The sequence below is a fragment of the Bidens hawaiensis genome, unplaced genomic scaffold (genome assembly GCF_021521415.1).
Source record: "Bidens hawaiensis isolate Kalapana, Puna unplaced genomic scaffold, B.hawaiensis_p1.1 tig00061650_1, whole genome shotgun sequence".
NCBI classification, from domain to species: domain Eukaryota; kingdom Viridiplantae; phylum Streptophyta; class Magnoliopsida; order Asterales; family Asteraceae; genus Bidens; species Bidens hawaiensis.
The window spans coordinates 1-68,021 of NW_027501095.1; the positions used below are offsets into that span (position 1 = coordinate 1).

At 38.1% G+C, this 68,021-nt stretch overlaps 2 protein-coding genes and 2 pseudogenes across 4 annotated transcripts; all 4 read left to right on the plus strand.

Moving 5' to 3' along the window:
• The first annotated feature begins 5,155 nt into the window (after nucleotides 1-5,155).
• Nucleotides 5,156-10,372, plus strand: LOC143603443 (cysteine-rich receptor-like protein kinase 2; annotated as a pseudogene). The gene is made up of 7 exons (XR_013148068.1): nucleotides 5,156-5,244; nucleotides 6,551-7,325; nucleotides 7,816-7,929; nucleotides 8,031-8,381; nucleotides 8,695-8,930; nucleotides 9,009-9,159; nucleotides 9,935-10,372. The product of XR_013148068.1 is annotated as a cysteine-rich receptor-like protein kinase 2 (transcript).
• Nucleotides 10,373-21,037: 10,665 nt separating this feature from the next.
• On the plus strand, nucleotides 21,038-24,384 carry LOC143603444 (cysteine-rich receptor-like protein kinase 2). The gene is made up of 7 exons (XM_077080228.1): nucleotides 21,038-22,102; nucleotides 22,523-22,636; nucleotides 22,714-22,881; nucleotides 22,955-23,164; nucleotides 23,238-23,472; nucleotides 23,554-23,707; nucleotides 23,874-24,384. Exons 1-7 carry the CDS (start codon nucleotides 21,298-21,300, stop codon nucleotides 24,108-24,110), a joined length of 1,923 nt encoding a protein of 640 aa, XP_076936343.1. The 5' UTR covers nucleotides 21,038-21,297; the 3' UTR covers nucleotides 24,111-24,384.
• Nucleotides 24,135-39,019, plus strand: LOC143603447 (cysteine-rich receptor-like protein kinase 2; annotated as a pseudogene).
• A 5,065-nt stretch (nucleotides 39,020-44,084) lies between these two features.
• LOC143603446 (cysteine-rich receptor-like protein kinase 2) lies at nucleotides 44,085-50,627 on the plus strand. Of its 2 annotated transcripts, XM_077080230.1 has the most exons (8): nucleotides 44,085-44,210; nucleotides 46,331-47,093; nucleotides 47,710-47,823; nucleotides 48,049-48,188; nucleotides 48,657-48,867; nucleotides 48,962-49,196; nucleotides 49,843-49,993; nucleotides 50,085-50,627. In XM_077080230.1, exons 2-8 carry the CDS (start codon nucleotides 46,334-46,336, stop codon nucleotides 50,424-50,426), a joined length of 1,953 nt encoding a protein of 650 aa, XP_076936345.1. In that variant the 5' UTR covers nucleotides 44,085-44,210; nucleotides 46,331-46,333; the 3' UTR covers nucleotides 50,427-50,627. The 2 variants fall into 2 exon arrangements, with proteins under 2 accessions (XP_076936345.1, XP_076936344.1); XM_077080229.1 differs by lacking the exon at nucleotides 44,085-44,210 and having other exon boundaries at nucleotides 46,305-47,093.
• Nucleotides 50,628-68,021: the final 17,394 nt, after the last annotated feature.

Here is a 68,021-nt window from a genome sequence, read left to right on the forward strand (position 1 = left end):
TGTCCGTTATTATTACAAAATAAAGGCCCAGATAAAACCATATGTTGGCGGAAAATAATGACGACGGAGTCCGAAAATAGCATCTACACAGCCATAATAATTTCGTTCTGAAATAGTGGTGGCTGTGTGAATGTTATTTTGGAGTCCGTTATTATTACAAAATAATAATAATATATATAAAATAGATTTTTAAAATATATATTTATCAAATTACATTTATATTAAAAATAATAGTGTTGACTGTATAAAAATAGAAAATATAAAATAATATATATATAAAATAGGGGGTGAGTTATAATAAAAAGAATAGTTTTCTAGGAAGAGTAAGAATCAATCTAGGTCATTGGATCTATGATCTAATGGTTGAGATTGGTAGTTTTTAAACTACCAAATAGTTTTCTAAGATTAAGGATTTATGCTATATAGTTTCTTAACTCTTAATTTTGTGTCATTCCTAATCTTCCTACAAAACTATGTATTTTTATTTTAACCCTTTTCTATAAAATAGATTTTAAAAATATATATTTTTCAAACTTGTTTTTTTTTTTGCATTCGGTTGTCTACATATATATAAAAATAATAATGGTGACTGTGTAGATTTTATTTTGAACTTTTGAGCTACCAGTGCAACTACCGCGAGCAAGCGGAACACTCTAGTAGTCCCCCTTCATATATCCCAACAGTGTCCTTTACTTGGGATTTTGGTGATTGTGGGGAAAAGCACTGGTCAGCCACATAATAAAGTCTTGTATCAACCTCCATGGGGTTTCCAGTATCAATGAAGATGGCACCGATCTTTGATGAATTCGGTGTCACCCCAAACGGTCACCTTGCAGATGTAAATTCGTCATGACTACATGATAGATCGCAAGGGCTGAACCAGCTGATGGAGGAAATATGCGGGCATAAACGGTACCTGTATAGGGTACTAGTTCTGGTGTATCCAGGAGTGCTGCGGATTTGACATATCAGGTGGCTGGAGTGCTCCGACCGACAGAGATACCCGGGCGTAATGATTATACTCCATTTCTAGTGGGGTAAACCTGTAGCTGTGGGCCTACACAGATTCCGGTGACTTGCTTGCCGGTGGGTAGAGAGCCGCGGCAAAGAGCTGTTGTGTTGATGCTATTTTTGGAGTGCTTATCAGAATGATGATCTTAGAAATTAGTCTCTGTATAGAATTTGATGTAATATTCAGTGTCTTTTGATGTATTTATTCAAATTTGTAATTTATTATTGGTTTAATATAAAATTTGTGTTGTTATTAGTTTAAATCCATTTATATATTCAAATTTGTAATTTAGTATTGGTTCTATATCAAATTTGTGTTTTTATTAGTATAAATCCGTTTATATATTATGAGTATATAATATTATTTGATATAAAATTTATTTATACCTTTGATAGTTAAATAAAAAAATATATATATACTACTAAGCGGCGGATCGTGCAATCAGCAGCGGATCGAAGTAAAACCAACCCTAACTCGCCGTCCCCCATCAGGTTACACATTCAAACTCAAACAACACCACATTTCAAACACAAAACCTAACTCGCCGTCCCCCGAAGTCCCGAACTTTGTCTTTCTTTAACAACACCAACTCCAACCCGGCAACAATAATGTAACTATGATACTTCTGTTTTACTCTATTTTGATATAGGTGTTCATTTAGATTAAGGGTTAGGGTTTGAGCATACCTATCGGGTTTGGATTAAAAATTGAAAACTGGTTGATTTAAGGGTTTGGATTCGGGTTTGGTTTACGGTTTGTTAATCAAACTGGTTGATTTAAGGGTTTGGATTTAGGGGTTGATAATCAAACGGGTTTGGTTTAAGGGATGGTTAGAAAACGGGCTTGGGTTACGGGTTTGATTATGAAACGGGTTTGGGTTACGGGATGGTCAGAAAACGGGTTTGGGTTTAGGGTTTGATGATGAAACGGGTTTGGGTTACGGGTTTGGGTTACGGGTTTGACTGAACCAAACGGGTTTGGGTTACGGGTTTGGGTTACGGGTTTGACTGAACCAAACAAAAGAAAATAATATTTATCATCAAACAAAAGAAAATTGATTGGTACACTTGCCGGTACACTTGTTTAATTTAGTTAATATTTATTGACTGTTTTTAGCACATCACTGGCACAGACAGGGCCGCGGGAAATTGGTCGGTGGCACATTCGTTACGCGGATTGCGATTTCTTTGGGCTACGGGAACCGACTGCAAGACCCCTACCCATTCAGCCGCCGCTTCCGCCGCGAGAGCTGGACCGTGGACGGGCACAAGGCATGCAAATCGTCAAAAAGATTAACCGCCGGTATCACCTGGTCACTAATTTCGATTCTCCCCCATACGAAGAGGTCCCACTTGTTGAGCCTCCGCCAATTGAGGAGCCGGAGGTGGATATTCAGGGCCCCGAGGTTGACGGCGATGACGACGATGATCAGGTACGTTATATTTTATCGTTTAATTTTTTTTTGTATCTTCGTCTTATTAACGTTAACTTATCGTGTTCATAACAGCCACCGCATCAGCACCCGCAGCACGTTCCGCGTACACATCGCGCCGTGCGTTTGGATCCGGCCACTGACTCCCGGCTACGGAGACTAAAGCGTCACGTGTCACAGATACGCGGTCACATGACCTGGATGGTTGGTTATATGTCTGCCCAGCAGCATGGAGCCCAGTACATGGTACCAGCGCCACGTTTCGATGAGGAGGGGAGCGATGACGACGCGGGTAGTGCCGCATTTTAGATTTGTTTTATGTATGTTGTTACTTATTCCCGAACTCGTTTGTTTTTTTTTTCGAACTCGTAATGTAATAATTATTATTATTTTATAAATCTGGTTATGCGTTATGCTTATTTTGTTCGTTTTCAATTTTAAAATTGTTGATTCGCTATTACTTTAAAACCGATCAAAAATCTGTTACACCCGACATACAAAAAAAGAAAACACACATAAGTCATTATTATATAAATCTCGTTCCTTTTACACCCGACATACAAAATTGTTTTTTCGTTATCACCTTCCAAAACCGATCAAGAAACGGTTACACCCGAGCCACAAAAAAACAAACCAAACAAAAGAAAATAAATAAAACAAAAGACAACAAAAAGACAAAAACATAATAAAATAACAAAAAAAGACATCAAATGACAAAAAAAAAAACACAAGTTTTCAAAACACCAACCCATATGCGGCGGATCAGCCGATCCGCGGCTTAGTGGGTGGGTGTTTAGGAAACACCCCATGGTGTATCTAAAAAACCCCTAAAAGAAAACATTAAGAAAGTGCAAAATGGTGTACATCTAGGGACAGTTTTGTAACATTTTTTAAAGTGGGCACCACACAAATACTGAATTCCATAAAGACCGGCTTCTAGTTCTCCTTAACTCATTTGCTTATTGCGTAGTTATCGTTTACCTTTAACTTGATCCATCAATCGCTTAGTCTTCCACTTCTCTTGTGGTTGACTCACTCTATATATAGATATATATATCTCACCAACACTTACACCATTATTATAATCAAGAACACCACAAGTTCCAGAATCAAATGAGAGCTTGATGATTCAAATGTAGTCAAAAGGTATGTTCATTCTGTTATTGTTAGTTTGTTGAGTTATATATATGTTTATATATATGTTTATGATGTTAATCAATGAGTTTTGGTTTGATGTTATTGATTTGATCAAAACTGAGAGGTGTTATGGAGTTATTTGCTGTGAATTTTCGACCCGATGCGAACATGACACGAGTTTCACGGGTTTGGGTTTGGGTTTGGTATAAATGGGTTCGGGTCAGTTTCTGGTTGAGGACTTGAAGCTATGAACCCGTTTAGCTAACGGGCAGGGTTTTGGTATACTGGTGAATATGCAGGTTGTGGGTTCTCGTGTCTTTTCTCAGTTTTTTGGGTCGTGTTCAGGTTCACGTCAGGTTGGCCAATGCGATAACACTACTAATAAATCGAAAAATATTTTTTTATTAATTTAATCATTTTGTAATTATTTTTATAAACATATTTTACCATTATTTATTATTGAATTAATTGAATTAAGCGGACTAAGCAATAAAACTTAAATAACCATTAAATAACCATTATTGTTATTCGATTATTTCGTATTCAATTTTTTTGAAACCTGGAATTAAATTACAGTTCGTTTGGTTTAAAATTGAATTAAAAAACCAGATAATTGATTCGAATTTCGATTTATTCGATTTCAAACTGAATAATAACAAACAACATATGCTTTACATGACCAACCATTATATTTACAAATTAATTCATATTTTTTTTAAATGACATGTTTAATCCAATGGTTGTTAAATCACGAATGCATCAAATCCATAACATAATTTTCCAAATTCGATCAACCAGGTAAGTTTATTTAGCACACATCTTTATGTAATATATAAGTTTGTACATGTCACACCTATTGATTGCTAGATGTTATATTACATGTCCCACAACCTTTAGATAATCAAATATGGTAGTTGAAGTGTGAAGCATAATGTATTACGATTTCAATCGTCGGCCATTACTTTATACATCACGTAATCCAATATTCAATAACACGGGCCACAAATTTAATTGCAAGACACGTCACACATTATGATATCAATTATTACACATAAACTAGTTGCACCTAAAATAGATAAGCATTAAGTCAACAACAAATAGTACTTAGAATTCACACATGTCACATGTCATAACTAATACCAAAGTCGATATTATTACACTTTATTATTATGAAAGTAGACATTCTTTTGTCACAACCGTTTTTTAATGACTAAGACCACGTGTGGTGGTGGCTTTGCCACCTGCGATTTGAGCTATAACGCGGGGGTACACCGCCCCCTGCGTTATGTTGAAGTCAAATTCACCTGCGTTTTATATACAACGCTGGAATGGCACCATGTATAACTCTGGAAACACCGCCCCTCTCCAAGTTATGCCAACTTTATGACTACACTTTATGGAAACACCGCCCCCCTCTAAGTTATGCCAACTTTATATAAAACCATAACTCTGACTGGGCGCCACGTGGCGCATAACCCCTGGATGTGGAGCTTTACGACTACACATGGTCTAACAAAACTATATATAATGTACATCCTTTGAATTAGTACTGGTGATTTAAAAAGGAAATCTCAAATTTAACTTCTTCCACCATTCTTACTAAAGAGGTTGGTCTGTGTTTATAAATCAACTCATCACGAGTCTTCCTAGACACCAGAACGAGGTAAGAATGATAACTTGGACAACTTTTGTCTTTTTATTCGGACCAAAAAATCTTTTACATCAAGCGCGTGTATCAAAGGTGCTATTGTTATATTTTGTACTTTTACTCTCAATTATTCGCTCGTATTTTGTTTGGACTTGAACTAAGTCCCGGGTGTTGTTTTTTTATTTTGTACTTTTACAAATTTTCTTACTATGTTTTTTTATAATGTTTATTATTGATCGTTATGTATAAAAACTTATTTCAAACGCGACAAGACAGTCGTGTATCTACATTTACTCCCGTATTAAAATCTTTTATATTTGGAGTTTAGTACAAGATGTGTTTGGTAAAAGCAAGGTTATTTGAAAATTTAATTATGATGGTGGTATGTTATTGTCGGTGCCTATTTTTGACTTTATTTGCTATATTATTGTTGGTTTTGTTGACTTTATTTGAAGAAAAAAAACAATATTGTTGACTTTATATATTACATTTTTCAAACCAGTTAGTAATTCTTTTTGTTAGGAAAACATATATATATATATACTGTAACATAATATTGGTTTTGATAATATTTACTCTAGTGAAACCAGCAGATGAAGAAAAATCAGAGATTAACTTAAGAATTCTTTATGCATAATTTTTAGTCAAATTCTGATTTCCCTTCATTTGCTGGATTCCTAGTAATTATAACTTATTGTAGATTTTTTTCCTTAATCCCTTGAATCAATCATATAGGTTCTCTAATATATTTAAAATAGATTTCGTGTATGTTTCATCTTTTAAATTGCTAACTCACGAATCTACTAATTCTATTTATAAGTCATAGAGACTAGATAAGATATTTTTGGCCAACTAGTGAATGCATGAACCGACAGTTCGGGCTTTTTAACCGAAAACTACAGTTTGGTTTTTGTTATTTTTCGCTCTGAAAGCAGACCGAATTTCTCTGAGAAACCAAACCACACGAAACTTGTCTGAATATTTATATTTTGATGTATGACCAAAATTCATTATTTTTGAGTTTCACACCCAAAATCATTAATAATTAATTAAAAAAATTAATTCAAAACTCTATAGGCCCAACTTTGATATTTTGAGCCAAAATTTTCAAGCTAAAATATTACAAGCCCAAACATCAAATCAACAAAAGTCCGAGCCCAAAAAACCTAATCATTAGTTTTGGCTCGGTTTAAGCTCAAAACTGACCCATGCTGCCATGCACAACTTCTCACAAACTTCCACATATTTCTGTTTATATAATTTTTTTCACATTTTTCTTGTACTTAAATCAAAATGATTTAAATTCCTTTTTCATGTACAGCCTTAGAAAATGGAGGCATCACCACATACAACTACAATCCTCATTACTCTAATAATAATAATATTACAAGCAGTATCAAGAACACAAGGTGAAGGCAGATCCCAAATAATCAACATCACTTGTGACCACCAAAGAGAAAACAACTTGACACTTTTCATCCCAAACTTTGTTAACATGATGACGATAATCAGCGCCCAAATGCGCAGTTCCTTGAATGGAACTGCACTTGTGGGAACCGGGGCCGACAGTAACTACGGCCTGGCCCAATGCTACGGTGATCTCTCTTCAGAAGACTGCACATTATGCTACTCAGAAGCCCGAACCGTGCTTCCCACTTGCTTCCCAAACAATGGTGCACGAATTTACCTCGACGGGTGTTTTATGCGCGTGCAGAATTATAGCTTTTATCATGAGTATACCGGGCCTCGTGACATGCATGTTTGTGGGAATGCAACAAGAAAAAATATTAAGTTTCAAGGTACGGTGAAACAGGCTGTGTTAAGTGCTGCAACGAATGCTGCTAGAGATAGTGATTTCTTTGCTCGGGTGAATATGATGGTGGCTAATGGGAATGAGTCGGTGTATGTGTTGGCGCAGTGTTGGAGGACTTTGAGCCCGAGGTCTTGTCAAAAGTGTTTGGAGAACGCGTCTAGAATGATAACTAAATGTGGGCTGTGGTCTGAGGGCCGTGTGTTGAACACGGGGTGTTTTATGAGGTATTCGGATATGGATTTTCTTAACCCTGTACCGGTCAACAGCCGCTCCAGCAATAGAGGTAAGATCAGAGCTTGACTCGGCTTGTTTCAAGCTTTATTTATGAAGCTCGAGCTAGTTTTTCAAGCTCAAACTCAGCTTGTTTATTAAATATTTATTAGTTTACTTATACGTAAAAGAAGGAACATGAACGAACAAATTACTGAATGTTCACGGACACAAATGAGCGAACAAGGTCTTTGTTGGTGTTCTTACACTTAATTAACCAATATATAAGTAGCGTTTTTATTATAACATATACATTTTAATTATAGAACTATATGTAATAATAAATACTATGTAAATATATATTTATTTAGTATTTTTTAAATTATATACTAAAAAGGCTCGTCTAGACTCGTGAGTGTAAGTGAGCTTGATAAGTGAAGCTCGGCTCAATTCGAGCTTCTAACAAGATAATGTTGAGTAACTAAGGAGCATCATGGACCGTTTACACCTCTATTTACATGTCAACTTGCTCTAATAGATTTTTTGGTTCATCTGTTTTGTAGGGAAGATAATAGCTATTGTTGTTTCGGTTGTTAGTTCTCTAGTGGTTTTAACCGTTGCATTGATGGCTGTTTTGTATATCCGCAAACAACGATATATACAGAAGAAGAGAAAAGGTATAAAAAGCCATCATACAACATAATGTCACCTTTTTAAACCATTAGTAACAACATACATAAAATGTAGTATTTAAGTCAATGGTTGGTTAATATTTCAGGATCTTATGATGCCAAGAAACTGTCAAAGGTGCTTAATGATAGTAGCTTGAACTTTAAATACTCCACTGTCGAAAAAGCCACGGATAACTGGGACGAGTCTAATAAGCTCGGACAAGGAGGATTTGGGACCGTCTACAAGGGAGTTCTTCTAGATGGAAGAGAGATCGCGGTCAAGAGACTTTATTTCAACAACAAATTCCGAGCCGTTGACTTTTATAATGAAGTTAACATGATTAGCAGTGTTGAACATAAAAACCTTGTTAGGTTGTTAGGCTGCAGCTGTTCAGGACCCGAAAGCATTCTTGTATACGAATATCTACCCAACATGAGCCTCGATCGCTTCATTTTTGGTAAGTTAAATATTCATAAGTTATTGTCATTTTTATCGGAAAATTGGATTTTAATAACCCATCTTTTTACAATTGACCGATAATAATCCTACTTTAGAAAATAGCTGTCACCGGTCCCACCTTTCACACTAATTATTTTCATGGAGAGGTCTAATGAAAACAATTAGTGTGAAATGTGGGACCGGTGGCAGCTATTTTTAATGTGAGATCACCATTGACCAACTGTAAAAAAGTGGGATTATTAAAATTCAATTTGACTTCTTTATCTGGCTAATTATATTATTTTCATATGTGAATTTATAAATTTTTGTAGATGCAACAAAAGGGAAGGCCTTAAACTGGGAGAAGAGATTTGAGATTATTATTGGTACCTGCGGAAGGTCTCGTTTACCTCCACGAGAACAACAAATGTCGGATTATTCATAGAGATATTAAAGCTTCTAATATCTTATTAGACTTGAGGCTTCGTGCTAAAATAGCTGATTTTGGGTTGGCGAGATCGTTTCAAGATGATAAGAGTCATATCAGCACTGCCATTGCAGGAACATTGTAAGTAGTAATTTATTTACTTTTATTAAAGTTTTAAATAATAAGCTAATTTGTTCACTTTGTTATGAATATTAATAGAGGATATATGGCTCCGGAGTACTTAGCGCATGGTCAGTTAACCGAAAAGGCGGATGTTTACAGTTTTGGTGTACTAATTCTTGAAGTGGTTACTGGAATGGAAAACAACAGAAGCAAAACTACAGAATATACTGACAGCTTAGTTGCTATTGTAAGTGTAACACTTCCTTTATTTTTAGAACTTTTAACATTTTATGTTAAGGCCACTCATATATCAATCAATACAACATTATAGACTACGGAGGCTGCTACATGGCTCGTGTTCACAGGTTGAACTCGACTTGTACCTGAACACTATACATGTATTCGTGGTTGACATAAACTCGACTAGTTTAACCTAAAAGAAATTAATTATTTACATTTGGATAATAATACTTTAAAATTTTAAATTTGCATATTATTTTAAAATTCTGAGCAGTGCTTGTTAAAACTTGATGGAAAATTGTTAAATGACAAAAATACCTCTAACTTAAAAGCTTTTTGACACTTCTAGAATTGTAAAATGACAAAAATGTTTTGAATGAAATTAATGGATTGCAAAAGATGGAAAATATGAGTGGATTCACGGGTTTAACCTGGCACGAACTGGAATTTTTACACGAACCTTAACACGGCATGAGTATGCAAGTTGACACAAAGATGACATGTTTAATAAAAAATATATATTTTTCTTTTTGGATATTGTTAAATAAAATTCTAAATTTCCATATTTTTCTTAAAATTCTATGCAATGCTCGTTGACAACTTGCTGGAAAATTATTAAATGACAAAAATACCCTTACATCAAGCTTTTATGGTCGGAAGTGACATAAACGAGTTCGGCATAATGCTATCACTTCAACGTCTTAATGCCTAACGGTTGTACATGCTGACCTACTAAAGCATGCAAAGATATTAACTGTTTGTGTTATTTATGGATACAACAGGCGTGGTATCATTTCCAGCAAAACAAAGTGGAGCAAATATTCGACCCGAACTTAATGATGCATATTTATCCGAACATCAACTTCCAAAAAGAAGCGATAAAAGTGGTACAAGTAGGACTTCTATGCACTCAAGAAGCTCCACATTTAAGACCATCGATGTCAACTGTACTCAAAATGTTAGCAAAAGATGATGAACCTTTACCCTTGCCTTCTAATCCGCCTTTTATAGACGAGAAAACTATGGAGCTCAGTGACATCACACACAAATCAAATACTTATGCTTACAGTGACAGTTCTGGCTCAGTTGCTACTGTCGATAATAGTCATTTCTTCCCGCGTTGACATTATTTTGTTATCAAAATCAATGGTAGCAAAGAGATGGAAGAATTGAAGGAAGGTTAGAATTTTTTGGTATATATATCAGATTTTGATTTGTATACATATTGTTTTATGAGATTGTGTAAAAGGACAGTGACATTCTAAAGTTTCATAATGCATAGAGTGGAAGTAAAAATAGATAGATACTTTACATGAAGGTTACATTCTATGTCCAACAATATTATTATTATTATTATTATTATTATTATTATTATTATTAATTTCATAATAATAATAATAATAATGAAAAGTTTCATGAGGGTGGTCTCCGGCCTCCACGTCGGGACTAATGGAGTGGATTGATGCATGAGCTTCCCTTCGGCTCGTGCCAGCCTAGCACCCCACGGCTCCATACTTGAGGAATGTAGGTGATTAGGTTATAGGTAGACAAGTGGCCCGTCGCTAATCAAAATGGCCGTTAGAAATCCGAAAAACTTTGGTCTATAAACTAAAAGACCCCAAAGGTCTTAATGACAGACTTGAACAACCCCACAAGCCCTAAAAGTCTTCAGGGCAAACTGGAACAAGCCCAAAAGTCTTAATGACAAATAGGCCGTTCAAAACACCTGTCACTCGAACTCGCTCGTTGCTCGTTCAGAAATTTCTCGCTCGTTTTTTCGCTTGATTGTCACGAGCCGCTCTGCTCTGTTCATTTTGTAAATGAACCAAGCAGGGAGCAAAGGTCTGTTCTTTTCGGTTCGGCTCGAATACTTTTAAGTTATTTTTTATATAACTATATAGGAACAAATATATAAATATATAGAAAAAACACATAAATTAATATAAGTATACAATTTTTTAACCCTTTAAAATTTTTCCTATTCCGTCAATTTTATAGTACCATTTGTTCGCGTCAAATTTTCAGAATACTAGAAGTTTGTTTGCATGTTCATTTTATCTCACTTAAAACTTCTTTCTCGTAAAAATTTATAAGCTATTACACGTTTGTCCAAAAATTACTAATTTGTTTACAAAATATATTATTTACAACCTTCAAACTTGTTTTTTATTGAAAATTTTAAAATGAAAAAGAAATAAAATAATGCTCGAAAATCGCTAGATGTTCGATCAAAACATGGTCGATTCAATTTTCGCTCGGTTCAAATTTCAGCTGTTCAGAGTTCGGTTCAATTGTAAACAAGCCAAGCAACGAGCAATCCTTCGTTCGGTTCAGCTCGGCTCGTGAATAGCCCTAATGACACACTAGAACAAGCCCAAAAGACAAGGTCTACAAAATCCAAACTGATTGGCCCACAATTGACAATGAACCATTAAACATCTAAAATAGAAAAGTTTTATGTTTGAGTGTTTGACTATACATTTACATTAATGGTCCATCACAGTCACAACTACTTAAGACCGCAATCTAAACTTTTGCCAAAACCAGATTTTAACCTTTAATTTATTAAATTATTAACTAATCTTACTAATCTATTAAATCAACACAATGCTTCCACATGTCCTCCTAGGGTGTCCACCTAGACTTCCATGTCATCTTATTTCCATTATAAGATTGTCTAATATTGTGCCATTTGTCATCTTAACCACAAAACCCTATAAAAAAACCGGTCCATTTTCCATAATCCACAAACAATCCAACCACTCATTTTTCTCTCTAATCTCTATACGAACATACCAAACTTAGCTAAACCTAATACGCCGCTACTATTCTACACTAATTCCGGCCGTCGTATTCCGCCTTCTCCGTTATTCACCATGTTTTTCTTCAATTCAACCTTTGGAAAGGTCTACAATCGTTTGGTTTCCGTTCAATTCATGGTTTGTCATACCAGATGCGATAAGGTTTTTTCTCGCAATTGATGCTTCTTATAACAGATCGATTATCCGGTCAACATGATAAAGGTAATTAACAGACGATTTTTTCACCTTTGGATTCTTAATTATTATAATAACATCCGATGAATATATTCCGGCCAAACGATGAAGTTGTTCATAATTAATTTTTATAACATAACCTTATCTTAAAATAAATTTTACGGTCAATTTTATATTATTTTCTTTAGTCAACAATCATAATTGAACTCTTCATTGTTTTCCAGCCACTTTGTTATTTATGTTTTTATTTCCGACCAATTTCCGTTTAGATTTTCATTTTATTCCGGCCAATTAAATATTTAATTTGCGGGCAATTTCAAAATATTTTCTGTAGTCAACTGTCATAATTGTATTCTTATTTGGTTTCCGGTGATTTTCCAATTTATGTTATAATTGTCGATCAATTTCCGTTCACTATTTGATTTTTTTTCCTGCAATTTAGTATATAATTAAATTTTAAATTACATATTAAATTAGAATATTCATGTTCCAAAAATAATTTATTCAATGATTTATTACAAAATTAATGTACCTAACTAATTCCAAGATTACTTTACGTTTTGACTTACTTTTCAACTCATAAATTTTGAAAGTTTTGACTAAAATAACCGTATTTAAATAAATAATTTACGAATTGAATGTTCTTTATTTATTTTGATATTTAATTTTTAAAGTTTTTGACTAAAATAACCGTATTTGATACTCCCTCCGTCCCATTATAAGTGTCCTAGTTTGATTTTTAAAGTCTTTCTTGATTAACTTTGACCAACAATATTTTTGTTTGTGTTATATAATACTTGATGTAAAATATATGAATGGATTGAATTTTAAATGTATTTTACATTGATATAATTTTCATCAAGTATTATATGAAACGAACAAAAATATTTATGGTCAAGGTTGCAAAAGAATGACTTGAAAAGTTAAACTATGACACTTATAATGGGACGGAGGCAGTATTATATTAAGAAACAATAACTTATTTTTGGAATATTTTCTTTCGAATATATGAACTGTATGATTATATTCAAATTCTAATTTCTTTAAAAAACGTTTATATTTTTAGAATCAATAAGTTATTTTTGGATATTATAATTTAATATAATACGGTTGATTATATTCGATTATATTTTAATAAACATTCTATACATAATATGTTTAACAAAATTAAACCTCTCTACATTCTACTATATAATATGTGATCACATATTCATTTTTCATAATCATATTCATTTTATCCCATTCGTATTTTCTTTATCATGTAAGCTTCTACACTTTTGATAATTGTTTTTAGTTTTCTGCCACTTTATTTAACTGTTTTATATTTCATTTTAAGCATATGTCAATGGAAGCTCAGACCTTTACCATGCTAAATGAAGTTGATGTTCTCAAAACATCAACATCAACTCTTAAGGTTAGAGTTCTGAGGCTTTGGAGTATCAAAGATGACAAGAATGTCAACGAGGATTTTTTGATGGAGATGGTTTTAATGGATGAAGAGGTAACACTGTATTTATAAATCTGTATATATGTTATACTTTCTACGCTATCAACGCCACTACATGATGCCTGATTAACCGTCCGTCACTTTTAACGTTATTTTCACGAGATTAGTAAAATAACGTCAAAATTAGTGCAATTTCACTTTAACCCTCGGGTGGGCAAAAGTGAAATTGCACTAATTTTGACGTTATTTTACTAATCTCGTGAAAATAACGTTAAAAGTGACGGACGGTTAATCAGACATCATGTAGTGGCGTTGATAGCCGAAAGACAAGGGTACATGCACCGATCAGCCGGTGTCCCGATGATTGAGTGCTATGTGCCTTATGTCCAAGGCTTGATGCAAAACTACTATCGAGCCGGGGGTCTCACCGGAAGCAGCCTCTCTATCCTTATGGGGTAGAGGTAAGGCTGTCTACATCTTACCCTCCTCAGACCCTACTATAGCTTTGCTATTGGTGGGATATACTGAGTACGATGATGATGATGATGATGTTATACTTTCTACATTATATCATTAAATCAATACTTATATCTTTAATGACAAGAGAATCGAATCCAAGCCATCGTTTACAAACAGGATATCTTTCGATTCAAAAGATTCTTAAAGGAAAGCTCTACTCTTACTATTGTTAATCCTAGCGTTGGTCTAAATGGATCAAACTACAGAGTTATTGATTCTCCCAACAAATTAGTGTTTGGACCAAACACTCATGTTAATCCATGCCAAGATTTTGAAGGTCGCCTGTTTGGATTCAAAATGATTTCATTTGAATCAGTAATCAATAAACAAATTTCTTTGAAGTCCACAATTGGTAAATTGCTATTACTATTCAAAGAAATTATTTATTCAATTTATCCATAGATTTCCAGTTAATGTTTGACTTAATTTATTTAATTCTTTCTTTTGGATATAATTGGTCATGTGGTTCATGTTTTTAAGACGAATGTTTCAAACGTCAAAGACAAAAACAAGCGTACAATGGAGTTATGTGATTTAAGGTACCACTGTTTATAGATATTTTATTTAAATAATTTTGTTAACTTACATTATCTTGATTCTGAACACTTATTTATATTTTAGTGGAAACTATGTGTATCTCACGCTATGGGATCATTATGCTTCCGAGCTCTCTAAATATGTCGTTGATCATTTTGATGAACCACATGCCGTTATTGTTCTCCAATTTGGTAGGGTTAAGTATTACACTGGTTCTGATGGTAAAGGTAATAGTATTTAGTGTTTTCAAGTTAATTGAAATAGAAGCATGACACCTTAATCTAACTTAATCTAATATATTATTCATTAATATTCTATTTTTGTAGAGAAAGTCTATGTGTCCAATTCTTTTGGATCTAATGTTAGCCGTTTGTTCATTAATGACTACTTATTTGAGATTGAAGAATACAAAAACAGGTACATTATTTTGTTTTCTTTATTTACTTTATTTTCTTTGATATATTAGATTTGGTTATTTAAATTTTAGCCCTTATACTTTGTATTAAATGTGTAAATTTTATATATGTAGTTTGGCCGAAATGCTGATTGCCATTGATGTCTCTATTCGTAAGCCGATTCCAGTCAAGATGCTCTCTTCTGTTGATGATGAGTTTTTGAAAGCTACAGATTTGTTTAACATTTGTGATATTTGTACCATTATATTTGTAAGTTAATTATTAAATTTACTATTTAAACCATTACATTGCATAATTTGTTTTTTTTTCTATTGTAGCCTAAGAATATCATTATCCTTGGTACAATTAAGGCCATATGTCCAGATACATAGTGGTATTACATTGGGTGTAATACTTGTAGCCGTAAACTAATGGAAAATGTTGGTGAGGGGGTAACTGAATATGAATGCAAAACAGTTAGATGCAATGTGTTAGGTGTTGTTCCTACACCTAGGTAATTAGTGAAATCAAATTCAAATATTTATTTACAAAATATTCAATATTCTATTTTTGTTTGTAGTAACCTAATTTAAAATTTATATAGATTCAAGATAAAGATAAGGGTTCAAGATTCGACTGGTGTGGTGTCGTTGACTCTCTTCGATAGAGATGCTAAAATGCTGATCAACAAAACTGCAGCTGAATTGATTGATTCTCAAAAGCAGGTTAATTTTCAATTAGTAAATTTAAAGATTTTTATACATAATAGTTCACAATTTGTATTTTTAAGTATTTATTTTTTATTTTTTTTACAGAATGAGGTTGAAAATGCTGGATTCCCTGCAGAGTTGGATTCTCTGTTAGAAAAGAAATTTGCTTTTAAAATCGATGTGGCAGAGTTCAATTTCAGAAACAGTGTGGAGGATTACGGTATAAACAAGCTTACTGATGACACAAATATTCTCAGTGAATTGCAGAAAAGGCAGCATAGTCGTTTGGTAATTATTTAAGGCTACATTCTTTTTATACTTATTGTAATTTCCATTAACTGAATTTTTTGTTACCCTTTTAATTTTCAACAAACCGATTCTAATTCTGTTTCTTTGGGAGCGTCTATGTCGGAATTTCAATCATCTGGTTCTGTTTCTGTTAAGGTATATATATTTGTTAAATATTATAATTCAAATTTATATATATAGGTGAAACAAACATTTGTTACATGGTTGTCTGATGTAATTTATTTTGTTTATACTTTACAACATTTGTACTTAACTTGTTTTGTTTAATTTTTTTTTTGGTATCCTATATTTCATTTTTTTATTTAATTATAAATAATTTGTTAATTTTAATATTATAAACAAACTTTCTGGATATAAACCTGTTTTTTTAAAATTCGTTTTATAAGTTACCTTTTTAATATTTTCTTATTTAATGTAAAATATTTAAGATATTTATCATACTATTTAATTAAATATTATTAACTATAGGCTAACTATACATTATAATAAGTAGATAGATTTCATCATTAATTTTCTTGGAACAATAAAACCGTCACTTCTTATATCAATTTTATTTTTTTTCCATTTTAATCCTCTTCATCTTATTCTTCTTTAACAATACTAAGTTTTTCAACATACCTAAACTCCAATAATGGCAACGATTATGAACTGGAGGTTTTGTAAACTATTTCGTAAGTATCAATTTGTATTTAGCAATTTAGCAACGTTAGAAAAAGATAATATTGAATCAGTCATGTTGTTCGATAATCAGTTTAAACATCAGATACATCAGATCGGTCTTAGGAAGAATTTTCCATGTGAAGAAGAAACAAATTTGATAAATGTTTTACATCATTTCTTTCATGATCTTTATCAAGAGGTTTTACCTTATGAACATGTAAGGGAGTGGTTCTTTTACCCTTATCAAAACAAGGTTGTTATCTGGTTTGAGAATGGAGAGTTTAAGAATTTTAAGCCGAAACAACTATTGCCGTGTGATGATTTGGTGATGTTGAGGGAGCTTGACGTGTTAAAGTTATAAAATGCAAGAAAAGAACTTGCGCATCTTGAGCTGGAAGCTGAGGTTAGTTCGAAGGTCAAATGGTTAAAAGAATGTTCTAATTATGAGAGTGATTATGAGGATTTTCCCGACAATTTTGAGTCTGATGACGAACATTAAGGTAAAATATAACTCTTTACGTATTGTTGTTATATTTAATACAAGTAGTAGATGTTAAAGACCTTTTTACACTATCAAAGTTATTATGATTTTTATTCCGAAAGTTTGTTGTCCGATTAGAAAGTAAAAGGTAATATATTAATACTTTACATTACATATTGTTCATAGATTTAATAAAAGAATGATATTGACAACAATTTTTTAGACTTAGTAACAATCCTTAGATGTTATTAATTATTAAACATGTTGTTATGTTAAATTAATTTTAATGAATTTTTGTATTGTTTTTGTAAATTTTCAGGTGGTTAGGAATTTGAAGTTTGTGTTGGTATAAGTTTTGAAGATGTTGCTGATGTTTTAATATCAAGAACCTGTTTAGTTGTTTTGTTAATGTCTTTTGTTGGTACGGTTTAATTTAAGTTATTGTAAATTTTAAGTTTGAATCTATAGATAATGTAATTTGGTAATAGTTTTGTAAGAAACCAGCAACAACTATTATCTTAATTTGACCGTATGTTTAAATTTATTATTTATAGTGACATGTTCTCTTACCCGCGTGTCACGCGGGTCTATACCCTAGTATGAAATTATTTATTTACTAAATAAGTTTTACAAACTTATTAACACACCACTTGTATGATCTATTTATACGGCTTGTATGGCATGTGGAAAAAGGTATACATATAAGACCATATGAAATAAAAGGCTTTATACGAACCTATATGATATGTGAACATTAATGGTATACATGATTGTTTTAATGTGATATACAAAAGTTAAACTGCATGTAGAATCTAGTTATACAACACGTATAACTTTAATAAAGTCAACTGATGTGACAGTGGTGTGTTCTGGATAGGTCATACAGCATGTATAACCTCATACGACCGACATGATAAGGGTATGTTTGGCAAGGAGCTTTTATAAGCTTTTATGAGCTACAAGCTTTAAGCTTTTATGAAAAAGCTCATATTTAATAAAAAGCTTTGTTTGGTTGAAGTAGCTTCAAGCTTTTAGATTGATAGAAAAAGCTCATTTTTCAAAGGCAACAAAAAGCTAGCTACAAGCTTTTACATTTGAATTTACAAGTTTAGTACTTGAACTTATATCAACTTTTGTTAATTTATATAATAGTTACACATTCAACTCTTATTTAAAACTAATTACCCCCACAATTTTTTTAGGAGCCATAACTTTTTCACACGTTAATAATTTTTTAAACAAATTACATCATAAAAACGAGCATTTTATTCTCTTTAATTTGAGTATGATATTGTTATACTTCTTTAACTTTAAAAAATTAACATACTACGTGATTATCGGGTAGGATCGGTAAAAAGTCGAGTTAGGTGAGCTCGAGTCATGTGTAAGACCAAATTAGGAGTCGAGTCAGACGAACTTGAGTCATGTGTAAGACCAAATTAGGGTCGGAACGAGTCGATACAAAAAGGGTTAAATTAGTTCGATTCGTGTCGGTACGCTTTTGAGTCGAAAGGGGTCAGGTCAGAACATGTTTCAGATTAGAACAGTGCATGTTCAGAAAGGGATTCATATCAAAATATGTTGGTTTAAAAAATTATCTATTTGAAATTACTGTATATTTCAGCTTTGTTTCTTGATTTTCGACATCATTTACAAGCTTACTGCTTTTCCATGAATTACACGTCTACATTCAGGTTATGTATGCACTGTCATCAGGTGAATCATGTACCGACACTGATTATGCGGTTGATGTTAGGTTGTGCACCCATTCCGCCGCACCACGCAGGAACCCAACTAGTTTTATTAAAAGCTTTCGCTACTCTGCCAGACACCTAAATATTTAAAAAGCTACAGCTAACAGCTACCAGCTTCCAGCCTTCAGCTTCTAGCCTTCAGCCTTCAGCTTCCAGCTTACAGCTATCAGCTACCAGCTAGTTTTGCCAAACATACCCAAGTGTGGGCTAGGGGTGTGTGTGCTGCGGTTCAGTGCGGTTTTTTATTAAAACCGAACCAAAAACCAAGCTATCGGTTTTATGATTTTTTAAAATCATTCTATTTCGGTTTTTTCGGTTTTTGGGTTCGGATCGATTTTGGATGCGGTTTTTTCGGTTTTGCTAATCGAGCTTTTTTGGGCAAAAAAACCCAAGATATTAAAATTGGGCGTCATGTTTAAAAAAAATAAAACTAATTATTAATAAAATATTGAATATTTGGAATTCAAATGTTAAAAGCTAATAAAATACACATTTAAAATCAAAACCTAGTACTACTAGTTATTAATCATATCTAGAAACCAAATATATTTGTTATTAACCATATGTTAAAAACTAAACAAATATTTATTTGTAGATTTTGCTTTTAATGGTTACGGACTCACGATTAAGATACTATGATTATTTCAATTTTTGTTTATTTGGTTCGGTTCGGTTCGGTTTTTTTGATTTTAACAAAATACAACACCGAACCAAAACCAATATTTCGGTTTTTGCTAAAGTTCAAAGCCGAACCGCCGATTTCTAATACGGTTTGGTTTTTTCGGTTCGGTTTTTTCGATTTCGATTCGATTTTTTCGGTTTTGTGCACGCCCTTGTGGGCGGTTTACATAAAAGAATCCTCATTTTGGACTAATAATGTAAAAGAAAAAAAGTAGGAAAAAAAAACTAGAAAAATGTTGTATAGTTTAGGGATGGTTTTGTACTTTAGTTGACTATTTGCTCCCGGTCTACGTACAATGTATATACAAATATAATGTGTCTTGTCACATTTCATTTCATGACAATGAACTCAACAAGAGAAAATATTATATTGTCACTTTGCCTGAATTTCATGATTGAAATGTAGTAAGAACTTAGAAGGTACGGTCTCTTATCTCGAACTGTTAATTTATTTTTGTGTACTTAGATACGTTATGATTTGATTAATATTGACCGACAAACTTTGATGAACGGTATCGTATCAAGAGCATCTCCAACCCAACAACTTGGACGGGGACAGACACCAGTCCATGTTGGAGGAGTTGTCCGGCTATGTTAAAATATTAGACAGAGCCGGATGGAACGTAGGTGCCCCCCCCCTAACAACAAATATTATATATATATATATATATATATATATATTATGTTATTTTTATAAAAAGGTTGTTTGAAAAAAAGATAACAATGAAAAGAAAATGAGTGTTTTTAAAAGACGAGCAAAAATCTTGTTTGGCAACTAACAAGGCATGTGTGTGACATTTGAATTATGTAGCGTTGGAGATGCTCTAACTGTTATGTCTTCGGATATGATATCAATCTTTACCTGTTCGAATCATCTTATTGGAATTATAGTTTTGAATTTAATATTTAGTTAGATTTCACTAAATTTTAATTAATTCTCATTAGAGTGTACGTGGTGCGGTTCAGTGCTCGGGCTATAACCAAACCAAAATTCAAAACTTTGGTTTTTGGATTTTTGAAACCGTTCGGTTTCGGTTTTTCAGTTTTGGTTTTGGCATCGGTTCTGTTTTGGCTTTTGCCATTTGGGCTTGAAAATTTCAAGCCGAAAAAAGTTAGTCGAAAATAATGAATTTATGTATAAATAATATGGCTAATTAATAACTATTTGACCAAAAATATTTGAGTCACATATTTAATAAATTCTTATAAATGACTTAAAATAAAAATCTTGAAATTTGGTTCAATTTTTTCGGGTTTTATTACACGCAAAAACAAAACTGAACCGTATGCTCGTTTTTTATAAAAAATAAAACCAAACTGTCGGCTTTTGTTTTAGTTCGGTTTTTTCAGTTTGGATTTTTCAGTTTTTTGGTTTCAGATCAGTTTTTCTGTTTTTTTGCACACCCCTAATTGTCATGGGAATTTTTCTCTATCACAGCATTGTAAGTTATAAGTTTATAACCGACAATAACCGTTAAGGAGTGGTGTTGCGGTGGTAAATGTTTGAGTCTAGCTTTCACTGATTTTCTCTTTTTTAATTTGTCTTTAACTTTGAAGGCCACATGTCAAGTGTTAACCGCGTTCTACCTGATCTCACTGGTTAGCAGTGTAGTGGTGGGCCCGCAAATCTTCAGTAACAAGTTGTCACCTTACACAATGAAGAAATCATCACATGCAGCTACAATTCTCATTACTATAATCATACTTCTACAAGTAGTAACAAGAACAAAAGGTGAATCCAGATCACAAATAATCAACATGACTTGTGAACAACAACTAGAAAACAATCAAACCCTTTTCATCCCAAACTTTATTAACATAACGGCCCGAATCGGCTTCCAAATCCGCAGCTCATCACTCAATGGAACAGCTGCTGCAGGAACCGGGCCCGACACTAATTACGGGCTGGCCCAGTGTTATGCTGATCTTTCTTCACAAGACTGCATCTTATGCTATATGAAAGCCAGTAGTGTTCTTCCCAGTTGCTTTCCATACAATGGTGGTCGAATTTACCTCGATGGTTGCTTTATGCGCGTACAGAATTACAGCTTTTACCACGAGTATACCGGGCCTGATGACAGTTTTGTTTGTGGGAATGTAACAAGAAAGAATATAGTGTTTCAAGATACAGTGAAACAAGCAGTGTTAAGTGCTGTAACATATGTAACAAGTAATTATAATAATAATAATAATAATAATAATAATAATAATAATAATAATAATGATTACTTTGGTAGAGTTCATGTGGTTAATGGAAACGCATCCGTTTATGTGATGGTGGATTGTTGGAGGACTTTGAGCCCGAGTGCTTGTAGTGCGTGTTTGGAGAACGCGTCTAAGACGATAACTAAATGTGTACCGTGGTCTGAGGGGCGTGTGTTGAACACAGGGTGTTTTATGAGGTATTCGAATACTAATTTTCTCAATCCTGTACAGGCTACAAGCAGGTCTAGTAATAAAGGTAATAATTAAAGATGAATCCGAACCCCGAGAATTTTAGTTGAAACTGAACATGAAGTGAATCTGAACATTCGCAGGTTGACACGAACACAATCCATTTAACCCAAAAAAGAATTTTAATTAACTTTTTTTCCAGTATTAATACATTAATTTTTTTACATTTGCATATTATTTTTAATTTTTGGTAGCAGTTATGTTTAGAATATGCTAATATATCTTTACACTTTAAAATTTTGAAATAAAAATGTCCAAGTAGCATATGTTATTACATAAACACATTAATAAATAATATAATAGATAAATAAACAGGTTCACGAACACGATCAGTTTAGCTAAACGTGTTCACATGTTCAGTCGGAACTGACCAAACCTGTAAGCTTTGTACCTAACACTTCTGATATATTATACATGTGTTTTGTAGGGAAAATAATTCCTATTGTTGTTTCTGTTGTTAGTTCGGTGGCGGTTTTTACAGTTGCTTTAATGATTGGTTTGTATATCCGAAAACATAGATATATACGGAAGAAGAGAAAAGGTATAATATAAACTACACCATGCATAACATGTAGAATTCATGGAAACAAAGTTAATGATCATCGATTAATATTTCAGGATATTATGATACCGAAAAACTGTCCAAGATGCTTAATGATAGTAGCTTGAACTTCAAATACTCCACTGTCGAAAAAGCCACAGGAAACTGGGACGAGTCTAATAAGCTCGGACAAGGAGGATCCGGGACTGTTTATAAGGTTGTACACTTGTACTTTATTATAACGGGTCAAACAGGTCAAACATCATCATAACACGGGCCGTTTTAAGTTTTAACCCGTGAATGTTGAAATTCTGACAGGGGTCCTTCCGGATGGAAGAGAGATTGCGGTCAAAAGACTTTATATCAACAATAAATTCCGAGCCGTTGACTTTTATAATGAAGTCAACATGATTAGCAGTGTTGAACACAAAAACCTTGTTAGGTTGTTAGGATGCAGTTGTTCAGGACCAGAAAGCATTCTTGTATATGAATATCTACCCAACATTAGCCTTGACCGCTTCATTTTTGGTAAGTTAGTTATATAGTTTAAACCCGTTAATGCTAACGCTAATGATTTAAGATGTATTTTTTAAATTTGTAGACGAAATAAAAGGCAGGGAAATAGTGTGGGAGAAGAGGTTTGATATTATTATTGGTGTAGCAGAAGGCCTAGTATACCTTCATGAAAATACCAAAAAACAGATTATTCATCGAGATATTAAGTCTTCTAATATCTTATTAGACTTGAGGTTTCGTCCGAAAATAGCTGATTTTGGGTTGGCCCGATCTTTTCAAGATGATAAGAGCCACATCAGTACGGTCGTTGCAGGCACATTGTAAGCGTAGTAGTTTATTTTTCTCTTGTAGAATTTAAAAAATTCGGCTAATTTGTTATACTTTATTTAAAACATAAATAGAGGGTATATGGCTCCGGAGTACATAGCCCACGGTCAGCTAACCAAAAAGGCAGATGTCTATAGCTTTGGAGTTCTGGTTCTTGAGGTGGTCACTGGAATTGAAAACAGAAGCAGAACCGCAGAAGATACCGACAGTGACGGCTCAGTTGCTATCGTAAGTTAACATATCATTTCTCTATCATAAGAAAAAATAATCAAATACAATCTTCTAACTATGGTAACAGTATAATACTCAAACTCTAATGATATACTCTATAATATTCTCTAATCGAAACCACTAAAATATTTATACACGGGTTTGTTATTTATGAACGAAACAGGCGTGGAATCATTTCCAGATTAATAAGGTGGAGGAAATATTCGACCCGAACCTAATGATGCATCAATATCCTAACATCAAATACCAGAAAGATGCGATAAAAGTAGTACAAGTAGGACTACTTTGCACTCAAGAAGCTCCATCTTTGAGACCATCAATGTCAACTGTTCTCAAAATGTTAGCAACGGATGGTCAACCTTTACCCGTGCCTTCTAATCCCCCTTTTATAGACGAGTGACATTGCATCATTACATTTACAATGATGGCCCTGGTTTGGTTCTTGCATCATTTGTTACAAGCATGACCTTCAATGGGATGCGATCGGTCTTAGATTAGCTAGCCATGTGTTTTGTTTTAGTATTTGGATGTACGGACGGTTAAATAGTTATACTTTTGAATTCTTTTTTGATTTACTTGTTAAATGCAAACACTGAATCTTATAACTGTGTTTGATTTTAATACGTTTAATCAATGAATCTTGCATTCTAAATTATCCGTAGTCGGTCAGACTCATGGGAATGACTCTGAATTAAGACTATTTTAACTTTGGACTCAAGGGGTTGACTTCCAAACTTACAGACCTCATTATGAATAACGTTGGACAAATTAATGTAATGGCAGGGCTATAATGTAAATTTCGAAATTTATTCACACCTTTTTGGTTGAAGTAGTTTGTTGCAAATCAAATTCTGCATAGTGATGACTCTGAGATAAGGCTGGCAAAGCGGGTCGGTGCAGGGTCAAAACGGGCTCAGGTTAAAACGGGTTGCTTTTAATAGAATGGTAACCAAATTTCTAGTGGGGAGTATTTATCATATTTCATAAAACTCATGAACTTAAATAAACAAAAAAACAAGAACTACTCTTCTACTAGAAATTAATTTTATCATATTTTGTAAATAAGCATATGACGCTTGGTTGGAAGTCTCAGGTTTAATCATCGGGCATAGAGTTAGTTTAAGAAAAACTACATAGTTTAGAGTAATGTAATTTGCCGTTAAAAAATATATAGGAATCATTACAAAAAGTTTCTTCATATTCTTTATATCACTACTTAGAGCACCTTCAACATGCTCCATGATAAAAATTTGGATTGCTTGAGGCCCTAAAATATGCGTTTGAAATTAATCTGATGTAAAATATTGCATGACGCAATTGTAACATTTGAAATATATAGCTTTGGAGATGCACTTTGAGGTGAGAATTTATGGGTTCTTTTAAATTGTGAGTTGATATTTAATTTTAAAGTATTTTAAATTTAAAGTTTCGGTTTACCGATTGGAGAGAAAAGTGATTTGGTACTATTCACTTACCTTGACAAACAATGCCGGTTTTTTATCGGCTCACGCACTATTCATGAAAACTGTAACTTTTAGAAATATAGTTTCATAAAAATAAATAATATAAAATTTGAGTTTTTAGTGACTTGCGATTTTATAATAAATTATATAGTGAACAATTGAAAATCAATTAGCTCAACCTAAAACAAATAGATTCACGTAAAACTCGAACAAAATAACCTAAAATAACCTTGTATAGGAAAAGTCAACTGACTATTGCTAGATTAATTGATTTTTGCTATCAGTTAGAACGTGCGTAGTGGGTTGTTTTCCTCGCCCAAAACGCTGTGAGCCCCCCACCCCCACCCACGCTTTAGAGGAGTTTTTGTGGTGGTGTGTGTGTGTGGAGGGGGGGGGGGGTTGTGTCACAAAATGCTGGTGGAGGAAAAAAGGTAGAAGGTGATTGGGCTTTCTTACTTGACTTAAGCTTTTTATTATAATTATATTTAAAAAATATATATTTTATATAATTTTCTAGAAGCTTGTAAACCACATAATGATCAGTGACCCACAAGTTTGGAATATATATAAAAACGTATTTTTCATATATGGCCCGATTATATATATGTATGTAAGTATGTATGTATAAACCTAATTACACAATTTGTCGATTTTTATATAAAAAATAAAGTTTGCACAACCCAAACCATAATCTAATAGGCCTACTATATAAAAGTTTAATTGTTTAAACTTTAATAATTCATAAAACATAAACTTATGTTTATGACTTAAACCATCTTTTATAATTGTCAAGGCCAAAATGCTAACAATTGTTTTAAAGTTTAAAAAAAAAGTTATGAAACAATACATCATTCTCATTCTTCCACTTAAGTCAAAAGTAGAATTTGATTTATTGTGACCTCAATCACATCAAACAGGATATAAATTGAAATAATGTTGATGGTTTTAACTTATAATATTAAAATCCAAACACCACATATTTCCAACTATTTTAAAATGAGAGAAAATGAAAATATAGTTCTAACGGCACATATCACTCAATTTGAGAATGATACATGCATAGTGTCCTTACCCATAAAACACACAGGGGCACGAATCGTAATTATCACTTAAAAATTCTAATTAAATACATACATGAAAGCAACCATTTTGGTGACTAATAAAATCAACCACACACTTTATGAGTATTCAATGGACATGATTTCCCTAGCATATGCCTGCCTTCACATATATTAGGAATTGGTCAATGTTTTATCATGTCACACTTTGTTATACAACTTTCATCTACAACCACTTTTATTAAACACTTCCATCTCTAACTACAAGATGAAGAACTCAACACATGCAACTTTCATTTTCATCCATTTGATCATACTTCCACTACTAGTGAAGAAACACTAATTGACCCCGGGCAGATTACGGATAATCTGGGGGTTAAATAGATGTTTCCCACGAGGGGTTAGACCCGACAAAGATGGTTCTTCTGATAACCTGCAAAACAGACACCGTGAGCTCGTCACTGAGAAGGGGGGGGGGGGGTACCTCCTTGTGACCACCCTCCGGCGTGAGAATCAGACTAGATTGCTCTTGAATATAAGTGTATATTAAGAGATTGCTAGAGCAGATATCAGGTATAAGATATAAGATACCAGATTAGATGAGATGATCATACCATTTGGGGTATTTATAGCCGAAGGTAGGTTTCCAAGAAGGTGTAGCCGGCTAAATAGTATTCCTGTTCTACCAATTGTGGCCTACGCACGTGCCATGCTGGTAGTTGGTGGGTAGGCAGCGGCCGACAGTGACCAGGCCTGCTGTGTACTATTCCTTTTCCACCAACTGCAGGCTATGCACGTGGTATGACAGGAGTTGGTGAGTAGACAGCGGCTAATAGTGACCTACAGTACAAGAGCATGCTGCTCGCCATACTGTTGTCAATGAGCTGTCGTATCTCTGGTCAGATCTTTTGCCCATACCTCGTCAGGTACAGTACAAAAGATCCTCCAGTATCGTACGGACTGGCTCATTTGGGCGGGAGTATTCCCCCTCCCGCCTTTGTGCGGGATTGTTCCCGGCTTTGCTCATTCCTTCAGGTGACTACTGAATTATTGAGAGCTAAGTGCCTTGTGCGTGTAGCCTTGCTGCGCGGGTGGCCTTCCCTGATGGCTTGTATCCGCAGCTGCGGGAACAGGCGGAGTACTTCACCATTGGGAGGCATTTCCTGCGGGAACAGCTTGCGTACTGCGCGTAAGGACATCACGTCTCTGAGCATGGTGGGTCCTGCGGATCCAGTTGGTTTCTACGCAGACGTCTCTCTTCAAGGTGAGTCCTGCGGGTCCAACTGGGCTCTGCTGGGACCTACCTCTTCAAGTCCCCCCAGTCCAATGTTCTTCTCATGAATGTTTAATAAGTGAGGTGAACTTTTGGACTTAAGCAAAGGGTTTTTGAAAAGGGTTTAGTTTTAAGGTTTTCCATGGGGATTCTTCCCGCGGAAGTCCTAATGTCACTTGCAGAAATTCCCGACTTTCCTGCTTGATCTTTGGGTATGATGCGGGTAGGTCTGTAACCTCCTCGCAAGTCAGGAGCGTTGAGTCCCACTTGTGTGGATTCTCCATGAGGTTTTGGTAGTTTTGAACATAGTGATCAATTATGTTAAAACCACCAATTCCATCTTGGAGCTTCAAACAATATAGTTCTCGACGTTCCCGCTATGCGGGGATGTTATTCCCGTTTCCGCAAGCATGGCCCAGAAGATCCTTCTTGGTTTCAATTCCCTGCGGAGCGCTAGGTATGTAAAGGGTTTTGCCTTGACACTGTACCCGCACTCGTCTTACGGTTACTTTACTTCCAAGGTATTCCTGGCGTCAATTCCCTGCGGGTGCTAAGTATGTGAAGGGTTTTGCCTTAACACTGTACCCGCACCCGTCTTATAGTTACTTGGTCGCCGAGGTATTCTTGGCTTCAATTCCCTGCCGGGTGCTAAGTATGTGAAGGGTTTTGCCTTAACACTGTACTCGCACCTGTCTTATAGTTTCTTGGTTGCCAAGGTAAGGGGTATTTTCCCGCTTACTTTTGAATCTTTTTGAAATTTTGAAATTCGAAGAGTTGGTGAAAGGATAAGAACAGTCCAAACTGTTGAAACGTCGTCCGACGGTTTCTTCTGACTGTGTCAGGACGTGCAGGAAGTTATGGCGACGTGACAGTACATGGTCATTCCAGACGCTTTTTCAGGCGCGTGGGCGCGATTTTTCGGGCGCGTGGCCGCGAAATTAATGGCACGCGTCCTTTCAACAGCTGTTGCCAGCTTGCACTTTGCCACGTGTCATAGTTGCATTGCACCTGTGATTTCTCTCTCTTCCGCATTAAATTCATCGCATTAATTGCGATGAGTATATAAAGGGGGAGAGGGTCCTTTGTAATTCACACTTTCACTCCTCTTCTTGTAAACGATTTCCGGAGAATACTTTCTGCCAAGCATTCTCCTGAAATCATTCCTTTACCTCCAAACCATGTCTTCTACTCACGATTTCGAAGCTGCTGCCGAGGAATCTGACGTGCACGTCGAGATCCCGACGTCTACGTCTGATAAAGACGATAAGAGCACTGCTGGCGAATGCCAGTGTGCTCTTCCCACTGAGCTTTTTCAGTACATCGTCCGGAAGTTCATGCTCGAGCCGTTCGAGCCTGAGTTTCCGGAGCCACACCAGACGGTGTACGATGCCCCCAAGGGCAAGATAGGGGTGTACGCTGCATTCTTCGTTTATGGGAATCTCAGGTTCCCATTAACGAAGTTTGTATACCGTGTCTTGGAGAGGCACGGGGTGCATTTAACGGAGGTACACCCGATGGCGATCGCCAAGATCCGCCACTTTGAGTGGGTGTGCCTCATTCTGGGCGTGGAGCCCCATGTTGACCAGTTGATGACCTTCTATTCTTGAAGGTGCATCCAGGGGTGGTACACCTTGGTCAACCGGATCAAGGGGATGAAGATCTGCGCAACCGAGCGCAGTCTTCGGTCGTGGAAGAGGGAGTTTTTTTATATCTCCGCTCGCGTCGTCCCGATAGCGATGACGTTTAAGAATGGGATAGCACTCCCCGCCCTTCACGCCCCAAACTACCAGGAGGCGGAATGGTTTGCCAAGATCTCCCGGATCCAGACTCCGGTGTACCGCTTTTCGGAGTCTGGGATGGTGATGCTTGGGATGAGCCGGGTGTGGAAGGAGGCGTCACAGGTTCCCATCGTCCTCGAATACGGTTTGAACTCTGTCCCTTACGGTATGCTTTGTCTTATTTGTTTATATAGGTTTGTCTTCTAACTGTTTCTTTTATTTCAGAGGGGAACGACTTGCAGTCTCTCATGCAGCCGCGGGAGAGTGATGGTCCCGCTCGGATGGGTACTCGTGCTCTCGATGAGAACGAGTTGCCCATCTTGGAGCAAACGAGGGATCGGTTTGTGGAGGTCTACCCGCCAGGCCACCCTATTCTGAGCGCCACGCGGCCAGGTAAGGCGTTATTCAACCCTCGACCTCTCAATGCTGAAACCTCTGCTGGAATTCCTCTAATCTTGTCATCTTCTGATGAGGAATCCGCAGATGGTCCTCCGTTGGTGCGGAAGAAGAAGGCTGCCGGCGGGAAGGGGAAGGCGAAGGTTGCCTCCACTGCCGATCCGGTGCATCGGTCTGATTCAGAGACCGAAAGCGAGGAGGTGGCGGGGAACCCTGGTGGTGCTAAGACCACTGCTCCGGAGGCTGAGACGACCGTCACCTCCGAGCAGCCCAGGACAACGACGGTGAGCGGCGTGAAGAGGCCGGCTCCATCGGGTTCGTCCCCGCCTGTTCGCACTTTTAGGCTCAAGAAAACCCGTAAGTACAAACTTCCTTTACTTTTTAACTTCATATCTTTCCGCCATTATACTTATATCTTCTTTGTGCAGGCGTGGATGCTACCGCATTCCAGGGTGGAGCGGGGAGGAGCACCTCCGGACCCATGACGGTAGGCTTGGTCAACCCACCTGAGGCGAAGACCCAGGCGGCTGCGCCTGCTTCAGTTGGTTCAGTCGCTCACCCAGTTGAGCCAACTGTTCCAACTGTGATGACATCTCCGCCGGCTGTCAGTGCCATATTTACTGAATCTTTCACTGAGCCGGCGGTGACTATTTCTGCGGGTACTTCCGCAGCGGCGACCACGGTTGTGAGTTCACTTCCGGTGAGTTCACCTCCGTTGGTTTCTACCGCGGCGGCCTCTATGCCTCCTCCGACGTCGGCAGCTACGGCCGATCCTTCAGGTATGCTTGGGGCTTCTCGCCAACCTCTGCCTCCTTCCCATCTGCCTGACCTCTTGGATGGATTTCAGGTGATGGGTTTGGCGGCTATCGGCCTGTTGTCGACCCTACAGGTGCGTAGGGTTCTTTTGGCCTTTTTATATATATATCATCTTTTCCTAACTGCGTTTTGTTTTTTGCAGTGTCGGATTCCAATGAAGTGTATGTTCCACGATGGAACATCCGCCGAGGAACAACCCTTCGCACGCTTGTGGAGTGCGTGGAGTGGGCTCGTCACGCAGCTCCCAGTGGTGCGTTGGGGGAAGCAATGGCTAGCTACCAGGAGGGTAGGCTAACCAACGAGCTTCGGATTCTCCTGGCCCGGATGCAGCCGCGCGTGGAGCTGCTCTGTCGTGAAAACGACAAGTTAAAAGCAGCTCGTATTCAAGAAGTAGCTCAGGCGCGGGCTGTCCGGGAGGAGAACAAGAGGCTTACCGCAGTGGTTGCGGAAAAGGAGAAGGCCTTCAAGGCCCTCGAGGTTGAAGTTCAGGCCCGGCTCGAGGCCCGTTCCAAGGCTGCCCAAGCTGTTAACGAACAGCTTCGGCTGGCTAAGGAAACTGCACGGAACGCAACTGAGAGGGCCACCAAGGCTGAAGCTGTTGCTGAGCCTCTACGCCTCGAGAATGAGAAACTTAAAGCCAAACTAGAGGCGCTCCAACAGGCTCATGATGCCTTGGCGATGGAAGACGCCAAGAAGCTCCAAGAGATCTTGGACCAGAGGGGGGTGCTTGACCATACTGAGCGGAAGCTAAAGGGCGTTGAAGAGGCTGCGGCTAAAGAAGTGTTGCTTGCCAACCTCAACAAAAGTGAAGCCGAACGCGCCCGTAACCAAGCTCAAGCCGCCCTCCAGGAGGCTCTGGTTGCCAATGAATGGCTTCTTCGAGAAGCGTTGTCTCAGGTATGTTTAATTTCATTATATCTTTACGCTTTTCTTTGTAAATAGAAAAGGTTTTGATACTTGTATTTTTTCTTTTTGTAGGTTGTGCATCGGGTCTTCACGGATACGTCTTATGACGATGCCATGAGCGCAGCCCTCAACGCTTCTCATGAGGATGGGGAAAAGGCCGGCTTCCTGCTTGGTCTATGGTTCGTTGAGAAAGGCATCCCGCCTTTCAACTTCCCTTTATATGACGTTGATACTGAAGCTGTATATGACCAAGCAGTGAATCAGTATGCCGCCTTCCCGCATCCGGTGGTGGAGAAGGTGAACGAAGTTGCTGTTGCTGATGATGGGCTAGCTATCCTTAAAGCTTTCCTTGAACCGCCACGCTCTACTGATGGTGCGGGTCCAAGTGGAAGTGGTCCTGAAGCTTGATCCTGAAGATCCCTTTCCACCATTATAGATTTTTATTTTTGTATAGCTTCTTTTGTATGCGGGTATGTACCTAGCAATCTGTAATATTTGAATTTCGATGGAATAAAGATTATTTGCCAATTCATTGCCTTGTTTATTTCACGCATATTTTGTTTTAACTTAGCAATTTCTTTAGTACTTAGATAAGTTAACTTTTCAACGTGGCAGATAATAAGTTAAAGTTTTGCGTCCTCTTTCGTGATTGTGCGGATAAGACCGTCACTTGCACTTAGTAGGATGGCTAAGCTTTACCTATATCTGACCTGCGTGGAAGTTTTCCTCATCTTTTCCTTTGAAATTTTCTAAGTGTTTAGAATAAGTTAACCTTTGAACGTGGTAGATAATAGGCTGAAGTTTTGCTTCCTCGTTCGTGATTGTGCGGGTAAGACCGTCACTTGCACTTAGTAGGATGGCTAACCTTTACCTACATCTGACCTGCGTGTAGGTTTTCCTCATCGTTCTGTTAGAAATTTTCTAAGTATTTTGAATAAGTTAACCGTTCGACGCGTGGTTGTCAATAGGTTAGTTCGGTTTCTTCTATCATGATTTGTGCGGTTAGGACCGGCACTTTCATTTAGTGGGATCACCAAACTTTACCTATGACTGACCTGCGTGAAGGTTTGTCGTTTTTTGTGTTTATGCGGGTTTTGCCGCCTTCCACAAGTAACGACTTCTTTCCCACTTATGTATGCGGTTAAGACTGGCATATCAGTGTGGAAAGTTCATAAGTATAAATGTAAGATTATCAACATCAATGTTCTAAGGAGAATCATTTCCATTAGAAGTGGCTGTGGGCCTTTTCTTTACAAGTTTGGAATTGATCTACATGCAAACTGTGTAATTGAACTCCCTTCCATGTTGTTGGGATGGGAGTGCCATCGAGCCGATATGCACCTGGTTCGGGATCTCGTTGTTTACGCAGTATGTAGTCTCCAACATTGAAGCTGCAATTTCATTCGTGTTTTCCCCAGCTGGGGTTCTACACGCATCGGCCTCCTCAGCGTTCGTTACGCCACGAGGTGCGCGAGCGTCCCATCTCTGACAAATGCTTCGACGATGTCCTTCACGTCTGTGCATTCTTCAGTGTTGTGGCCTTTTGTCCTGTGAAAGTCACAGTATTTGCTCCGATCAGCATTGTGACGATGTCGGATTATTGGAGCCTTTGGCCATGGGAGCTCCTCAGTGGCGAATATCTCGGTGACGCTTTTGGTGAGTGGCGTCCATCTGGAGTTCTGGTTCGACTGTACGTTATCCCTTCCGCCTAACCGATGTTGCAAGCCGGATGAGGTGTCAAAGTTTACCCTTGACTGCCAAATGCCTAGCTTCCGCTTTTTGTTTAGTCGGGCGGTAAGGATGTTGTCTTCTCTTGTTTTCTGGGTGTAGAGGTTTGTGCTCTGGGTGAGATCTCTACCCAGTTGCTTTTCCGTTTCCGCAAAGCGTTTAGCTGCTGTCATGATGGCATCCCATGTGGATGGCATGCCATCTCTACCCGTTAAGGTGCGGATGAGCTCTGGGTCGTTCGCGCCCTGGATGAAAGCAGCGCGAACAAGATCTTCGCTGATATTACCCAGACTTAGCTTCTTTGAGTTGAAGCGAGTGATGAAGTCTGGCAAAGATTCATCTTTTTCTCGAATGCAATTGAGGATTGTCCATTGCTCCTCGGTATACTTTCTTTGTTGGCTGAAGTGTTGGCTAAACTTCTGCTGGAAGTCTTCCCAATCGTAGATGTGGTGGACCGGTAGACGATCGAACCACGCTCTAGCTGCCCCAACAAGCGTCATTTGGAACATGTAACACCACGTAGGTTCCGTCCAACTACTGACGGTTGCCCCCGCTATGAACCTGTTCAAATGATCGTCTGGATCAGATATACCATCGTAAGTGCCGATGTTGGACATCTGTTTGGCACTTTTCGGGACGATTGCTTCCGCAATGTCCCTTGCAAATTTGGACGTTCCCGCCTTTGCAGCAGTTGGTGTAAATGTTTTGGAGAAGTCACGTGGGTTTCCACCCGCGTTTTTTGGTTTGAAGGTTTCTCCAAAACGCCTTCTCGGTTGGGAGTCCGTTTCCTTACGCTTCCCTTTCGCCCTATGACGAGGGTTTGCGTCACTATCGGATTCCTCCGAATCATCGTCCAAGTACTCTCCGAATTCCTCAGGCTGTTGGAGTGAACGTAAGCGTTCATCCAACTCAGCTTGGAATTCTTTTTGACGTGTTTCCGCCCACGCTTTAACTTCATCGAGTGTTTGGCGGGGGAGCCTTGTTCTTTGTCTCTCTAACTGGGTATCGGTGAATCCTAGTGAGAGATTATTTACTGCACTTGCCCCAGCTTGGGTAACTGGGGTAGTGTTCGTAAAAACTGTGTAGTCGCCGGTATTCCCCCCAGTAGATGGGGTTGTGGTTACCGGAGTTTCTTTAACCATCTTTCCAGAAGTTTGAAAAAACTGAAAAGAAATGAAGTTCTAGCTTTTATGCACGGATGGCGCCAATGAAGAAACACTAATTGACCCCGGGCAGATTACGGATAATCTGGGGGTTAAATAGATGTTTCCCACGAGGGGTTAGACCCGGCAAAGATGGTTCTTCTGATAACCTGCAAAACAGACACCGTGAGCTCGTCACTGAGAAGGGGGGGGGTACCTCCTTGTGACCACCCTCCGGCGTGAGAATCAGACTAGATTGCTCTTGAATATAAGTGTATATTAAGAGATTGCTAGAGCAGATATCAGGTATAAGATATAAGATACCAGATAAGATGAGATGATCATACCATTTGGGGTATTTATAGCCGAAGGTAGGTTTCCAAGAAGGTGTAGCCGGCTGAATAGTATTCATGTTCTACCAACTGTGGCTTACGCACGTGCCATGCTGGTAGTTGGTGGGTAGGCAGCGGCCGACAGTGACCAGGCCTGCTGTGTACTATTCATTTTCCACCAACTGCAGGCTATGCACGTGGTATGACAGGAGTTGGTGAGTAGACAGCGGCTAATAGTGACCTACAGTACAAGAGCATGCTGCTCGCCATACTGTTGTCAATGAGCTGTCGTATCTCTGGTCAGATCTTTTGCCCATACCTCGTCAGGTACAGTACAAAAGATCCTCCAGTATCGTACGGACTGGCTCATTTGGGCGGGAGTATTCCCCCTCCCGCCTTTGTGCGGGATTGTTCCCGGCTTTGCTCATTCCTTCAGGTGACTACTGAATTATTGAGAGCTAAGTGCCTTGTGCGTGTAGCCTTGCTGCGCGGGTGGCCTTCCCTGATGGCTTGTATCCGCAGCTGCGGGAACAGGCGGAGTACTTCACCATTGGGAGGCATTTCCTGCGGGAACAGCTTGCGTACTGCGCGTAAGGACGTCACGTCTCTGAGCATGGTGGGTCCTGCGGATCCAGTTGGTTTCTGCGCAGACGTCTCTCTTCAAGGTGAGTCCTGCGGGTCCAACTGGGCTCTGCTGGGACCTACCTCTTCAACTAGTAACTAAATCAAATGGATACGCGCGATCCAAAATCATCAAAATGTATTGTGACCAAGGGCTCCATAACAACCAAACCTTGTTCCTCCCAAACTTTGTTCGCGCAATGGAAATAATTAGCACCGCAATGCACACATCACTTAATGCGACTGCAGTTGTTGGTAGTGGCCCCAACAAAATCTATGTACTCACCCAATGTTATAGTGATCTCTCCACACAAGATTGCCTCTTATGTTATGCACAAATACGTACTCATCTTCCCGCTTGTCACCCTCACACAGGGGGGCGCATTTACCTAGACGGCTGTTATGTCCGAGGACAAAATTATAGTTTTTTCAAGGAATATAAGGGTGTGAATGATAGTATTGTTTGTGGGAATAATACGAGGATGAGTGTGTTGTTTCAAGAGGCAACAAGGCAGGCCACAGATAATAGTGTAGCGAATGCATTAAGGAATAATGCTTATTTTGCTAGGGAGGAGGTGTTGGTTCCGGGTAGTAATCATTCGGTTTATGTGTTGGCGGAATGCTGGAAGACGTTGAGTCCAGATTCTTGTCAGGCGTGTTTGAAGAACGCGTCGATGTGGATATTGAAATGCTTACCATGGTCTGAGGGTCGTGTGTTGAATACAGGGTGTTTTATGAGGTATTCGGATACCAATTTTCTTAATCCCATACCAGTTGCAAGCGGAGCTAGCAATAATACAGGTAATCTTTTAGGCTAGCATCATAACTTGTTTCCCATTTGTCTTCTATTTCGATGTAAAAGTGTGTGTGTGTGTGTTAGAAAACCTATAAAAAGAATACTCATATAAATAGTTGATAAATAATACATAATGTCTGACTGTGTTTTAATTATGTTTTTGCAGAGCACCCGGTAGTTATTGTAGTTTTGGTTGTTAGTTCCGCGGTGGTTTTTATAGTTGCTTTGATAGGTATTTTATATGTAAGGAAGCATATATATATACAACAGAAGAGAAAAGGTATATATAACCACTTTGATCTTGTTCATGTTTAATTTGTAACTTGTGAAACAAATATAAGAATTGGATTAAAAATTACAGGTTATAGTGATGCTGAGAAACTGGCAGAGATTCTTATTAATAGTAGTTTGAACTTCAAATACTCTACTATCAAAAAAGCTACAGACAATTGGGATGAAGCCAATAAGTTAGGACAAGGAGGATTCGGGACCGTATACAAGGTACTATTTTAATTTAGAGGTGCATAAACCGAATTTTGGGCCAAACTAGTTCGGTTTCGGCTGGCATGAGTCAAAAGTGGCCCAAACTAGAACCGTTTCAAATCAGTTTCCAAGGAAAAGAATATGAAACGATGAAAACTGACTGGTTTTAAACCGATCATCAGTTCCAAAGCGGTTTTACGAGTTTATATATAATTAATTATTATTGTTATTGGGATTTTCATCAGTAAGTTTCACTTATTCATTAAGACAAATTGTTATAAGCTTCCAATTTTACTTTAGTGACAATGATTTAAGTCAATATGATATTTTAGGTGATGAATTGTAAATGTATAATATCCAATTTGGAGAATTGGAGGTATGAAATATTAACCTTTCATGAAATTGGCAACAAAATTATAGATTATAACAAGATGACAGTAGACATAGAATATAAACTTTTCTAATGATCTTTTATAAGAAGAGAAATATACGCAAGGGCGAAGGATACCCAGCGTTTTTGTCCAAGCTTTGCCATTACATATACGTATTGTTAAAATTCGAAAACAGTCTTGTAAACATACAATATGCAAATTTAATTTTGCATTTCTTTAGAAAAATAAATAAGCAAATAAAAAGGACAAATAGTATATGAAATTAAGAAATTTAAAAATATACTACATGAGAAGAAAACACACGCACAACTTATACTTATTGGACTTAAGAGACCGGCCCATGGACGTTCGGGCCTTATCAGACTTGGTAACTTGGTCAAAACCTAAGGCTTTTTTTTTACTGAACATCAAAATTACTTTTAACTATCATGTTAGATTAAAATTATTCTAACATATCGGTATCTGGATCTAGTTTCAGATATGATCCCGTTCGAAAGGTTGAACAGGGTCTGGGACCGGCCCAAATGGACCATGTTTTTGTTTTATTGAAACATCTCAGTGTCTCTAATCTATAAACAGTATTTCAAGAGGATCCCAACAAAAACATTTGTACCCAAGAGTGTCATAATATTTGCTCTAAGAAACCTTTTACACTTTGCCAACATAATTGAGGGGTAGCCAACCCTTCATAGGTCCACCATTGCCTATGAGTATTGTAGTTTGGCCGCCAATCTATATAACTAATCCGGATATTGAAATTCTTTTAGGGGGTTCTCGCAGCTGGACGAGAAATAGCTGTGAAGAGACTTTTCTCCAACAATAAATTCAGTGCAGCAGATTTCTACAATGAAGTTAACATAATCAGTTGCGTCAACCACAAAAATCTAGTAAAGTTGCTAGGATGCAGTTGTTCGGGACCTGAAAGCATTCTTGTACATGAATATCTACCTAATATGAGTCTCGATCTCTTTATTTTCGGTAATTTCGAAATTCTTTAACGATTAGAGATCATGAAGTTAACGACATGAGATATAATTATGAACCTGTTAACTTCTCCAGATAAAACGAAAGGTAGGAAAGTAAGATGGGAGACTAGATTCGAGATTATTTTGATGTAGCAGAAGGCCTAGTATACCTTCATGAAAACACCAAAAATCGGATTATTCATCGAGATATTAAGGCTTCTAATATCTTATTAGACTTGAGGTTTCAAGCTAAAATAGCTGATTTTGGGTTGGCGAGATCGTTTCAATATGATAAGAGCCACATCAATACTCGCATTGCAGGAACATTGTTAGTAAAAGCTTATTTTTATTTTACAATTTTAAAAATTTCAGCTAATTTGTTTATCTTTTTTCGAATTAAATAGAGGTTATATGGCTCCGGAGTACCTAGCCGAGGGTCATTTAACTGAAAAGGTAGATGTTTATAGCTTTGGTGTTCTAATTCTTGGCATGGAAAACAATAGAAGCAAAAGTGAAGAATATACCGATAACTTAGTGTCTACTGTAAGTATAAGCACCCCGTGACACTCTAGGCAAATCTCACATCCGTCGGCCGTTGACATGAGAGATGTTGGTTTCATAAAAATGTCACGCCAAACTAACGCGTTGGTGATATTTGGTGTCAGATAATTTTTATGAGCACAACGTACTTCTCTCCTGGACACGAATTATATGGATTTTGCCTAGGGTGTTACGTCACCTTAAACGATCATGATTATTATAAATGTATCATTTAAACATATATTATCTAATCAAATATTGTAACCATTTGTGGACATACAGGCATGGAAGCATTTCAATCAAGGTACGGTGCATGAAATATTTGACCAAAAAAAAATGATGCATATTCATCCCAACATTAACTTCCAAAAAGAGGCCATAAGAGTGATCCATATAGGACTTCTTTGCACCCAAGAAGCACCATCCTTAAGACCATCCATGTCATCAGCACTAAAAATGCTAGCAAAAACTGATGAACTGTTACTCGCCCCTTCGAAACCCCCCTTTATAGATGAAAAAACCGTGGAACTTGATAGCATTACACAAAGTAACTGAACTGTCGCGACAGTGATGATGAGTCGAGCTCCATTGCTTCAGTTTCCCAGTCATTTTTACCCTAGTTATATGATATAAGTTGAAATCTTGTTTTTGGAAAATTATAATGCTATGTAAGATTTCAGAAACTAATGTTTGAATCAAATACAAATGACTTTATCGTGATAAGTGTACAAAGAAGTTGAGAAACTATGTTAACAATAAAGTAATTATTATTACTCTATAACTTTTAAACTAGAGTAATTATTATGTATTATACTATTTTATTTTTTCATAACATAAATTACTCTAGTTATTTATATGTTTAGCATGTTAATTTTATTTAAACTGGATCTCACCCCTCGAAAACTATATGTTGTGCATTTACAAAAAAGGTTAAAGATATGGACAACATAATACATTAAAGGCTTTTGTTTCATGACTTACTAGTCGAACTTGGAATCGCCCCCCTTATCGATTCAGTTCGCATGTTATGACGTCAAGTGTTGAGGTCGTCCAGATTTATGGTTTTTGGTTGAACGTACGGGCATCATACCGGTTTTTTATTTAGAAAAGAAAACATATTTATAGGCAATGTTGTAAAAGTAGGTCTACAAGGCCGAGTAATCTCCGAGTACTCGCTACAAGGTATGGTTCCGAGGGGAGTTTCTTTACCTCCGCCTAGTTACAAAAAATTGTTCAAAGGTAGTCAACATTAGCCAGAATCACATCTAATCGGTTAACTTGTGTCTATTTTGACTTAAAAAAATACAACATAATTCGTTATTTTTTATAATATTAACGAACAAATGTCATTTTTTTAATTAATGATATACATTTTTAGAATAATTTAGTGTTTAAAAATGTTTTTCTCTTATTTATATTGATATTCACTTATTTTGTTATAAGTATTAGTAAACTTATGATATTTGAAATATATATACCACCCAAAAATTAATTTTCTTTATATTTATCATGTCCGAGTACTCTTCGAGTACTCCGAGTACTCCCTCCAAGAGGGTTGGCCGCCTAGGAACCGCCTAACGACTTTTACAACATTGTTTATAGGTTTGATGTATCTTTTGCTAGAATAACTGTTCACGTCCCCTCGTTCAAGTTAAAAGGAGAGAAAAAATTGTCATTCTAATTAAGAAAAGGTCATTGATATTATTTTTAGTTAGTAAAGGAGTCATATAATTTTTATTTTTTTAAAGTTCAACTTTTTTAAAGGTGTGATTTTAATATTAACTTTTCTTCATATAAGGTTAAGAAAGGATTACTTTATCAAACTTTCTTTTAAAGATTTTCATTTGAAGTTCAAAATTCAAACCATTATTATAATGTGCAATGTTTGGTAAAGAGTTAAAGATGATGAAAACAAAGCATAAATAGAGGACTAGACATGTGTATATGCGGATGAACAAATGGTAACGCGTATTTTCAGGCCAGACTTTTTGTCTTCGGTATCAGTACCATACCCTACCGAACCTATTTTCTACTATTTTTTATTATCAGTATCGAGCTCATCCCTAAATATATATTTTGTTTTAGTTGTAACTTCCTTCTCACTCTATTTATCTCTCAATTGAGTTAGCTAAATACTTTGTACCAAAGTTTTATGTGATTATTTGTGCATTTCTTAACTTAAAAATTGTTTTATATTCAATGTGATATTTTTAAAGCATCGTAGGTAGGTCTACGACATCTATCAAGCCACCATGAGATATTGAAGTTTAATAAATAAATACCGTAACTTCTTTCAAAATTTTGTAGCTTTTATGGTTGTAAACACTCAAATTCAAGTGTTGATATTTCATTCATGTTAGCCTTGTTTTAGACACAATTTGTTTGTATACGAACATAATGGCTTCTGCATGAAAAATGAAATTTGTTATATACTTAACTAGTGTTTTTCCCGGCGCAACGCGCCGGGCAGGTCGGTAAAATCCAAATGTTGTTGGTCCCAAGCGTTGATGCGATAAGTCGACACGAATTCGATCGGTCGGTTTCGGTTACGTGCGTTATTATACTGGAACTAAGACAAAAAATAATACAAAGAAATTATAACAATTGGGGTCGACCAATTGCGCGACGTCAATCGGTAAAACTCGATCTTAGGTAACTACCCGACCGTTATCGATCCCTGGCGGTGAGTCTATGTGAATTCGGTAAGTTTTCGCCATGTTCGGTACTTGTATGAAAAAGGAAATTAACATTTGGTCATTTTCGTGACGGAGATGGAGCTAAACCGAAACATGACAATTCGTTTAGTTTTCATCACGTTCCATAACTAAAACCAAATAATAAAAAAAGAACAAAAACAAAATTGACATTCGGCCGGTTTCGTTACGTTCATTACGGACCGACTAAAACAAAACAAAAACAAAAAATATCACAAATACGGTGCCGCAAAATGGCACAATAAGGGCTTTGCGGCACCAAACTTTGAAATTATTATATATAATAATAATGTAAGAAAAATGTGTATTCTTAACTTTCACACAAATAGTGAAAGAATTTTAAATATAAGTTGAAGGAAGTAGATGAAATATTTTTTTATTTCTAACTCCACCTTTCACCCAAATAACACATTTTTTGGATACGCTCACGAACAATTTACAATAGAATAAACTAGTGTTTCATCCGACGTGTTGTGCTGGGCAGGTCGGTAAAACCCGGACAATGGTAATATCCAAGCGTTGTCGGTCGCAAGTATTAAGACGGTGAGTCGACGCGAAGTCGGTCGGTTTTGGTTACTAGTGTTAGTGCATCGAAACTAAAACTAAAATAAAATCAAAAAATAATAAAATTTGAGGTGGGCCAATGAAGTGGCGTCAGCCAATAAAACTTGGGCATTGGTAAAACCTGACCATTGTCGATCTCGGGCGTTGAGGCGGTGAACCTACGCAAATTTGATTGGTTTCTGTCACGTTCGTTGTGGTGTTGGAACTAAGACAAAAAAATCAACAAAAAAATCGTCATTCGATCGTTTTCGTTACGTTTGTTACTATGTTGGAGCTAAAACAAAACGCGTCGAGTCTACTCGATTTCGGTCGGTTTACATCACGTTCGTTACAGTAGCGAAACTAAAACAAAATTGACATTCAATCAGTTTTTGTAATGTTTGTTACGGACCAAAACTAAAACAATCCAAAAATGACTAATAAGGTGCCGCAAAGTGGCCCAGTCGGCACTTTGCGGCACCAAACTCTTAAATTGTATTATATAACTAGTTTTTTTACCTGGCGCATTGCGATCGCTTCCTACACAAGTCACATTGTAGTGATGCGCTAATGTGGATTCAGTTGGTATAAGTTAAGTTCGTTAAGATATCGACACTAAACTAAAAAAATAATCAGTATATTAACGTAGGAAAACATAGCAGCATTTGTATAAATAAAAATTAACATATTAAAATGTACGTAACATTAACGATTTCCCGTGCGTGTTGCGTTGGTTGGTAAAACTCGGTCATTGCATGGGCGAGTCAGCACGAATTTGGTCGGTAATGACTATGTTCGTCACGATACCAAAACTAAATTTAAAATAAATTCGTCTAAATTAACATATTAAAAATCAAACCCAAAAAAAAAGTAGCGGCACTCGTATAGTGTATTATAAAATATGTAAGAGAAAATTTATTTAGTTAGTAAAACACAGACGTTGAATCTCGGACGTTGGTAAAACCAGAGTATTATCGGTCTCTGGCATCGCAGCGGGATAAGGTAAAACCTGGACGTTGGTAAAACCTGAGCTATGTCCTGAGTGTTGCGGTAGTGAATCGACGCAAATTTGATCGATTTTAGTTACGCACGTTACCGTACAAAAATTAAAACCTAAATTAAAAAAAAAACAATAAAAAATGATGTGGTCCATTGATGTCGTGCCACTTGGTCCAATAAGAACTCAAGCGGCACCAAACTTTGATTTTATTATATAGTAATAATATTTACACTTTTGTAAACTTTCAAACATACACATCTCATGCTCGCAAAATTTTTCCTAATCTCATATCGTCTCATACCCATCGGATTTCGAGTACCCGTCCCACATGTTTCAGGTACGCCCATCGAGATTGGAATTTGGGGGTGTGTTGGGATTCCTAATTTTACCTCCTTATAACTTTTCCCATAAGTTAATAAGTTCATCTTATCCCCTCACAATAGCACACAATACCAAACACCTTTTAACTTTTCTAAATGTTAATAAGTCATAAGTTGGTTAAAGTAAGTAATTCCAAACACCCCCTTTATTACCATCCCTCTGGACTTAATGTTTTCCAACTACATTTTTAATTTGATTCATCAAACTCTCTCAATAATTCATACTCAATTCATGCTCTTAATCTATTGTATTATGTCAAAACATTTAGAAACCACAAATAGTTTTAATCTGAAATACTCCCACCACTCTCAAATTCCTAAATATACCCGTTTTTTTGCAAAAAATTCCCAACATTTTACACAAACATCTCTCTCATATACGTTACGTGTGTGTATATAACACAAGGAATATATATTCTTATCTTATATAATAGAATGTTGTCTTATAATACACCCGTACCCATCATAAAAACACAACATGTTCTAGTCTAGTCATTTAATAATATATATATATATATTTAACAGTATTCATATTCTATAATATAAGTTTTGTCTACTAAGCCAATTTTATTTGCTTAAATATTTCCAGCTTGACTTGGAGTTATATCATTCTCCCAGACCACCTCCTTGACTGACTTAGTCTATAGATATATATATACATAGAACTTAGGCTGAGGGGTGTGGGGCTTCAACGGGGGCGCTAGAGCCCCTCCGCTCGCGCCCCCAGGCGCTAGCACCACACCCCCGGGGCGCGAGAGGGGCGCGAGAGGGGCGCGAGCACGAAAAACAAAGCAGGCGCAAGCACCTTCGCGGGACGAATATGGCGTAAAGGGGCATGGGAAAACGTGAAAGAGCCGTTGGACATTTAAATTGAGCCGTTGGGCTCTTATTTAATAAAAAAAAAAAGTTTTTTCTACCCTATATATAACCCATTTCATATAAAACAATTACCACAACTTCAAAAAAAAACCCACAACTTCACACACCCCTCAGCCTTATATTATGTATATGTATATATATATATATATATATATATATATTACACAAGTTGTCACCTATTATTTATGACCTACTCTCCACCGTTGTATTTTAATCAAACTGCCGACAATTTGAACACGAAATGAATCAAATGATCATCCAATTAATCTCTTCATGATTCCAATATAAGCAAACGGTATGAACTCTGATCTTCTATCACTAATTCTATCTTGTTGAATTGTTTGTTTATGAGGCTTTAAATCTATTACTTTGATTACAAGTTTAGTTTGTAACTTGATTCGTTTATTGAATTAGAACTGATGATTAAGTTCTTTAAATTTATTTCTGAATCTGTTTTACTAGGTGCTAAAAGAAACGAGTCTGAGTTCGGCTCATTTAACTTACAGAGAACTCAAGCTTGGGCTCGGCTCTTTTCGAGCACTATATTCAAAGCTTGAGCTCAGCTTGATTCAAAATCAAAATTTTAAAGCTCGAGCTTGATTTGTAAGTAGTTTTTCAAGTTTAAGCTTTGTTTGGGCTCGACTTAGTTATTATTTATTAAATAATTTATATATGTTTATAATTACTTTAATGTATTTATTTATAGCTGTTTTTATATATTTATTTTTATCATAATTTTGTACATAGCATTTATTAAAAAAAGTAGATATCCAATAAATTAAATAAAAAACCGGCTCGTTTAGGCTCTCGAGCCAACTCGAACTCGATGAGTAAAACTCGGTCTCGGACTCGTTTACTAAACAAGCTTATTTTTAGGTTCAAGCCCGTTTAACCTCGACCCACTTGTGTTTGTTTGTTTTTTTGAACTGATCTCAAGTAGCTAGCGAGCTACTTTGACTCCTTTTGGTTTTACAAAAATAGATATGCCGTACATGGGCATGTGAATGTCTATCTTTGAAACCCTATAACATAATCCGGTTTTGGTTTAAAACCGGATTGTGTTTTAGTCATGGTTAAAGTTGATTTAGATACTTGTTTGTGAAGTTAGTTTAATCTATTCTGTCTCCTTATCATATAGATTTTTGGATGTATGTTTTGAATTTGATACTTGATTTAAGGACAGAATTGTCTTTAGGTATATGTTGTTTTATAGGGGCAGGACATGTTGAATAAACGTTTTATTTAAGTTTGTGACAAGTATGTATGTGAATTGAAAAATATATTTTTTCTGCCTGTTGTGTTTTTCATACCATGACAAAAGTTCTTGATACTTGTTTGCTAGATTTTGTGTTACAAATGTAGTCAAAAGACATTAACTGGAATCTTCTATAATATATTACCCTGTTTTTCAGTGTTTGGTGAACAAGATTTTGATTACTTGTTTATTTATGTTTTAACTTTATTTTCTTATAAAATCTTATTTTCTGATTTATTTGGCACACTCCATAGTTCAATTTGTTTTTTTTAATTACAATTTCACAACATAATATAATGTATCTTCATATTTTAGTTTGTATTATATATAGTGTTAATTTGTATATTATCTATGATATATCCAGTTCTTAAACTTGATTTGACTGGTTGACCCTTAAACGTCTGGTCAGTTTTCCAGATTACAAAAGCATTTTTGTTTACTTGAAAACTTATAAATGTATCTGATTGATTGATTCCTCTTACAAGAAATGGTTTTTGCAGTTCACCGGAATCTGGTGATCTAGCTTATGATCTTCTCTGGGAATCACTATAACAATCAATATATATTTGTGTAAGAAAATACTTCAAAGGTGCTCGCACGATACAGCGGAACACACACTGAAATTTATAATGGTATCTTAGAAAAAAAATATATATTAACGCATGAAAAAATTACGTCTTATGAAAACCATGATAGAAGTTGATTTAAACGAGTAAAGATAAGTGTACAAAAATATAACCAATCTTTAAGTAACAAAAACCTGGTAAAGATGAGCGGACAAAATTATAAATATTCTTTAAATAACCACAAAAGTTCGTAGATAATTACGCCGAAAGCATTAAACTATTATATTAATCACCCTACATAATAAGTAAGAGTTGTTAAACCACCTCATACCAAATGTATGTAAATTTAAACATTGATACCTTTTAAGACCAGAGGGGCCCACAAAGCACTATATTCATCAACTTTGAATTCAAGTTGATGTTCTTTTGTTGAAAATAATATAAAGTCTTTGAAAGTGTCCATAGGACCAGAAGCCAAACTTGACTTACATTATTCTCTTTATGTCCACTTGCGACATTAATATTATCTTGATCTTAAATTCTTAATATTAAGTTATTAACTCTCTCTTTCTCTATGCAACTCTAATGTCACAGAATATGAAGAAATCAAATACAACTACAATATTCATCACTTTGATATTAATATCAATATTAATATCCAAATCCAAAGGTGATGGTAGAGCCAATATTATCAAGTTACATTGTGACAATGTGTTAAGTGCAAACTCATCAATATTTGTCCAAAACTTCATACACATAATGGAAATAACTAGCACTCAAATCCGAACTACAAATAACTCGACAGCATCGGTTGGTACTGGACCCGATGCGCTAAACTCGCTAGCGCAATGCTACGGTGATTTAACATCACAAGACTGCATATTATGTTACGCCGAGTTACGTACATTTTTTCCCACTTGTTACCCGCATAACGGGGGCTATGCATTTCTCGACGGGTGTTTTATGCGAATACAAAACTATAGCTTTTACGACGAGTATACTAGCCCAAACGACACGTCGGTTTGTGGGAATGCAACGAGGAAAAGTGATAAGTTTAGAGAGGAGACAATGCGGGTGGTGGGGAACATGGTAACGGGTGCTTTGAGGAAAAAAAATTATTTTGGTAGAGAACAAATGGTGGGGTCGGGTGGTGATGATTCGGTTTATGTGTTGGCGCAATGTTGGGAGACGTTGAGCCCAAGTTCGTGTCGGGCGTGTTTGGAGAATGCGTCGGTGGAGATATCAAAGTGTTTACCGTGGTCTGAGGGACGTGTGTTGAACACGGGGTGTTTTATGAGGTATTCGGATACAGATTTTTTTAATCATGTACCGGTTTCAAGCGGCTCTAGTAATAAAGGTAACATTTAGGATTATTTGTTATAAGTGTTTATTTGGTTATTGTTGTTTTGATATGACAATAAGTAGTTTGGTTATTATGTTTATTCGGTTCCTAAACGAACTAAACCCAAAACCAATAAAACCGAAATCTTATTTAAATTCACTGAATACCCATTTTATAGACTATTTTCGGGTTTTGTACGTTTAATTTAGTGAAAATCAGTTAACTCGGTTTTTTAACCGTGACCAAACTGGATCTCTTATTCAGTTAATCAGTTCAGTTAAAAATTTTCTTATTTGGTTCGGTTTTCAGCTACGCCTGAATAAAAAACATAACCGAATAAATTGATAACCGAACCGACGAACACCCCTAGAATTCATCGAACTGTCTTTCCCGGTAACTGAAATTAACGAACCATTTTTAAGGGAAACCAATCGGTTATATATATTAAAAACGACGCATTTGGTTATAAGTATGTTTTCAGTCATACCCGACCCGACCCATGTCACACTTAATAAAAAGAATTTATTTACATGTTAACTTGTTAGTTTTCCAATCTAATCATTTTTGAGATGTTAAAAAACTTTTATAACTATATCTCTAATGATTTTTATTAATGTTTTTTTTTTTGCAGGGAGGATAATAGCTATAGTATTTTCTGTTGTTAGTTCTGTGGTAGTTTTAACAGTTGCTTTTTTTATAATTTTATACATCAAGAACCGCAGATATGTAACGCAAAAGAGAAAAGGTATAGCCATACGGATCATGTTTAATAGTTAGTCTGTGTTTAACTGTTTAGCGCCTTATTGTGTTTCAATACAACAATAAGTTGTTTTGAAACCATTTAGGATTGCTTATTAAAACTACTTAGTTAAAAGAACCATAAGCAGACGAGCAGTTTTAATAAGCGGTCCCAAACATCTGCACAATATGTTGATTGACTTATAATAATGATTGCTTAAAAAATATTCAGGTTCTTATGATGCCGAGAAAATGGCAAAGATTCTTCACGATAGTAACTTGAACTTCAAATACTCGACTGTTGAAAAAGCTACCGGATATTGGAACGAGTCCAATAAGTTAGGACAAGGAGGATTCGGGACAGTCTACAAGGTACTTCCTTTTTAATACAAATTGGGATGACGGGTCCAGGGGTGGGGAGGGCGGCTGTCCCTGGTCCGTTCACCTAGGTGGGCCCGAGATTTTTTAAAAAGTTATATATATGTGTGTGTGTGTGTGCGCGCGCGCGTAGATACTTTTTCAGACCTATTGCCGATCCTAAGTAGCAGCCAAAAATTTGTATGTGTGTATTCTTAATGTTTAAACCCAATTACCCAATTCATTTAAGCTTCTTTTTATTATTAAAAAAATTGAAAGGCCCAAACCGTAACCCAATAAGCCAATCTAAAAATTTAATTGTTTAAATCCAATAAAAATCACTTTTACTTAAGGCCCAAACTTTTTCTTGCCCGTGGCCCAAATTCTTAACAATTCTCAGGGACGGCCTTGGGTAACAGGTCAAAACTGGTAATTTGGGTACGCGCCAAATCGAGTTGGGTTGACCCGAGATGCATTTTTCAGGGGGTTCTTTCAGATGGAAGAGAGATCGCGGTCAAAAGACTTTATTTCAACAACAAATTCCGAGTCGTTGACTTTTATAATGAAGTCAACATGATTAGCAGTGTTGAACACAAAAACCTTGTTAGGTTGTTAGGATGCAGTTGTTCAGGACCCGAAAGCATTCTTGTATATGAATATCTACCCAACATGAGCCTCGACCGCTTCATTTTTGGTAAGTTAGTTTTATAGCTTAAACTCGTTAATGATAACGTTAAGTGTCAATCATGAAGCTAATGATTTAAGATGTATTTTTTTAAAATTTGTAGACCAAATAAAAGGCAGGGAAATAGTGTGCGAGAAGAGGTTTAATATTATTATTGGTGTGGCAGAAGGCCTAGTATACCTTCATGAAAATACCAAAACGCGGATTATTCATCGAGATATTAAGGCTTCTAATATCTTATTAGACTTGAGGTTTCGTCCGAAAATAGCTGATTTTGGGTTGGCCAGATCTTTTCAAGATGATAAAAGTCACATCAGCACTGCCATTGCTGGAACACTGTAAGTACCTTATTTTAAACGTAGGCTTGTACGCGAACTGAAAGTTTCAGTGAACTGTTCGGTGGAAAGTTCGTTCATGTTCGTTTATATTTTATAAACAAACGAACATGAACTAATAATTTTGTTCATTTACTTAAACAAACAAACATGGACACGTCTCATTCATTTATTTATGTTCGTGTTTTATGTTCATTCTTTACGTAAGTTTATGTTTGTTAATTTATGTGCTTTTTTAAGCTCGTTCATTTACGTATTCACTTAATAATATTAGGCCCATTACAACTTTAGTCTAGTTTTATGATTGCCAATTACAATTTGGTCTAATTTCAATAATTAGGCCTAACAGATTTATGTGCGTGTTTACATTTACTTAGTGTTCGATCAATTATGTTCTTTTGTCTATGTTCAATTATGTTTGTTCGTATACGTTTGCGAACCACCCGTTATACTATTAATGAACGAACATAGACGTACACAAACACACTCATTTTCTCAATGAACGAACATGAACAAGAAAACCTCGTTCATTTTTATTGTTTGTGTCCAATCGTTTTTCAGTTAAAGTTAAATGAACGAACGAAAGAACACGAACACTGATATAGTATTATAGACTACTAATTTATTTTTTTATATTTTATATCACTAGTGGGTATATGGCACCAGAGTATCTAGCCCACGGTCAGTTAACCGAAAAGGCAGATGTCTATAGCTTTGGTGTACTAATTCTTGAGGTGGTCACCGGCATGGAAAACAACAAAAGCAAAACTACAGAATATACCGACAGCTTAACGTCTACCGTAAGTTTTCAAGCGATATTATTTACCAAATCATAGTTGAGTTATTATTTCTTAAAACAATAAAACTTATGTGTTACTTATTTATTGGTAGGCATGGAAGCATTTTAAGCTTGGTACGGTGGAAAAAATATTTGACCCAAACTTAATGATGCATATTTATCCCAATATTAATTTCCAAAAGGATGCAATAAAAGTTGTACATGTAGGACTTCTTTGTACACAAGAAGACCCATCTTTGAGACCGTCCATGTCAGCAGTACTAAAAATGTTGGCAAAAAACGATGAACCGTTACCCGCCCCCTCTAATCCTCCTTTTATAGACGAAAAATCTATGGAACTTAACCATATCACACAAAAGTTACAGAATCACTCTGACCGTGATGATTGTAGCTCGGTTGCGTCGGTTTCTCACAGCCATTTCTACCCTAGGTAACACTAGTTAGTTGTTACAAGATCTCATTTTTGAAAACATTTAAATCTTTGTTCATTTAAAATGTGTGTGCGCGAGATTGTGATTTATGTAAAGGGTATTGAATACTGACCGCGCTTTTGATGAGTGGTAACGCGTACGTATTATTTGCACATAATAATATACGGTGTTTATTGTTGTTCCTAGATCAAGAATAATTAAAGAGAGAACAGAATTGTTTTAAGTCTTTGATTATTAAACAAAATCATAAATATAATAAGCTTATGAAGCACAACTTGTCAATTTGTTAATGAATTAACATGCATATTGTGAAGTTTGAACAATGTTTTAGAAGCAAGTTATTTTTTCTAACCTTTTGTGTTGGAAACCATTGTTTGCCAACATTTAAAAATCCACATACAAATTATTGTATCGGGCGTTTTTTTTATCGCGTAACAGCCAAGTTGGCATAAGTCGTCACCTGTCACAATGGGTTCGGGTCAAAATATGTAATGTTTAAACACAAGTAAACAATAGGGCTGTAGCCGAGTCGAGTCGAGCCAGAGTGTGCTCGAGCTCGAACTTAATCGAGCTGGCTCGAGCTCGGCTCGTTTTCTTTATCGAGCTGAAAAATCGAGCTCGAGCTTGGCTCGTATCAAGCTCGAGCTCGTCAAGCCGAGCTCCTTTAATTTTCGAGCGAGCTGCGAGCCACGACCTTTTTGAACAGCCCTACTAAACATTTACTACAGCAATGTTTCCTTAGATAGGTTTATTTCTTTAGAATTAAAATAGCTAAATACAGCCTGAACATGAAGCAATGTTTTAAAATTAAAGTAAACAAAGTAAAGATATAAGTCGTTTTTTTTCTTTTATGTTGAACGACCAACAAAGAAAACATTTCATTCAAAAACACTAGCAAGATGCTAGCAGACACCAATCCACCCGTACAATGCAATAATCAAAAATATTGACACAGCTGTTTCATGCTAAAACTTGGAATTTTTTAATTATGAAAAATACAAAGGCAATCTCTCTTAACACAAAGGTAATCTCTTTTTTTTTTCAGTTTATGTTCATCAATAGTTATGGTGCAATGATCCTTCTTAATTAATGATATATACGACTGCTAGACATTAAGCCGTTCTTATGTCTGGTCCATGTCTCCGTCTAGTTCACTTGTCGAGACTCTAAGATCGAGCCATTCTGATCTTATTATATGGATTGTTTCGATGATAGAACTATTGATTATAATTAAACACACACTCCCACGTTAGCCCATTATTGTCTACATGTTTGTGTTCTTGGCCCAGTCAGGAGGCCCAATTCATCAGCCCGTTATTGTCTTTAATTCCTCTGAGTTTTTGTTTTCTTAAACCCCTGACCCATGATCCAATTAGATAATATATAATTTAATATTTATTCAGATAGTAGTACTTCTATTAAAACAATAATGAATAATTGGATGCTTTCATTATTTTATTATTAACAACCACCAAATTTACCTCAAGATTGTCATTATTTTACTGTTAATAGTTCATATTGTATAGGAGTGGATGTATAATTGTATACATCTTATAGAAATAATAGATGTATGATGAATATAAATAAAAATGATTTGTGGCTTTGTGTGACTACAATTGAAGAAAAGAATGATTTGTTGATAATTAATAGATTAGTTAAAACTAAAAAATAAAGAAAAAGAACCATTTTTAGTTAATATTTATTTAATTTGTGAAATAAAATAATCCTATTTTAGTTAATATTTATTTAATTTGTGAAATAAAATAGTATAATAACTGTTTTTTTATTTATCTTGTACTATATTAATTTTGAAGGAAATAACATGTGCAAGGGAGATACACTCATTTAAAGAAAATTGGATTTTAATAATCACTACTTAATGCAGTTGGCCGATAATAATCTCAACTTTAAAAATAACTGTCACTGGTCTCAATTTTCACACTATTTGTTTTTATTGAACCTCTGTTAAAAAAAATATCGACGTTAAATTTTTTCCAAATTTCAAATTGATTTTTAGGGATTTTGATCGGAGTGAGAATGTGAATCGATTAATGTAAAACTTAACTTTAAATGACGCTTCAAACAGCTTGATTTTTGTTAATTAAAAGTTTAAACACCAGAATTGAAGCATTATTTAGTCGTTTGGACCATCGTTTGGACGTAAGTTTTACATCAATCGACTCGTATCCTCATTCCGATCAAAAGCCCTAAAATATTAGTTTGAAATGTGAAAAAAAAACTTAACGCCGTTAAGTTTTTTTTTAACGGAGGTCCAATGAAAACAAATAGGGTGAAAGTTGGAACCAGTGATAGCTATTTCAAAAATTGGGATTATTATCAGCCAACTGCATTAAGTTAAGATTATTAAAATCCAATTCGCCCTCATTTAATGTTATAAAACTAAAACCATATATCACAAACTTGTTACTTCTTAAAATTAGGTCCCAAACAAGTAACTCTTGACAAACCATCAGAGCCATTTGAGTAATTAACTTTTTGGTTTATGACCACTTTCAAAATAAGTGAATAATTTTTTGTTTTAAGTACAAGAAAACTGTTAGATATCCAACCAGTCACCAATTGAGTTTATTTGAATAACCTTTATTTTTTCTTTAATGCTGATAAAAACTTCTAAGCAACTCCAAAAAAGAAACTTGATTGGCAAACTTTAGGGAAAACAAATGAAAAAGAAATTGATGTAAAAAATTAAAAAGCATATTAAGATTGAAACAAATCATTTTTAGTACAGCCCGGGTCAAGGTTGGATAGACCTTTAACACTTTAGTTAGTGAATAATTTTATACACAACTATAACACTAATAGAGAGGTACGGTAAGTAAGAAATAAATGGTTGTGATTTAAAAATATTATATAACATATGAACAACTATCTAATCATGTGATTATATTTAATATTTGCATTACTTTTGATATATAAATGAAAGAGACTATTTTGAACATGAACATATGAACAACTATCTAATCATATGATTATATTAGTTATTAACCAAAACGAAAATTAACTTTCATATTGAAGAAACACCAAGTGACCCCGACAGATTAAGGATAATCTTAGGGTTAAGTAGATGTTTCCCACGAGGGTTAGGTCCGGCAAAGATGGTTATTCTTCTCAACCTGCAAAACAGACACCGTAAGCTCGTCACTGAGAAGGGGGGGGTTCCTCCTTGTGACCACCCTCCGGCTTGAGAATCAGACTAGGTTGCTCTGAATATAAATGTATATAGAGAGAAATAGCTAGAGAGAAGATGATGATACCATTCCAAGGTGTTGGAGTATTTATAGTCGAAGGTAGGTTTCCAAGCTGGTACGGCCAGCTGTATATAATATTCCTTTTCCACCAACTATGGGCTACGTTCGTGCCACGATGGGAGTTGGTGGGTAGGCAGCGGCTGATAGTGACATTTTGTACGGGAGCGTGCTCCTCCTCGTACTATTGTCAGTGAGCTGTCACCCTGTGATTGGTTCATGGGTTGCTTTTGTCAGATCTTGTCTATTTTGTCCATACCTTGGTAGGTATAGTACAAAAGATCTTCTAAAGCGTACGGACTGGCTCTTTTGGGCGGGAATATTCCCGCCCTGCTCATTCCTTCTTCAGGTGACATTGCTGAATTATATAAGAGTTAGTGCCTTATGCGTGTAGCCTTACTGTTAGTGCGGGTAGCCTTCCTTCTTGGCTTGTACCCACAGCTGCGGGAACAGGCAGGGTACTGTACCAAGGGAGGCTTTCCTGCAGGGACAGCTGGCTTACTGCGTGTAAGGTCTTCATCTCTCTAAGCATGGTGGGTCCTGCGGATCCAGCTGGTCTTTGCGCAGACATACCTCTTCAAGGTGAGTCTTGCGGGTCCAACTGGGCTTTGCGGGGACCTACCTCTTCAAGTCCCCCCAGTCCATTGTTCTTCTCATGAATTGTTAATAAGTGAGGGGAACTTTTGGACTTTAAGCAAGGGGTTTTAAAGAGGGGTTTTCGTTTTTTAAGGTTCTCCGCGGGGATTCTTCCCGCGGTTTTCCTAATGTCACTTGCAGAAAATTCCCGACTTTTCTGCCTGATCTTTGGGTATGATGCGGGTAGGTGTAACCTCTTCGCAAGTCGGGAGCGTTGAGTTTCACTTGTGTAGATTCTCCACGAGGTTTTGGTAGTTTTAGACATAGTGATCAGTTATGTTAAACAACCAATTCCACCTTGGAGCTTCAAACAATCTAGTTCTCAACGTTCCCGCCATGCGGGGGTGTTATTTCTCTTTCCGCAAGCATGACCCATAAGATCCTTCTTGGCTTCAATTCCCTGCAAGTGCTAAGTATGTGAAGGGTTTCGCCTTGACACTGTACCCGCACTTGTCTTACGGTTTCTTGCTTTCCAAGGTAAGGGGGTATATTCCCTCTTATTTTTGAATCTTTTTGAATCTTTTTGAATCTTTTTGAAATTCGAAAGGTTGGTGAAAGGATAAGGACAGTCCAAACGGTTGAAAGGACGTTGGTGTCTTCTGACGGTTTTAGGACGTGCAGGAAGTTATGACGACGTGACAGCATGTGGTCAATCAGGACGCTTTTTCAGGCGCGTGGGCGCGAGTTTTATGGCACGCGCCGTTTTGACACATGTTGCCAGCTTGCTTTATCCACACGTGTCGCCGTGTCATTGCTCCTGCGCCTTCTCTCTCATCCGCATTAAATTCATCGCATTCATTGCGATGAGTATATAAGGTGGAGAGGGTGTATCTCGTCCCATACCTTCACTTCACTCTTCTCCTCCTTTTAAGCGATTTCCGGCGAATACTCATCTTTTCCGGCGAGCATTCTCCTGAAACCGCTTTCTTTCCTCTTAACATTAAAAAATGTCTTCTCATGACCCAGAGGTTAACGTCGAGGAGTCCGACGTTTTCCTTGAGAACCCGACGACCACGTCCGATAAGGACGATAAGAGTACTGCTGGCGAGTGTCAGTGTACTCTTTCTGTTGATGTATACCATTACATCGTCAAGAAGTTCATGTTGGAGCCCTATGAGCCAGAGTTCCCGGAGGCCGACCAGACGGTGTACGATGCCCCTAAGGGCAAGATAGGGGTTTACGCTTCGTCCTTCTTATATGGGAATCTAAGATTCCCATTAACGAAGTTCGTATACCGTGTTTTGGAGAAACACGGTGTTCATTTGACGGAGGTGCACCCAATGGCAGTTGCTAAAGTTCGCCATTTTGAATGGGTGTGCCGTATTTTGGATATCGAGCCTCGAGTCGACCGCCTGATGACCTTCTATACCTGGAGGTGCGTCCAGGGTTGGTATACCCTTGTCACTCGGATCAAGGGTTTGAAGATCTGCACTACTGAGCGTAGTCTTCGTTCTTGGAAGCGGGAGTTTTCCTACATCTCCGCTCGTGTCGTTCCCATCGCGATGACCTTCAAGAATGGGAGGGCACTTCCTAACCTTCCGGCCTCCAATTACCAGGAGACGGAATGGTTCACCAAGATTTCCCAGATTCGGACTCCTGTTTATCGCTTCGCGGAGTCTGGGATGGTCATGCTTGGGATGAGCCGCGTGTGGAAGGATGCCGGGTCTGGGACGCCGCAAACACCCATCGTTCTTGAATACGGTTTGAACTATGTTCCTTATGGTATGCTCCGTCTTTTGTGTTGGTTTAGGATTTCCTTCTAACATTGTTATCATTTTTATTTCAGAGGGGAACGACTTACAGTCGCTCTTGCACCTGCGGGAGACTGGTGGTCCCGCACGGTTGGGTACTCGTGATCTCGATGAGAACGAGTTGCCCATTTTGGAGAAGACCGCGGATAGATTCGTGGAGGTCTACCCACCAGGCCACGAGATTTTAAGCGCCACTCGGCCAGGTAAGGAGTTCTTTAATCCTCGTCCTCTTCATGCTCAAACTTCTGCTGGAATTCCTCTGATCTTGTCATCTTCTGATAAGGGATCCGCAGATGGGCCTTTTATTGTGAGGAAAAAGAAGGCAGCTGGCGCGAAGGACAAAACGAAGGTTGCTACCTTCGTTGACTTAGGGAATCAGTCTGATTCCGAGACTGAAAGTGAGGAGACGGCGGGGAACCTTGGTGGTGGACACGAGGCCATTGTCTCAGAGGTTGCGACAACGGCTGTCACTTCCGAGCCACCAAGCGTTGCGAAGGTGACTGGCATTAAGAGGCCAGTTTCATCGGGTCCATCTCCGCTTGTCAGGGCTTTCAAGATCAAGAAAACTAGTAAGTATACTTTTTGTGTACCTTTTCCGCATTTCCTTCCGCCTTTGTTTTTTATATCTTCGGTTTTTCTTTATGCAGGAGTGGACTTATCTGCTTTTGAGAGCGGTGCGGGAGGAAGTGGTTCAGGACCCACGACGATAGGTTTGGTCAACCTATCCGAGGCGATGACCCAGGCGGCTGCGCCTGTTTCTGGTACTGGTTCAGTTGCTTATACTGTTGAAGCAACTGTTCCGGTTATGACGTCATCTGTCATGGCTGTTGTGCCGACGATGGCGTCCAGTTTCATTGCTGCGTTGAGCAGTTCAACTTCTCCGCCGGCCGTCAGTGCCATTTTTACTACATCACTCACCAGACCGGCGGTGACTTTTTCTGCGAGCTCATCTGCAGCGGCTACCACGGTTATGAGTTCATCTCAAATGAGTTCATCTCCGATGGTCTCTACCTCAGTGGCTTCTACAGTGTCAACGACTACTTCGTCCTTGGCCGGTTCTTCAGGTATGTTTAGAGTTGGGACCTCTAGACTTACCTCTGTTGATGAGGGAGTCAAACCTTTGCCTCCTTCTCATCTCCTTGACCTCTTGGATGGATATCCTTTAGGTTCGGGTGATGGGTTTAGCGGCTATTGGCCTGTTATCGACCCTACAGGTGCGTGGGGTTACTTTGGCTTGTTATCCCTCAGTCATTTTTTCTTAACTGTTTTTTGTTGTTGCAGTTTCAGATTTCAATGAGGTCTATGCCCCAAGGTGGAATATCCGCCGAGGCACGACTCTCAGGACGGCTGCAGACTGCGTCGACTGGGAGCGCCATGCCGCTCCAAGTGGTGCATTGGGTGAGGCAATGGTTAGTTACCCGGAAGGCCGGTTGTCCACTGAGCTTCGGATTCTTCTCGCCCGGATGCAGCCGCGTGTCGAGTTACTTTGTCGTGAAAACGACAAGTTAAGGACTGCACGTAGCTTGGAGGGGGCTCAGGTGTGATCACTGAGAGAAGAAAATAAGATGCTTGCCGCCACCGCTGCTGAGAAGGAAAAGGCCTTCAAGGATCTTGAGGCCGAAATCCAAGCTAGGCATGAGGCCCGTTCCAAGGCTACCCAAGCTGTTAACGAATAGCTTAGGTTGGCCAAGGAAACTGCGCGTAATGCGACTGAAAGGGCCACCAAAGCTGAAGTTGTTGCTGAGCCTCTACGCGCTGAAAATGAAGAATTAAAAGCTAAACTGGAGAAGCTTCAGCAGGCTCATGAGGCTTTGGCTTTGGTGGATGCCAAGAAGCTACAGGAGTTCTTGGATCAGAAGGGTGTGCTTGATCGCACTGAGCGCAAGCTTAAAAGCGTTGAGGAGGCTGCTGCCAAGGAGGTGCTGCTTGCCAACTTAAACAAGAATGAGGCCAAACGCACACGCGATCAAGCTCACGCTACCCTTCAAGAGGCTCTGTCCAATAAGGATTAGCTTCTAGGAGAAGCGTTGCCGCAGGTACGCATAGCTCCATAATTCTCTTTGCTTTTTGCTCTTTTCTTTATACTTAGAAAAGTTTTTTTTTTTTTTTTTGTAGGTTGTGCATCGGATTTTCGCGAATACATCCTATGATGATGCCATGAGTGCAGCCCTCAACGCTTCTCATGAGGATGGAGAGAAAGCTGGTTTCTTGCTTGGTCTAGGATTTGCAGAGAAAGGCATCCCGCCTTCCAAATTTCCTCTACACGATGTTGACACTGAAGCTGCCTATGACCAAGCTGTGAACCAGTATGCTGCTTTCTCTCATCCGGTTGTGGAGAAGGTTAATGAAGTTGCTGCTGCTGATGACAGGCTAGCTGTTCTCAAAGCTTTCCTCGAACCGCCGCAGCCGACTGATGGTGCGGGTTCAAGTGGGTTTGGAGGGAGTGGTCCCGAAGCCTGAATCTTCAGAATCCTCCAAGTTAGGATAAATTTGTACTTTTTGTAGGCGGGTAGATACCTAGCCATTTTGTAATGTTTGAACAGCTTTTAATGTGAATATAAATGTTTTGTTAACGCCTTGCCTTGTAAACATTATATGATTTGCTCATGCATATTTTAGTTAACTTAGCAATTTTCTAAGTGTTTTGAATAAGTTAACCTTTCGACGCGTGTCAGATAATAGGTTAATGTTCTGTTTCCTCTATCATGATTGTGCGGGTAGGACCGTCACTTTCACTTAGTAGGATGACCAAACTTTATCTAAATCTGACCTGCGTGAAGGTTTTCCTCATCTTCCCCTTAGAATTTTTTACTGTTTCTGTGTTTATGCGGGTTGTGCCGCTTTCCACACGCAACGACTTACTTCCTCCCTCACTTATTTATGCGGTGAATACCGGCATATCAGTGTGGTCGGTTCATAAGTATAAAGGTAAGGCTATCAACATCAATGTGATAAGGAGAATCATTTCCATTAGAAGTGGCTCTAGGCCTGTTCGTTACAAGTTTGGAATTGATCTACATGTAGCATCTGCGTAATTGAGCTCTATTCCATGTTCTTGGGATGGGGGTGCCATCGAGCCTTTCGAGCCGGTATGCGCCCTTTCCCAGAACTTCTTTAATAATGTATGGCCCTTCCCAGACCGGGGCCAGCTTTCCTGGGCGCTCCTGGTTCGAAGCCTCGTTGTTACGCAGTATGTAGTCTCCTACATTGAAGTTGCAGAGTTTCACCCGCGTGTTGTAGTACTTTTGCATTTGTCGCTTGTAGTTCTCTTCACGCGCTGCGGCTAAGTCTCTGCGCTCTTCGGTTAGCATAAGGTCTAACCGTCTTTCCGCATCATTGTCTTCTGGTTGAGTTATGACTCTTGGTGAGGGTAGACCAATCTCGATTGGAACCATGGCTTCAGTTTCATAGGTGAGGCTGAACGGGGTTTCGCCCGTGCTTGCTTTTTACAGCGTTCTGTTTGCCCAAAGGACATGTGAAACTTCGTCCACCCAGCCGGATCTATGCTCCAAGAGTCTTTTCTTTATGCCATCGACGATGCTTTTGTTTGCTCTTTCCACCTCACCATTACCCTGCGGGTGTGCCACTGAGGTAAAGGTGTGGGTGATTTGAAGCTCTTTCAGCCACTTTTGTAGCTTCTGGTCAGCAAAGTTGGTGCCGTTATCACTCACCAAATTCTGTGGAAGTCCAAAACGACAAATAATAAATTCCCAAATAAATTTTTTGATATGTTTTGCGGTTGTTTGGGCTAGGGGTTTTGCTTCTATCCACTTGGTGAAGTAATCGATGGCTACCACTAGGAACTGAACGTTCCCTGCTGCTGTGGGAAATGGGCCTGTCACATCGATGGCCCACTTCTGGAATGGCCATGAAGAAGTGACTGGAACAAGTTCGTTATTCGGAGCGATGCGTGTTGGGTGCGTAGAGCTGGCAGGACCTACATTTTCTGATGTAGGCCAGCGCATCCGTGTGCATCCCCGACCAAAAGTATCCTGCGTTGTTCAGCTTAGCTACAACTGCGCGTGGACCTTCGTGTACCCCACAGATGCCTTCGTGTACTTCCCTTAGGAGGTAGTCGGCATCTTGGTCGTCAACGCATCTGAGGAGTGGGCCAAGAAAATTACGCCTGTAAAGTATGTCATCAACAAGTTGATAGTTCAGTGATTTACAGCGTATCTTTCTTGCCTGTGTCTTTGACTCTGGTAGTACACCCGCTGGAAGGTAATTTATGATTGGCGTCATCCATGTTTCCGTGCCGGTTTGGATGACACAAATTTCCTTGTGCGGGACTGATGGTGCTCCAAGAAGTTCAACGCGGATGTCCTTTCCTAAGTGGGTGAAGGCAAACGACGCAAGCTTGCTTAACGCATCCGCAGACTTGTTTTCGCTTCGCTTGATGTGCACAACTTTGCAATTGTTAAAATCGCGCATAAGGGTTTTTGCTTGTGCGAGGTACAGGGCCATTGTGTCGTTCACGGCCGTGTACGCCCCGTTTATCTGGTTGGCTACTAGCATGGAATCCACGTGGGCTTCCAAGTTTTTCACCCCCATCTTACGCGCAATTCTTAATCCGGCCAAGAATGCTTCATACTCCGCTTCGTTATTCGTACTTGGGAAATCCAGCCGAATAGCGTAAGTGTATTCATGGCCTGCTGGGTTAGTTAGTTTCAACCATGCGCCTGAATCTTCGTTGCTGGCTGCTCCATCAGTGTAGAGTCGCCAGACATCGTTAATGTCTTGTGCTGGAGAGGGTTGGGCCTCTTCCTGGCACTCTTTTTCCCGCGAAGCGGGGACTTCTGCAATAAAGTCGGCCAAGACCTGGCCTTTTATGGCTGGTCTTGGCTTGTACTTTATCATGTATTCTCCCAACTCAATTGCCCATTTGGCTAGGCGCCCTGACAACTCGAGTTTGCCTAGAACGTTTGCAAGTTTGAAGTTGGTGAGAATGGTGATTGGGTGGCCTTGGAAATATCGTCTTAGCCTGCGTGAAGCCTGTACAAGCGCTAAGACTAATTTTTCCAGGGTGGAGTACCGGGTTTCCACATCTGTTAAGACGCGGCTTACATAGTAGATGGGCATCTAGATACCCTTTCGTTCTACTAGTAAGACTGCCCCAGTTGCTCTGTCTGTGGCGGAGAGGTAGAGAATTAATTCCTCCCCCACTTCTGGTGCTGTGAGTGTTGGGAGTTCGATCAAGCGTGACCGAATCTCTTGAAAGGCTGTTTCCGCTTCTGGTGTCCAGCGGAAGTGCGTTTTCTTTAAGCAATTTCTCAACGTTGACACGAATGGGAACTACCTATCCGCATGGTTTGCCAAAAAGCGGTTAAGTGCGACTAGTCGTCCATTCAGTGTCTGAGCCTGTTTGATGGTAGTAGGTGATTCCATTTTCATAATGGCTTCAACCTTTTCGGGGTTCGCTCTGAAGCCATCTTTGGTAACGATGACTCCTAAGAACTTCCCATATTCCATCCCAAAGGAACACTTGCTCGGGTTGAGCTTCATGTTTATCTTTCTGAGCGTGTTGAAAGTTTATTCGATGTCTTTCAACATCGCCTCTGGCTCGAGACTTTTGATGACCAATTCATCCATGTAAACTTCCAAGTTCCTCCCGATTTGGGCATGAAACTCTTTGCCCATCAGGCGTTGGTATGTGGATCCGGCATTCTTTAGTCCGAATGGCATCATTTGGTAACAAAATGTGCCATCGGGCGTCCGAAATGCGGTTTTATCTTGATCGTCAACAGCCATGTGGATTTGATGGTACCCTTTATACGCATCAAGGAAGCATTTAAAGCGAAACGGTGCTAATGAATCTACCTTAAGGTCAATTTCGGGTAACGGGTAACAATCCTTGGGGCATGCTTTGTTTAGGTCTTTAAAATCTATACACATGCGCCATTGTTTGTTGGATTTCGGTACCATGACGGGATTTGCAACCCATGTTTGATATTTACTAACGCGTACGACGCCCGCGTCAAGGAGTTCCTTGACTTGGGTTCTACACGCGTTAGCCTGCTCAGCACCCATTACGCGACGCTTTTGTATGACCGGCGCAAATGCCGGGTCACACTTGAGCTTATGCTCAGCCTTACTTCGATGTATACCAGTCATGTCAGCTGGTATCCACACGAAGATGTCGGTATTTTTTTGCAACAAGCGTTTGAGTAAGGTGCGTGTGGGGTTAGTGATCGTTGGGCCAATGGTAACAGCCTGGTCAGGGTATTTGCCATTGAAAGCCCATTCTTCTGGCTCAGAGGTGGTTTGGTTTAGCCATCTTTGGTTTGGGTTTAGATGAGACAGATGCGATGCATACCTGGGGAATGCCCGTGATCATAGCAACGCCCTCAGCTGTTGGCCATCCCATCATACCATGGACCGAAGACACCACGGCATTGAATCTTGCCATCCCATCTCTCCCGAAGAGAATGTCGTATGTGTGGTGTGGCTTCCTCATTACAACGAAGTCCACATCTTCTGTGCGGGAGTACTTTCCCGTCCGTGAGAGTGACGGGGAAGGATAGGATCCCCAAGGGGGTGTTTGTGCTGCCGTCAAACCCTTCCATCGAAGCGTAAACTGTTTATAGGCGTTCTTTGTCTTCGTCGTCTAGCTTGTCGAAGAACTGCCTATACATGACCGTTGAGGAAGCGCCATTATCAGCAAGGGTGCGGGAGGTGATGTAGTGCCCCAGCTGGCTTTTGATGACTATGGGGCCTTCTTTGTTGGCCCCCCCTGGCACACGCGGGAAGCGCACTTCTGCTTCCTTCCACGCGCTTGGCTCTGTTGTTCGTCGTTTTCTTCCGCTGATGTTGCTGTGAACCATGTGAATGCTTGATGTCGACGGGCTTCCTTCCATTGCCCTTGTACCGATTGTCTTTCCTCCCTCCGTTCTTGATTGACGCCACGAGGTGTGTGAGTTTCCCATCCTTGACGAATGTTTCGACGACATCCTTCAAGGATGTGCATTCCTCAGTGGTGTGGCCTTTTGTCCCGTGGAAGTCACAGGATTTGCTCTGATCAGCGTTTTGACGCTGTCGGTTATTGGAGCCTTTGGCCATGGGAGCCTCTCGGTGGCAAATATCTCGGTGACGCTTTTTAGTGAGTGGCGTCCATCTGGGATTCCGGTTCGACGACTGTGTGTTGTCCCTTCCGCCTAGGAGAGGGCGAGAGCTGGATGAGGTGTCAAAGTTTACCCTTGACTGCCAAATACCAAGCTTCCTCTTTTTGTTGTGTCGGGCGGGTACGGACGTTATTTTCTCTTGTTCTCTGAGTGTAGAGGTTTGTGCTCTGGGGAAGATTTCTACCCAGTTGCTTCTCTGTTTCGGCAAAGCGTTTAGCTACCGTCATGATGGCATCCCACATGGATGGCATGCCGTCTTTACCTGTCAACGTGCGGATGAGCTCTGGGTACTCGGCGCCCTGGATGAAAGCGGCTGCGAACAAGATCTTCGCTAATAGTGCCCAGACTTAGCTTCTTTGAGTTGAAGCGAGTGATGAAGTCTAGCAAAGATTCTTCTTCTTCGCGGATGCAGTTGAGGATTGTCTATTGCTCTTCAGTATATTTTCTTTGTTGACTGAAGTGTTGGCTGAACTTGTGCTGGAAGTCTGCCCAATCGTAGATGTGGTGGACCGGTAGACGATCAAACCATGCTCTGGCTGCCCCGACGAGCGTCATTTGAAACATGTAACACCATGGGTTCCGTCCAATTACTGACGGTCGCCCCCGCTATAAATCTGTTCATGTGATCGTCCGGGTCGAGTATGCCATCGTAAGTGCCTATGTTGGACATCTGTGTGGCACTCTTTGGAGTGATTGCTTCCGCATGTCTCTTGCAAATTTGGACGTTCCCGCATTCGCAACAGTTGGTCTGAAAGTTTGGAGAAGTCACGTGGGGTTTCCCCCCGTGTTCTTTGGTTTGAAAGTTTCTTCAAAATTTCTTCTTGAGTGGAAGTCCTGCTTCCTTACGCTTCCCTTTCGCCTTATGACGTGGGTTTGCGTCACTGTTAGATTCTTCCCAATCTTCATCATCCACATACTCGCAATCATTGCTCATGTTGAGCTGTTGTCGAGTGCTTCCGAATTCGTCATTGGCCTGTTGGAGTGAACGTAAACGTTCGTCCAACTCGGCTTGGAATTCTTTCTGACGTGCTTCCACCCAAGCTTTAACTTGTTCTGGTGTTTTGTCGGGGAAGTCTCGCCTGTTGTTTCCCCAACTGGGTGTCAATGAATCCCAGGAGAGGGGTTGTTTACTGCACTTGCCCTGGCTTGGGTAACCGGGGTAGTGTTCGTAACAATCGTGTATTCACCGGTGTTCCCCCAGTAGCTGGGGTTGTGTTTACCGGAGTTTCTTGGTCACTCGATGGCTTTGGCATCGGAGTAACCTTAACCATCTTTCCAGAAGTTTGAAAAAACTGAGAAAAAGAAGAGTAAGTTCTAGCTTAATGCACGGATGGCGCCAATGAAGAAACACTAAGTGACCCCGACAGATTAAGGATAATCTTAGGGTTAAGTAGATGTTTCCCACGAGGGTTAGGTCCGGCAAAGATGGTTATTCTTCTCAACCTGCAAAACAGACACCGTAAGCTCGTCACTGAGAGGGGGGGGGGGTTCCTCCTTGTGACCACCCTCCGGCGTGAGAATCAGACTAGGTTGCTCTGAATATAAATGTATATAGAGAGAAATAGCTTGAGAGAAGATGATGATACCGTTCCAAGGTGTTGGAGTATGTATAGCCGAATGTAGGTTTCCAAGCAGGTACGGCCCAGCTGTATATAATATTCCTTTTCCACCAACTATGGGCTACGTTCGTGCCACGATGGGAGTTGGTGGGTAGGCAGTGGCTGATAGTGACATTTTGTACTGGAGCGTGCTCCTCCTCGTACTATTGTCAGTGAGCTGTCACCCTGTGATTGGTTCATGGGTTGCTTTTGTCAGATCTTGTCTATTTTGTCCATACCTTGGTAGGTATAGTACAAAAGATCTTCTAAAAGCGTACGGACTGGCTCTTTTGGGCGGTAATATTCCCGCCCTGCTCATTCCTTCTTCAGGTGACATTGCTTAATTATATAAGAGTTAGTGCCTTATGCGTGTAGCCTTACTGTTAGTGCGGGTAGCCTTCCTTCTTGGCTTGTACCCACAGCTGCGGGAACAGGCAGTGGTACTGTACCAAGGGAGGCTTTCCTGCGGGGACAGCTGGCTTACTGCGTGTAAGGTCTTCATCTCTCTGAGCATGGTGGGTCCTGCGGATCCAGCTGGTCTTTGCGCAGATGTACCTCTTCAAGGTGAGTCTTGCGGGTCCAACTGGGCTTTGCGGGGACCTACCTCTTCACATATATATTTTTGTGTAATATTTGTGATAATTTAAATATTATAGTATAATGACTAGTTGGGGTACCTTTTTAATCAAGTGCAACTTTTTACTTGTAAAAACCATATTTAAAGTTGTTATAAGTGGATTTACACCTCATAGATTATTATTTGCAACTTTATTTAATTAATAACACGTAATAACATTAATTTTTAATTATTGACGTCGTGGATGATGTCACAAACATCCAAAAACTCAACTTCATTTATGCTCGTTTGTTTAATAAATGAACAAACATGAACAAAGAATTTTGTTCGATTAACTAAATGAACATTCAATAAGTTGTTTACGCCTGTTTATGTTATTTTATGAACAAACACGAACATAAAATTTTGTTTGCGGAAGTGTTCGTGAACCATTCACTTGTCTAATAAAAGCTTAACAAACAAAAATGAGCGGGGTCTTGTTTACTTTGTTTACATCCAAAGATATTATTTTCTTCTACTGATGTGATATAAATTGATTTTCAACTTTCAAAATTATCCTTACACAAATTAAGGTGGCACATGGTTGGAATATACGTTTGTAAGAAAAAGAAAGTACGATAATGTCAATGACTATCTTTTGGTATTAGACTTTTAAAAATGTTGAAGTTTATATCTCATGGTTTATGACCTTGGATCTAGCCAATATTCTCTTACTAACATTATAAGACTTAGTCTTTAAATGAGTTAAAAGAAAGTTAGTGTATTGGTTTGACTTGCGGATTGAGTTGGAGAGTCTACCATCTCTATCTGAGTTGGGTAAAAGAAATATTAACGTTTATTTGAAATTGTGCCTTGGTATGTGGGGATCATGTTTGAAACCATTGAGCACGTTTTTGGGTCACATGGGTTTTCCTCGGATGACTTGGCAGGTGGTGTGTACATGGTGTAAAGTTTTGCACATTTACGCTTTTAGTGTTCGGGGATCTTTTGGAGCTCTACAAATTCACGACTTTTCCAAAGAGAAAAGCTAAGGCGTTCCGTGACTTTTGTCTTATTACGTTTATGGATGTTATGTAAAGCAAGGTATGATTTGGTGTTTAATAGCATGCCAATTCGGTTGAATATGTGGTGGGGGGACATAAAGTCTCTCAGGCTTTTATGGGTGATAAATCCGTCAAAGTAGGGGGTAGTGTTTCTTGTTTGGGAGAATTGGGGTAGTTTCAAATTGAAAGCGTAATTGTAGTCTGTCGTTTTTGTTTTCCTTTCTTTTTTCGTGATTGGTGGATGTAATTAGTTTGGCAGAATTCTTGCCTTATTGTGTTTATATATTTACAATATCTAGTTGGCCCTCAAACAAAAGAAAATCAAAGAGATTACGTAGCAATTTGAATGTTTTGCAAGTTTTTTTAGTTTGTTTGAATATGAATATGTCAAAGTTAGCAATTTAAATGGCTTAGGAGTTTCATTGTAAACGTGTCAACAGTTATAATAAACCGTTATAATCAATCTTGGTTGAGGTCAAATTTTTTGTTCGTATTTTTTATTTGACATCCAATAAAAACATCACAACATTTGGTTTAAACCACAATAAGACGCCAAAACTACACTTCTTGGTATGTTCATATAGGCATGATATTGAACTTTCTAATTAAAAAAAGCATAAGTTGACCATACAAAAGTTATATATTCCATTCAAAAGAAACCAACTACTCCCACAAATATATTCTTGCTATAAGCCTTTAAATAACTTTCTGTTGAAAAGTCAATTAATTTGTGCAATGTTAAAATATAAACAAGTTATTGACCTAATATGTTGACAATATAGATTTCTAAATAGGTTAAGCCTATTGTTTTATGGTAGAAGGTTTAGTAGAACCATCCATAATAACTTATTTTTTCAATACATCCATTGTAGGGATGAGCAAGGGATTGGTACCTGGTACCGGTACCGAAATATTCGGTTCGATACCGGTAACCGGGACTGGTACCGGGACTATCCCGGTACCGAGGGTAAAAAATCGGGAAATACCGGGTACCGTACCGGTACCGGTACCGTACCGATCCCGAAACTTAAAACCTTGGTACCGATTCGGGTACCGATGGTACTAAATCGGTACCGATTTTGGGATCGGTACCGGTACCGATTTTGCTCATTCATAATCCATAGGTTATTTAAAATTATGTATAGTATATTGACCAACTCAGTTTTGAATGGATTGTTTCAGATAATGATCCCATTCATATATTTGAGACCTGAATCCGAATCAGTTCAAATAAAATTGGTATTTTAAATTCGGTTTGAATAACTTGTAACACTCAATTTGTAAAATTATAAAATGATGGAAAATATAGTTCTCGGTTTTAAATCTAGTGAATTATTGGTATGAAAAATATACAGTGAATAGTGAATACCATGACAAATAAAATAATAATAATAATATAATTTTTAAAGTATTTAGAAAAGACGGCAAAAGAAAATGTTGTACTTACCAACCATTGACTAAACTACAGGACACCACCAAACCCAATTTGGTCTGTCATGTTGTAAAGGTACACCAAAAAGGAAACAAATGTCTTATTATTTTAAACTGATATAAAATTTATTTTTTTTAAAAGTTCTCACACTCTCCAATTTAGAGAACTTCGTTGTCT

What these genes read in the sequence shown, in the direction of transcription:
- LOC143603446 (XM_077080229.1), top strand. Translation starts at nt 46,322, where the DNA reads ATGTCACAGAATATGAAGAAATCAAATACAACTACAATATTCATCACT. An exon ending in AAGCGGCTCTAGTAATAAAG is followed by an intron (nt 47,094 to 47,709) that starts GTAACATTTAGG and finishes TTTTTTTTGCAG; the next exon opens with GGAGGATAATAGCTATAGTA. An exon ending in ACTGCCATTGCTGGAACACT is followed by an intron (nt 49,197 to 49,842) that starts GTAAGTACCTTA and finishes TTATATCACTAG; the next exon opens with TGGGTATATGGCACCAGAGT.
- LOC143603444 (XM_077080228.1), top strand. Translation starts at nt 21,298, where the DNA reads ATGAAGAAATCATCACATGCAGCTACAATTCTCATTACTATAATCATA. An exon ending in AAGCAGGTCTAGTAATAAAG is followed by an intron (nt 22,103 to 22,522) that starts GTAATAATTAAA and finishes TGTGTTTTGTAG; the next exon opens with GGAAAATAATTCCTATTGTT. An exon ending in CCTTGACCGCTTCATTTTTG is followed by an intron (nt 23,165 to 23,237) that starts GTAAGTTAGTTA and finishes TTAAATTTGTAG; the next exon opens with ACGAAATAAAAGGCAGGGAA.